Source organism: Somniosus microcephalus, unplaced genomic scaffold (assembly GCF_052327205.1).
Source record: "Somniosus microcephalus isolate GS21.2 unplaced genomic scaffold, FLI_Smic_1.0 unresolved_chr2, whole genome shotgun sequence".
Taxonomy (NCBI): domain Eukaryota; kingdom Metazoa; phylum Chordata; class Chondrichthyes; order Squaliformes; family Somniosidae; genus Somniosus; species Somniosus microcephalus.
The window spans coordinates 67,214,244-67,286,332 of NW_028225180.1; the positions used below are offsets into that span (position 1 = coordinate 67,214,244).

At 44.5% G+C, this 72,089-nt stretch overlaps 1 protein-coding gene across 1 annotated transcript; it reads left to right on the forward strand.

The window, feature by feature from the left end:
• Window positions 1-4,629: 4,629 nt before the first annotated feature.
• Window positions 4,630-54,931, forward strand: LOC147092778 (uncharacterized). Its single transcript, XM_085976025.1, has 12 exons — window positions 4,630-4,844; window positions 23,814-23,925; window positions 30,119-30,212; window positions 30,711-30,765; window positions 33,273-33,413; window positions 35,022-35,182; window positions 42,002-42,100; window positions 48,686-48,831; window positions 51,635-51,806; window positions 53,645-53,757; window positions 54,356-54,440; window positions 54,659-54,931. The coding sequence occupies exons 1-12, from the start codon at window positions 4,730-4,732 to the stop codon at window positions 54,713-54,715; spliced, it is 1,350 nt and encodes a 449-aa protein (XP_085832151.1). The 5' UTR covers window positions 4,630-4,729; the 3' UTR covers window positions 54,716-54,931.
• The last annotated feature ends 17,158 nt before the right edge of the window (window positions 54,932-72,089 follow it).

Sequence of the window (72,089 nt, forward strand, 5' to 3'; positions counted from 1 at the left end):
CTGAATGGAACATCCCTGCTGGACACTGCGTTAGGATCTTGAGGTTTCAAATTCATTCCAAGAAAAATTTACTCATCCATTGCATAACCTAAATTTGTTTTTTTTACTGTAATAATACCTAGTGATGACTCCGCTCTAATATTAATGGCAATGATTCATTTCAAACAATACTGGCGATGATTCATCGCTTAAATTACTGGTGATGACTCCTCTCTAACATTGCTGGCGGTGATCCGACTCTAATATTACTGATGATTCTGCTACACTGACTTTAATGCTGGTGATGCTATTCTACCAATACTGGTTTTGATCCTATTCTTCCGTTACTGGTGGTTATTATACAATAACATTACCGCTGTGAAATAAAGAGTAGCTTGCCTTTCAAGAGCTAGGCTTTATTAACCTTAAAAAACCAGCTGTACATGTTGAGCACCCAGCCTCAACCAACTGTAGAAAACTGAATTTAAGATGGCCACCACAGGTCACATGGAATCAACTAACCAATAAGTTTACAGCATATATCTCAAGGCAGGAAAACAGGCAACCAATTACAATGCTTCTTATAAAACAAGAATAATCACCACACGCTGTTAAACCAACAGAAAAAAACTGGCGAGGACCCATTCAAACATTATTGCTGGTAAAGTTAATTTAATATTACTGGTGGTGACCCTACTCTAAGCTTATTGGTCCTTGGCCCTACTCTAACATTACTGGTGGTTACCCAACACTAACATAAATGGTATTAACTCTACTCTAGCATTACTGGTGGTGACCTTGCACTAACATTAATGGCGGTGACTCCATTGTAACATTACTGGCGGTGACCCTACACAAAAATAACTGGCGATGAACCTAACTAACATAGCTGGTAGTGACCCTACTTTAATATTACTGGTGGGGCTCTACTCTAATATTATTGATAGTGACTCTACTTTAAAATTAATGGTGGTGAATCTACTTTAACATTACTGGTGGTGACCCTACTCTAACATTACTGGTGGTGACCCTACGCTAACATTACTGGTGGTGACCCTACTTTAACATTACTGGGGGTGACCGTAATGTAACATTACTGGTGGTGACCCTACTCTATCATTAATGGCGGTGACCCTACACTAACATTAATGGTGGTGACCCTACACTAACATTAATGGCGGCGACCCTACACTAACATTACCGGTGTTGACTCTACTCTAACATTTCTTGTTGTGTATCTACTCTAATATTACTGGTGGTGAATCTACTCTAAAATTACTGGTGGTGACCCTACTCTAACATTAATGCTGGTGACTCTACTCTAACATTACTGGTGGTGACCTTATTCTAACATTACTGGTGGTGACTCGAATCTATCGTTACTGGTGGTGACCCTACTGTAACATTACTGGTAGTGACCCTAATCTAACAATGCTGGTGGTGGCCCTACTCTGATATTACTGGTGGTGACTCGACTCTATCGTTACTGGTGGTGACCCTACTGTTACATTACTGGTAGTGACCCTAATCTAACAATGCTGGTGGTGACCCTACTCTAATATTACTGGTGGTGACTCGACTCTATCGTTACTGGTGGTGACCCTACTGTAACATTACTGGTGGTGAACCTAATCTAACATTACTGGTGGTGACCCTACTCAAACATTACTGGTGGTGACTCGACACTATCATTACACGTGGTGACCCTAGCTTAACATTATTGGTGGTGAATCTACTCTAAAATTACTGTTGGTGACCCTACACTAACATTACTGCTGGTGACCCCAATCTAACATTACTGGTGTTGAACCTACTCTAACATTACAGTCAGTCTTAAGTTCAATGTGCCCTCAGTTTCCTGTTTTCTATTTTCTTGCTTTCTATGTTTACTGTGTCCTTTTCTCTGCAATAATTGTTTCCTATTATTCTAGTTTCACTTGCTCCTCGTGCTTACTGTCTCCTAAGTTTCCTTATTCGTGTTCCCTGTGTTTTCTTTGCTTCCTGTGATAGCTCAAGTCCAAAGAATGTTTGAGGGAACCAAAGTGCAAATTAAAGGGACCAACACGTGCCCCCAAATAAACAGGGCCTCCTATGTCAGAATTATATAGAATCGGCCCAACCATTCCGTATATTTGATAATTAACTCCTAATTACATGTGCCCACCGAGTTCCCATATCATTTGATCGCACTTTCCTTTTTTATTCGTTATATGGACATGGGCGTCTCTGGCAACGCCAGCATTTATTGCCCATCCCCAATTGCCTTTGAGAAGGTGGTGGTGAGCCGCCTTCTTGAACCGCTGCAGTCCATGTGGTGAAGGTACTCCCACAGTGCTGTTAGGTAGGCAGTTCCAGGATTTTGATCCAGCGACGGTGGAGGATCGGTGATACACTTCTAAGTCAGGATGGTGCGTGACTTGGAGGGGAAGTTGGTGGTTTTCCCATGCGCCTGCTGCCACAGGTGAAAGATGTCACGGGTTCAACCACCTATTCAGAACGTTGACAATTTTAAACATCATTCAATGATGTTGCCAGTTACTGGCCATCAAAGTTGTCATGAGAAGGAGATTTGAATAAACAATCTAGGTTACCAGAGACTTCCCGACGAGGCGTTAATTCGATGCCTTCTCTGACCTCTTGGGTGGACTTTAAAGATCCAGTGGCACTATTGAGTAGAAGAGCAGTGGAATTCTCCCCGGCGATCTCGCCAATATTTAACCTCAACCAACAACATTAAAACAGATCATCTGGTGATTATTATATTGTGGTAGTATGCTGTGCCCAAATTGGCTACCGCATGTACGACACTCCAACAGTGACTGCGCCTCATAAGTACTGAATTGGCTGTAAATTGCTTCGTGAAATCCTGAGCTGGTGAAAGGCGCTTTATCAATGCAAGGCTTCCTTTGATAAGCATATAACACTAAACTGTTCTCGGATTGTGCAGGACAGATTGAGCAGTGAGAATTTAAGGAATGGTTTTGTGACTGAGGAGAGCGGGTACACTGAGCGCTATGGAGCAGCAAACAAACAAACAGAGAACTGAGTTACAACGGCCAATAAACGTGATGTTTCAGGCTCTAATGCTACAGTTGTGATGTGCTCCAGTCGGGACTGACCCTGGGTATTGACCTCATTTCTGGTCACTCATGTAGAAAAGTAGCATCCACTCCTGGGAGCGGGATAGAGGGAGGCCGCTAGCCCGCGATCCAGTCTCAGAGAACTCGGCCAGGAGGAAAGTGCAGCGAAAAGTCACACTGTTAAAACTTAACGGCGGTGCAGGAACAGACAAAGATAGGAAAAGACCAACTGGCCCAGCAATCCTGCTCCCACAGGCTTGTATCATCAGGGCTTTCTACCTCCATGTGATCGCATGGGAGCGGTAAAATACCGGGAAAGGAACGAGGCCAATAACGGGGGAAATTCTCTCCGACATGCTCAGGCGCTCGAAACCAGTCCAGTAGATCACAGTGGCCATGCGCAGGTTAAAAGTTAAACCATTTACATTTAATATGAGGCGATCTCTGGCCCATCCAACACCAGTCCTGCTCCCCGCTGAAGGGATACAGAGAGTCAGCACACAACGCACACAAACTGGCAACGCAAACCAAACGTTCACTACTCTCTGGGAAAGCCGAGCATTCAGCCTATTCCTACGTTAGTGTAATTTAAATGCTTGTCCCCTGGTCCGCTCCATCCTCTCAAACTCAAATAACCTAACAATAGACATTCTATCCATGGCGTACATTATTTTATATAGCTCTCAGGTCGCTTCTAAGATGTGGACCTGTGAAGTTAGGCAAGGTGCGATGGGTAGTAAACAAGGATTATCTTAAGCAGGTTTAAGTGTACAGAGCGTTAAAGGACCAGAGCTTGGACCATGTGTCAATGCTTCATACTTGTGCTGACTGATCACTGAATTGATATTCTGGGTCGGGTTGGGCGGAAGACTGTTGAACAGTTCACGTAGCAGCTAGAGGCGGTGATGGGATTGTGGGTCCCAGTGGATTGATCTGCTCGATGGACCGAACGTCATACCTCATCCGCACTGATCTGAGTGAACCAGGGCTTCGCCAGAGTTGTGATCGCACAATGAAGAGGTTGAACATTAACTAGAGGATCGGTAGTTAGTGGCACTAAGTGGCTAACAAGGGGCTTGAATATAACTAGTCAATGAATATGGCAGCACCTCTAAGGATTAGCCATAATTTTATTATAGTTTGATCTTAACTAGTTGCTGTTTTTGACAGAGGACTGAGCTACATGAATAGATTAATAGATGTTTGTTATAGTTACTTTGAGTCTGTACATGGAAGGTTTATTCCTGGATTGTAGTTTTGCGATTTCATTAGACACCGAGAGTTTAACCACGCCTTCAAATATAATAAGTTAGTGAATTAGACATGGCAGCGAGGGGTGAAAACATGTTTGGTTAAAACTAACATTAAACAGAACATTGAGACCTTAACAACAAGCTCTTTTTTAACTACTTCTATTAAATAGAACAAGGGTGTTGACGCCAGCCAGCTGCTGGATTGGGGTAGGCGGTGATTTAAAGATCGTGTTGGACAGGGGCCCAGAGGGATTAAACAGATGGTGTGAGCAGGCTCGTACACACGGTCTGTCACTCACACATGGACTTACAACTCCTGCTGCTTTACATAACGGGCCAGTATTCTGGTCTGGTCAGCTATGAGCCTGCTTGTCCCAGGCCAGGCTGAAGGTGTCTGCGGAGCTCCCAGCACCGTCAATGGCAGGAAGGCTGAGGCTGCGATCCGCTTCAAACCCCTTGGAGAGTGTGAGCCTCTCCATGAATGAAAAGATCCTCAGGGAATGTCACTTGCTGTACACGGACTCACATCACGGTAAGACACTGGGGGCAAGCGTTTTAGGGACAGCATTGGGATATATTTTCAACATATATGTACAACACACGGCCCAGTCAATCCTCCGTGTGTGTGAAAGGCAGCAACTGAGAGGTTTATTTCGGTGTTTCTGAGTCACTAGGCTCTCGGATTTCACTCTGCCTGAGTTGGCACCAATTCAACTTTCAGATGTTGCTTTCAGCAGGAATTTGTCAGAACTCGCTCTCAGAGCTGCGTTTGTGTGAAATAATTTCATTCAATAAAATTTAAATATATCTATAATGCATCTGTAAAACTTAAATATATATTTGAAGCGCGAGCTCTGTGATTTAATCCAGCTTTAAGGATTCATGTTGCTCACAATGCACTGGCTCCGTCTGGTCTGGGCAACAGCAGGGCAGCAGAAAGAGGAAGGACCGCAGTGAGAGTGAAACAGTGAGCGAATGGGAGTGAGAATTACAGAGAGAGGGAATGGGAGTGAGATTTACAGAAAGGGAATGGGAGTGAGATTTAAAGAGTGAGGGAATGGGAGTAAGATTTACAGAGAGAGGGAATGGGAGTGACATTTACAGAGAGAGGGAATGGGAGTGAGATTCACAGAGAGAGGGAATGGGAGTGAGATTTACAGAGTGAGGGAATGGGAGTGAGATTTACAGAGTGGGGGAATGGGCGTGAGATTATCAGAGTGAGGGAATGGGAGTGAGATTTACAGAGAGAGGGAATGGGAGTGAGAATTACAGGGTGAGGGAATGGGAGTGACATTTACAGAGTGAGGGAATGGGAGTGAGATTAACAGAGAGAGGGAAAGGGAGCGAGATTTACTGAGTGAGGGAATGGGAGTGAGATTTACAGAGTGAGGGACTGGGAGTGAGATTTACAGAGTGAGGGAATGGATCTGACATTTGCAGAGAGAGGGAATGGGAGTGAGAATTACAGAGTGAGGGAATGGGAGTGAGATTTACAGAGAGAGGGAATGGGAGTGACATTTACAGAGAGAGGGAAAGGGAGTGAGATTCACAGAGAGGGAGTGGGAGTGAGACTTACAGAGAGAGGGAATGGGATTGAGAATTACAGAGTGAGGGAATGGGAGTGAGATTTACAGGGAGAGGGAATGGGAGTGAGATTTACAGAGTGAGGGAATGGGAGTGAGATTATGGGAGTGAGATTAACAGAGTGAGGGAATGGGAGTGAGATTTACAGAGTGAGGGAATGGGAGTGAGATTTACAGAGAGAGCGAATGGGAGTGAGGTTTAAAGAGTGAGGGAATGGGAGTGAGATTAACAGGGTGAGGGAATGGGATTGAGATTATGGGAGTGAGATTAACAGAGTGAGGGAATGGGAGTGAGATTTACAGAGTGAGGTTTACAGAGAGAGCGAATGGGAGTGAGATTTAAAGAGTGAGGGAATGGGAGTGAGATTTACAGAGTGAAGGAATGGGAGTGAGATTTACAGGGTGAGGGAATGGGAGTGAGATTTACAGAGAGAAAGAATGGGAGTGAGACTTACAGAGTGAGGGAATGGGAGTGAGATTTACAGAGAGATGGAATGGGAGTGAGATTACAGAGTGAGAGTATGGGAGGTAGATTTACAGAGTGAGGGAATGGGAGTGAGATTTACAGAGTGCGGGAATGGGAGTGAGGTTTACAGAGTGAGGGAATGGGAGTTAGATTTACAGAGTGAGGGAATGGGAGTGAGATTTACACAGTGAGGTAATGTGAGAGATTTACAGAGTGAGGGAATGGGATGAAGATATACAGAGTGAGGGATTGGGAGTGAGATTTACAGAGTGAGGGAATTGGAGTGAGATTTACAGAGTGAGGGAATGGGAGTGATATGTACATAGTGAGGGAATGGGAGTGAATTTACAGAGTGAGGGAATGGGAGTGAGATTTACAGAGTGAGGGAGTGGGAGTTAGATTTACAGAGTGAGGGAATGGGAGTGAGATTTACACAGTGAGGTAATGTGAGAGATTTACAGAGTGAGGGAATGGGATGAAGATATACAGAGTGAGGGATTGGGAGTGAGATTTACAGAGTGAGGGAATTGGAGTGAGATTTACAGAGTGAGGGAATGGGAGTGATATGTACATAGTGAGGGAATGGGAGTGAATTTACAGAGTGAGGGAATGGGAGTGAGATTTACAGAGTGAGGGAGTGGGAGTGAGATTTACAGAGTGAGGGATTGGGAGTGAGATTAGCAGAGTGAGGGAATGGGGGTGAGATTTACAGAGTGAGGAAACAGGAGTGAGATTTACAGAGTGAGGTTTGCAGAGTGAGGGAATGGGAGTGAGATTTACAGAGTGAGGGAATGGGAGTGAGATTTACAGAGAGAGGCAATGGGAGTGAGAATTACAGAGTGAGGGAGTCACAGAATCACAGAAATCCCACAGTGCAGATAGAGGCCATTTCGGCCCATCGAGCCTGTACCGACACATATCCCATCCGATCCCCGTAACCCCTACACCAACACATATCCCACCCTATCCCCGTAACCCCACATATTTAATCCCCCTATCACTAAGGGTCAATTTATCATAGCGAAACAACCTAACCCGCACATCTTTGGACTGTGGGAGGAAATCGGAGCACCCGGAGAAAACCCACACAAACACGGGGAGAATGTGCAAACTCCACACAGACAGTCATCCGAGGCTAGATTCGAACCCGGGTCCCTGGTGCTGTGAGGCAACAGTGCTAACCACTATGCCACCGTGCTGCTGGAATGGGAGTGAGATTTACAGAGTGAGGGAATGGGAGTGAGATTTACAGAGTGAGGAAACGGGAGTGAGATTTACAGAGCGAGGGAATGGGAGTGAGATTTACAGAGTGAGGGAATGGGAGTTAGATTTACAGGTTGAGGGAATGGGATTGAGATTTACAGAGTGAGGGAATGGGAGTGAGATTTACAGAGTGAGGGAATGGCAGTGAGATTTACAGAGTGAGGGAATGGGAGTTAGATTTACAGAATGACGGACTGGGAGTGAGATTTACAGCGTGAGGTAATGGGAGTTAGATTTACAGAGTGAGGGAGTGGGAGTGAGATTTACAGAGTGAGGGAATGGGAGTGAGATGTACAGAGTGAAGGAATGGGAGTGAGATTTAAAGAGAGAGGGAATGGGAGTGAGATTTTCAGAGTAAGGGAATGGGAGTGAGGTTTACAGAGCGAGGGAATGAGAATGAGATTTACAGAGTGAGGGAATGGGAGTGACAATTACAGAGTGAGGGAATGGGACTGAAGTTTACAGAGTGAGTGAATGGGAGTGAGATTTACAGAGTGAGGGAATGGGAGTGAGATTTACACAGTGAGGGAATGGGAGTGAGATTTACAGAGTGAGAGAATGGGAGTGAGATTTACAGAGTGAGGGAATGGGAGTGAGATTTACAGAGTGAGGGAATGGGAATAAGATTTACAGAGTGAGGGATTGGGAGTGAGATTTACAGAGTGCGGGAATGTGAGTGAGGTTTACAGAGTGAGGGAATGGGATTGAGATTTACAGAGTGAGGGAATGGGAGTGATATTTATAGAGTGAGGGAATGGGAGTGAGATTTACAGAGTGAGGGAATGGGTGTGAGATTTACAGAGTGAGGGAATGGGAGTGCGATTTACACAGTGAGGGAATGGGAGTGAGATTTACAGAGTGAGGGAATGGGAGTGAGATTTACAGAGTGAGGGAATGGGAGTGAGATTTACACAGTGGGGGAATGGGAGTGAGATTTACAGAGAGAGGGAATGGGAGTGAGATTTAGAGAGAGAGGGAATGGGAGTGAGATTTACAGAGAGAGGGAATGGGAGTGAGATTTACAGAGTGAGGGAATGGGTGTGAGATTTACAGAGTGAGGGAATGGGAGTGAGATTTACAGAGAGAGGCAATGGGAGTGAGATTTACAGAATGAGGGAATGGGAGTGAGATTTACAGAGTGAGGGAATGGGAGTGTGATTTACAGAGTGAGGGAATGGGAGTGAGATTTACAGAGTGAGGGAATGGGAGTGAGATTTATAGAGTGAGGGAATGGGGGTGAGATTTACAGAGTGAGGGAAAGGGAGTGAGATTTACAGAGTGAGGGAATGGGAGTGAGATTTACAGAGTGAGGGAATGGGAGTGAGAGTTACAGAGTGAGGGATTGGGAGTGAGATTTACAGAGTATGGGAATGGGAGTGAGATTTACAGAGCTAGGGAATGGGAGTGAGATTTACAGAATGAGGGAATGGGAGTGAGATTTACAGAGTGAGGGAATGGGAGTTAGATTTGCAGAGAGAGTGAAAGGGATTGAGATTTAGAGAGTGAGGGAATGGGATTGAGATTTACAAAGTGAGGGATTGGGAGTGAGATTTACAGAGTGAGGGAATGGGAGTGAGATTTACAGAGTGAGGGAATGGGAGTGAGATTTACAGAGTGAGGGAATGGGAGTGAGATTTACAGAGTGAGGGAATGGGCGTGAAATTTACAGCGTGAGGGAATGGGAGTGAGATTTATAGAGTGAGGGAATGGGAGTGAGATTTAAAGAGAGAGCAAATGTGAGTGAAAATTACAGAGTGAGGGAATGGGAGTGAGATTTAAAAAGTGAGGGAATGGGAGTGAGATTTACAGAGTGGGGGAATGGGAGTGAGATTTACAGAGTGAGGGAATGGGAGTGAGATTTACAGAGTGAGGGAATGGGAGTGAGATTTACAGAGTGAGGGAATGGGAGTGAGATTTACAGAGCGAAGGAATGGGAGTGACATTTACAGAGTGAGGGAATGCGAGTGAGATTTACAGAGTGAGGGAATGGGAGTGAGGTTTACAGAGTGAGGGAATGGGACTGAGATTTACAGAGTTAGGGAACGGGAGTGAGATTTACAGAGTGAGGAAATGGGAGTGAGATTTACAGAGTGAGGGAATGGGAGTGAGATTTACAGAGTGAAGGACTGGGAGTGAGATTTACAGAGTGAGGGAATGGGAGTGAGATTTCCAGAGAGAGGGAATGGGAGTGAGATATACAGAGTGAGGGAATGGGAGTGAGATTTACAGAGTGAGGGAATGGGAATGAGATTTACAGAGTGAGGGAATGGGAGTGAGTTTTACAGAGTGAGGGAATGGGAGTGAGATTTACAGAGTGAGGGAATGGGAGTGAGATTTATAGAGCGAGTGAGTGGGAGTGAGATTAACAGAGTGAGGGAATGGGAGTGAGATTTACATAGTGAGGGAATGGGAGTGAGGTTTACAGAGTGAGGGAATGAGAATGAGATTTACAGAGTGAGGGAATGGGAGTGACAATTACAGAGTGAGGGAATGGGACAGAAGTTTACAGAGTGAGTGAATGGGAGTGAGATTTACAGAGTGAGGGAATGGTAGTGAGATTTACACAGTGAGGGAATGGGAGTGAGATTTACAGAGTGAGAGAATGGGAGTGAGATTTACAGAGTGAGGGAATGGGAGTTAGATTTACAGAGTGAGGGAATGGGAATAAGATTTACAGAGTGAGGGATTGGGAGTGAGATTTACAGAGTGCGGGAATGTGAGTGAGGTTTACAGAGTGAGGGAATGGGATTGAGATTTACAGAGTGAGGGAATGGGAGTGATATTTATAGAGTGAGGGAATGGGAGTGAGATTTACAGAGTGAGGGAATGGGTGTGAGATTTAAAGAGTGAGGGAATGGGAGTGCGATTTACACAGTGAGGGAATGGGAGTGAGATTTACAGAGTGAGGGAATGGGAGTGAGATTTACAGAGTGAGGGAATGGGAGTGAGATTTACACAGTGGGGGAATGGGAGTGAGATTTACAGAGAGAGGGAATGGGAGTGAGATTTAGAGAGAGAGGGAATGGGAGTGAGATTTACAGAGAGAGGGAATGGGAGTGAGATTTACAGAGTGAGGGAATGGGTGTGAGATTTACAGAGTGAGGGAATGTGAGTGAGATTTACAGAGAGAGGCAATGGGAGTGAGATTTACAGAATGAGGGAATGGGAGTGAGATTTACAGAGCGAGGGAATGGGAGTGTGATTTACAGAGTGAGGGAATGGGAGTGAGATTTACAGAGTGAGGGAATGGGAGTGAGATTTACAGAGTGAGGGAATGGGAGTGAGATTTACAGAGTGAGGGAAAGGGAGTGAGATTTACAGAGTCAGGGAATGGGAGTGAGATTTACAGAGTGAGGGAATGGGAGTGAGAGTTACAGAGTGAGGGATTGGGAGTGAGATTTACAGAGTGAGGGAATGGGAGTTAGATTTGTAGAGAGAGGGAAAGGGAGTGAGATTTAGAGAGTGAGGGAATGGGATTGAGATTTACAAAGTGAGGGATTGGGAGTGAGATTTACAGAGTGAGGGAATGGGAGTGAGATTTACAGAGTGAGGGAATGGGAGTGAGATTTACAGAGTGAGGGAATGGGAGTGAGATTTACAGAGTGAGGGAATGGGCGTGAAATTTACAGCGTGAGGGAATGGGAGTGAGATTTATAGAGTGAGGGAATGGGAGTGAGATTTAAAGAGAGAGCAAATGTGAGTGAAAATTACAGAGTGAGGGAATGGGAGTGAGATTTAAAAAGTGAGGGAATGGGAGTGAGATTTACAGAGTGGGGGAATGGGAGTGAGATTTACAGAGTGAGGGAATGGGAGTGAGATTTACAGAGTGAGGGAATGGGAGTGAGATTTACAGAGTGAGGGAATGGGAGTGAGATTTACAGAGCGAGGGAATGGGAGTGACATTTACAGAGTGAGGGAATGCGAGTGAGATTTACAGAGTGAGGGAATGGGAGTGAGGTTTACAGAGTGAGGGAATGGGACTGAGATTTACAGAGTTAGGTAACGGGAGTGAGATTTACAGAGAGAGGGAATGGGAGTGAGATATATAGAGTGAGGGAATGGGAGTGAGATTTACAGAGTGAGGGAATGGGAATGAGATTTACAGAGTGAGGGAATGGGAGTGAGTTTTACAGAGTGATGGAATGGGAGTGAGATTTACAGAGTGAGGGAATGGGAGTGAGATTTATAGAGCGAGTGAGTGGGAGTGAGATTTACAGAGTGAGGGAATGGGAGTGAGATTTACATAGTGAGGGAATGGGAGTGAGACTTACTGAGTGTGGGAATGGGAGTGAGATGTACAGAGTGATGGAATGGGAGTGAGATTTATAGAGAGAGGGAATGGGAGTGAGATTTAGTGAGAGAGGGAATGGGAGTGAGATTTAGAGGGTGAGGGGTTGGGTGTGAGATTTAGAGAGCGAGCAACATAGATACATAGAAGCATAGAAGATAGGAGCAGGAGTAGGCCATTCGACCCCTCGAACCTGCTCCGCCATTTAATGAGATCATGGCAGATTATCTAAATTCAGTACCCTGTCCCTGCTTTCTCCCCATATCCCTTGATCCCTTTAGCCTTAAGAAATATATCTAACTCCTTCATGAATATATTTAATGTATTGGTCTCAACTGCCTTTTGTGGCAGAGAATTCCACAGGCTCAACACTCTCTGGGTGAATAAATTCCTCCTCATCTCTGTCCTAAATGGTTTACCCCTTACCCCTGTGACCCCTGGTTCTGGACTCCCCCGCCATCGGCAACGTCCTTCCTGCATCTCGTCTGTCTAGCCCTGTTAGAATTTTATAAGTTTCAATGGGATCCCCTCTCATTTTTCTAAACTCCAGCGAATATAAGCCCAATCGACCCAATCTCTCCTCAAACTTTATTCCTGCCATCCCAAGTATCAATCTGGAGAATGTTCGCTGCACTCCCTCCATGGCAAGAACATCCTTGAAATAAAGAATAGATTGGCCTTCCAAAGCTAGGCTTTATTAACTTTAAAATCAGCAGCATATCTTTCCACATCCAGTCCCAACTAAAGCTAGAAAAGGACTGAATTTAAGGTAGCCACAACACATCTTGTGATCATCAACTACCAATGAGATTACAACACATATCCCAAGGCAGTTAACAAACAACGAATCACAATACTTTTACTAATCCAGGAATAATCACCGCATTCACCCCTCCTTTTAAAATATACTCCAACCTAATAACTTTTACAATTAATTATTTACAACTAAACTATGCACGAGAATAAAACTATTTACATAACACAATACTAAATGAACAACAACAAATAATAACATTACGCATAATATTAAGTATCTCTCAACTAAAACAATATACTATAATATTTCAACAATTTTTAAAACATTACTATCAATTTAAAAGTCCATTTTCAATCGGTCGACCAGATATCTTGTTTGTGTCAACCTTCTTAACCTTGGTGAAATTCCTTGCCCTCCCACGCCAGAAGGGACAGAAGTATCTTCAACAGGAAGGCTATCCATATCCCGATTCACAACGGTTTCCGGATTAGAAATCCCATCAGAAGATGAACTGGGATGGTCATAAACATCTATCAAAGGCTGACTAATAGAAGTATGATTATCTGCAATCGGATTGGAAATATTCGTAGTATCTGTAACAGCATCCACATTATCCGAATCATGACCATTATTAATATCCTCAGAAGAGGGCTGGCCCCCACAAGGAGCCAAGTCTTTAATTGAAACAGTACTTTCTTTCCCATCTTGGAATCGAATATGAGCATATTGGGAATTTGCCTCCAACAGCTCCACCTCCTCCACCAAGGGGTCATATTTTGACAATCTAACATGGCGTCGAAGCAACACAGGTCCCTGCATAGTAAGCCATGAAGGTACCGAATATCCCGTAGTAGATCTCCGCGGATAGTTAAAGAGCCTTTCATGGGGGGTCACATTAGTAGCCGTTGAAAGCAATGATCTAATGGAATGCAGGGCATCAGGCAGCACCATTTCCCACTGTGTATTCTTAAGGTTCCGGGATGTCAACGCCAACATAACTGCCTTCCAGATCACCCCATTGTATTGTTCACACTGTCCATTACCCTGGGGATTATACGGGGTAGTTCTACTCGTAGAAATTCCCCGACTCTGAAGGTATTCCTTCAACTGGGAAGACATAAAAGAACTTCCCTGATCCGAATGGATATACGCAGGCATCCCAAAGATGACAAAAAGTTGAGTCAAACATTTAATAACTGTAGCAGCTGATACATCTGCACAAGGAAAAGCAAAAGGGAACCTTGAAAACTCGTCCACAACAGTAAATATATATCGGTTTTGAGTAGTTGAAGGAAGAGGTCCCTTAAAATCGACACTCAAACGTTCAAAAGGAGAAGTAGCCTTTATAAGATGAGCTCGTTGAGGCTCAAAGAAATTCGGTTTACACCGAGCACAGATAGAACATGATGAAGTCATCCGCTTGATGTCTTCAGCTGAAAAAGGCAAGTTCTTACTGCGTACAAAGTGTATCATCCTCGTAACCCCAGGATGACATAAGGCATTGTGAAGATTAATAAGCATATCTCTGTGAATCACAGAACAAGAAGCCCTCGACAGTGCATCAGCAGCAACATTATCCTTCCCCGGATGATAAACTATGTCAAAATGGTAACATGCCAACTCAATCCTCCATCTCATTATTTTATCATTTTTAATCTTTCCAAAATGTTTAACATCAAACATAAAGGACACAGATTTTTGATCAGTTATCAACGTGAAATGTCGCCCCGATAAATAGTGTCTCCATTTACGCAATGCTTCTACTATTGCGTATGCCTCTTTTTCTATTGAGGAATGTCTTTTTTCACTATTATTCAAAGTACGTGAGAAAAAGGCCACAGGTCTTCCATTTTGGTTCAAAGTAGCCCCAATTGCAAAATCCGAAGCATCCGTCTCAATCACAAAGGGAACCTGCTCATCAATGGAATGCACAACTGCTCCTAAAATATCCTTTTTAAAATTCTCAAAACATGTCCTGGCCTCCCATGATAGAGGATATGTCGTAACCCGAATAAGAGGCCGGATCTTCCGTGAAAAATTTGCAATCCAATTAGAATAATAAGAAAACAGTCCAACAACTCGTTGCTAAGCCTTAGAATTAGTAGGACAAGGTAAATCGATCAATGGTCGCAGACGTTCTGGATCTGGTTTAATCTTATTTCCCGAAATAATATACCCCAATAGATTTACCTCAGTAGTCGAAAAGATACATTTCTCTTTGTTAAAAGTTAAACCAACTTTTTCCGCAGCTTGTAGGAATCTTTTTAAATTAGAATCATGCTCCACCCTTGATTTGCCACACACTGTGATGTCATCTAAGTATGAAAAGGTGTCAGAGAGGGAGTTATCACTTATAAAAGCATCCATTGCCCGTTGAAAACAAGCAACACCATTAGTAACACCAAATGGTATTCGGCAAAACTGATACAGCTTTCCACCAGCCTCAAAGGCCGTATATGGTTGATCCTTCTTAACAATAGGAATCTGATGATAAGCACTCTTTAAATCAATAGTGCTAAAAACTTTATACTGAGATACTTTATTGATAAGCTCATCAATCTTAGGCAAAGGGTACGCATCTAATTGAGTATACCTATTAATAGTTTGGGAATAGTCTATCACCATTCGTTTCTTGTGTCTCTCATTAGTCGCGACAACTACCTGTGCTCGCCAAGGCGAACAACTAGGTTCAATGATTCCTTCCAATAAGAGACGTTGAACTTCAGAATTAATAAATTCTCTATCCTGACTACTATATCTTCTTGACTTGGTAGCAATTGGCTTACAATCCGACATCAAATTGGAAAAAAGTGATAATGGAGGAATAGATAAAGAGGTTAATCCACAAATAGATAAAGGTGGCTTAGTCCCTCCAAATGAAAGACTAAGAGACTCGTGTAACTGAAGCACATCATGTCCAATCAAAATATCCACACAGAGATTAGGCAAAACAGATAGGCGTATATCAGTATACGTATTACCCAGAAGAACCATTTTCACAAAGCAACAACCAGCTATTTGTGAAGCAAGGGTCGTCTGAGCCATACACACCTGATACGTAACAGGCGAAATTTTCAAATTCTTCTCCTTCGCAAACTGAAGACTTATAAAACTCTCAGTACTGCCCGTATCTATAAGGGCCTTCACTTCCAACCCATTAACTTGAGCCGTAACTATAGCTTTGTTTAGGCCATGAGCAAATGCAGCAGAAATTGATGCAATAAACGCCCTATCTAAAGGCTGAATAGTCACAGAAGAGGTAGTGGAGGAAGACCCTCCCACACCAGGAGAAGGGAAGGTAATTGAACCTGATGATTTGCACACACGTGCATAATGACCTCTCTTGCCGCATTTACTACACACAGCCTCCCGAGCAGGATACTTCAGATGAGGGTGCCGGATATTCCCACAAAAATAACACTTCTGAATCCTAGAGGCAACGGTCGCCGAAGTAGAAACTGTTTCAAAATCTAGTAAACCACTCCCATTAAGTCCACATAATTCCTTTTCATCCGAAAATGCTGAAACCATAGTCGCAGGCCGATTAAAAAGAGCATAAGATTCCGAACTTCTCTGAGCCACATCCAATGTAGAAGCTTGCTCAAAAGCACTTTTAAGATCCAGAGTCTTATTTTCTAACAACCGCTGACGAATTGATCTAGACAGTAATCCATTAATAAAAGCATCCCGTACCGATTCATCCTTATATTCTTCAGCCGTCACAGCCTTATAATTACAGTCAACACTAAGGCACCGAAGTGCTTGTAAATAAGTATCCAAAGATTCTCCCACCTGCTGCCTACGGGCAGATAGAAGATGACGTGCAAATACCTCATTCTTTGGTTTAACAAAAATCTTTTCCAATGTAGAAATAGCCTCTTCATAAGTTTTACAGTGCAAAATATATTTATATACATCCGGGTCAATGTAGTTGATCAGCATATTCAGCTTATTTAGAGCCTCTTGATCCAACATGCCCAAAAAGCTTTTAAATGTACAATACCAATGTTTCCATTTATCATCTACTCCAGCAGAATTGGGGTCAGCCTTGAATCGTTCTGGTTGAAGATATCGCTCCATTCTAACATAAAGTTAATAAATTGAAATAAAGAGTAGATTGGCCTTCCAAAGCTAGGCTTTATTAACTTTAAAATCAGCAGCATATCTTTCCACATCCAGTCCCAACTAAAGCTAGAAAAGGACTGAATATAAGGTAGCCACAACACATCATGTGATCATCAACTACCAATGAGATTACAACACATATCCCAAGGCAGTTAACAAACAACGAATCACAATACTTTTACTAATCAAGGAATAATCACCACAATCCTTCCTCAGATAAGGCGACCAAAACTGCACACAATACTCAAGGTGTAGTCTCACCAAGGCCCTGTACAACTGCAGCAAGACATCCTTGTTCCTGTATTCGAATCCTCTCGCTATGAAGGCCAACATACCTTTTGCCTTCTTAGCCGCCTGCTGCACCTGCATGCTTACCTTCAGCGACTGGAGCACAAGGATACCCAGTTTTCGTTGCACTTCCTCTTCTCCCAATCTATTGCCGTTCAGATAATAATCTGCCTTCCTGTTTTTGCCACCAAAGTGGATAACCTCGCATTTATCCACATTATACTGCCCAAATCATACTGGAGTATCTCGGCATCCTCCTCACAGCACACACACCCACCCAGCTTTGTGTCGTCTGCAAACTTGGAGATACTCCATCTAGTTCCCTCGTCTAGATCATGAATATGTATTGTGAATAGCTGGGGTCCTAGCACCGATCCCTACGATACCCGACTTGTCACTGCCTGCCACTCGGAAAAAGACCCATTTATTCCAACTCTTAGCTTCCTGTCTGCCAACCAGTTCTCTATCCAAGTCAATACCTTACACCCAATCCCATGTGCTTTAACTTTACACGCTAATCTCTTATGCAGGACCTTATTGAAATCCTTCTGAAAGTCCAAATAGTCCACATCCACTGGTTCTCCCTTATCTAATCTACCAGTTACATCCTCAAAAAATTCCAGTAGATTATTCAAGCACGATTTAACTTTTGTAAATCCATCTTCACTTTGTCCGATTCTGTCACAGTTTTCCAAGTGCCCTGCTATTACAACTTTTATAATGGACTCTAGCAATTTCCCCACTACCGATATCACCTTTTTTGAATAGTGGGGTTACATTAGCTACCCTCCAATCCATGGGAACTGTTCCAGATTCAATCGAAGTTTGGAAGATGACCAGCAATGCATCTCCTATTTCTAGGGCCACTTCCTTAAGTACCATAGGATGTAGATTATCAGGACCTGGGGATTTATCAGCCTTCAATCCCATCAGTTTCCCTAACACCATTTCCCTATAAATACTGATTTCATTCAGTTCCTTCCTTCTCATTAGACCCTATCTTCCTCGACAACTCTGGGAGGTTATTTGTGTCCTCCTTTGTGAAGTCAGAACCAAAGTATGTATTTAATTGGCTGCCATTTCTTTGTTCACCATTATAAATTCCCCTGATTCTGACTGCAAAGGGACCTACGCTTGACTTCACCAATCTTTTTCTCTTCACATATCTATAGAAGATTTTAGAGTCAGTTTTTATGTTCCCGGCAAACTTCCTCTCATACTCTATTTCCCCCTTCTTAAATAATCCTTTTGTCCTTCTTTGCTGAATCCTAAACTGTTCCCAATCCTCAGGTTTGCTGGTCCTTCTGGCCAATTTATATGTCCTCTGCTTGGATCTTATGCTATCCATAATTTCCCTTCTTAGCCACGGTTGAGTCACCTTCTTTGTTTTATTTTTATGTCAAACAGGGTGAAGAAGTTCTGTAGTTATTCCATGCGATCTGTAAATATTTGCCATTGAGGGAATGGGAATGAGATTTACACAATGAGGGAGTGGGAGTGAGATTTATAGAGTGAGGGAATGGGAATGAGATTCACATTGTGACGGAAAGGGAGTGAGATTTACAGAATGAGGGAATGGGAATGAGCTTTACAAAGTGAGGGAATGGGAGTAAGATTTAAAGAGGGCGGGAATGGGAGTGAGGGAATTGGAGTTAGGTTTACAGAGTGCAGAAATGGGAACCAAATTTACAGTGAGGGAATGGGAGTAAGATTTACAGACCGAGGGAAAGGGAGTGAGATTTACAGTGAGGGAATAGGAGTGAGATTTACAGAATGAGGGAATAATACTGACAATTATTGAGTGAGGGGAAGGGAGTGAGATTTAGAGAGTGAGGGATTGGGAGTGAGATTTATATAATGAGCAATTTTGATTGATATAACAGTGAGGGAATGGGAATAAGATTTAAAGATTGATCGAATGTGAGTGAGAATCACAGATTGAGGGAATGTGAGTGAGGTTTACAGTGTGAGGGAATGGGGAGTGATATTTGCAGGGTGAGTGAATGGCAGTGAGAAATACAGATTGAGGGAATGGGATTGAGAATTACAGATTGATTGAATGTGAGTGAGAATCACAGATTGAGGGAATGTGAGTGAGGATTACAGTGTGAGGGAATGGGGAGTGATATTTGCAGAGTAAGTGAATGGGAGTGAGATTTAATGAGAGAGCAAATGTGAGTGAATATTACAGAGTGAGGGAATGGGAGTGAGATTTAAAAAGTGAGGGAATGGGAGTGAGATTTACAGAGTGAGGGAATGGGACTGAGATTTACAGAGTGAGGGAATGGGAGTGAGATTTACACAGTGAGGGAATGGGAGTGAGATTTACAGAGTGAGGGAATGGGAGTGACATTTACAGAGTGAGGGAATGGGAGTGAGATTTACAGAGTGAGGGAATGGGAGTGAGATTTACAGAGTGAGGGAATGGGACTGAGATTTACAGAGATGGGAACGGGAGTGAGATTTACAGAGTGAGGGAATGGGAGTGAGATTTACAGAGTGAGGGACTGGGAGTGAGATTTACAGAGTGAGGGAATGGGAGTGAGATTTACAGAGCGAGGGAATGGGAGTGACATTTACAGAGTGAGGGAATGGGAGTGAGATTTGCAGAGTGAGGGAATGGGAGTGAGATTTACAGAGTGAGGGAATGGGTCTGAGATTTACAGAGTTAGGGAACGGGAGTGAGATTTACAGAGTGAGGGAATGGGACTGAGATTTACAGAGTTAGGGAACGGGAGTGAGATTTACAGAGTGAGGGGATGGGAGTGAGATTTACAGAGTGAGGGAATGGGAGTGAGATTTACAGGGTGAGGGAATGGGAGTGAGATTTACAGAGTGTGGGAATGGGAGTGAGATTTACAGAGTGATGGAATGGGAGTGAGATTTATAGAGAGAGGGAATGGGAGTGAGATTTGGAGAGAGAGGGAATGGGAGTGAGATTTAGAGAGTGAGGGGTTGGGTGTGAGATTTAGAGAGCGAGCAACATAGATACATAGAAGCATAGAAGATAGGAGCAGGAGTAGGCCATTCGACCCCTCGAGCCTGCTCCACCATTTAATGAGATCATGGCAGATTATCTAAATTCAGTACCCTGTCCATGCTTTCTCCCCATATCCGTTGATCCCTTTAGCCTTAAGAAATATATCTAACTCCTTCGTGAATATATTTAATGTATTGGTCTCAACTGCCTTTTGTGGCAGAGAATTCCACAGGCTCAACACTCTCTGGGTGAATAAATTCCTCCTCATCCCTGTCCTAAATGGTTTACCCCTTACCCTGTGACCCCTGGTTCTGGACTCCCCCGCCATTGGCAACATCCTTCCTGCATCTAGTCTGTCTAGCCCTGTTAGAATTTTATAAGTTTCAATGAGATCCCCTCTCATTTTTCTAAACTCCAGCGAATATAAGCCCAATCGACCCAATCTCTCCTCAAACTTTATTCCTGCCATCCCAGGTATCAGTCTGGAGAATCTTCACCGCACTCCCTCCATGGCAAGAACATCCTTCCTCAGATAAGGCGACCAAAACCGCACACAATACTCAAGGTGTAGTCTCACCAAGGCCCTGTACAACTGCAGCAAGACATCCTTGTTCCTGTATTCGAATCCTCTCGCTATGAAGGCCAACATACCTTTTGCCTTCTTAGCCGCCTGCTGCACCTGCATGCTTACCTTCAGCGACTGGAGCACAAGGATACCCAGTTTTCGTTGCACTTCCTCTTCTCCCAATCTATTGCCGTTCAGATAATAATCTGCCTTCCTGTTTTTGCCACCAAAGTGGATAACCTCGCATTTATCCACATTATACTGCCCAAATCATACTGGAGTATCTCGGCATCCTCCTCACAGCACACACACACACCCAGCTTTGTGTCGTCTGCAAACTTGGAGATACTCCATCTAGTTCCCTCGTCTAGATCATGAATATGTATTGTGAATAGCTGGGGTCCTAGCACCGATCCCTGCGGTACCCGACTTGTCACTGCCTGCCACTCGGAAAAAGACCCATTTATTCCAACTCTTAGCTTCCTGTCTGCCAACCAGTTCTCTATCCAAGTCAATACCTTACACCCAATCCCATGTGCTTTAACTTTACACGCTAATCTCTTATGCAGGACCTTATTGAAATCCTTCTGAAAGTCCAAATAATCCACATCCACTGGTTCTCCCTTATCTAATCTACCAGTTACATCCTCAAAAAATTCCAGTAGATTATTCAAGCACGATTTAACTTTTGTAAATCCATCTTCACTTTGTCCGATTCTGTCACAGTTTTCCAAGTGCTCTGCTATTACAACTTTTATAATGGACTCTAGCAATTTCCCCACTACCGATATCACCTTTTTTGAATAGTGGGGTTACATTAGCTACCCTCCAATCCATGGGAACTGTTCCAGATTCTATTGCAGTTTGGAAGATGACCAGCAATGCATCTCCTATTTCTAGGGCCACTTCCTTAAGTACCATAGGATGTAGATTATCAGGCCCTGGGGATTTATCAGCCTTCAATCCCATCAGTTTCCCTAACAATACTGATTTCATTCAGTTCCTTCCTTCTCATTAGACCCTATGTTCCTCGACAACTCTGGGAGGTTATTTGTGTCCTCCTTGTGAAGTCAGAACCAAAGTATGTATTTAATTGGCTGCCATTTCTTTGTTCACCATTATACATTCCCCTGATTCTGACTGCAAAGGGACTTCACCAATCTTTTTCTCTTCACATATCTATAGAAGCTTTTAGAGTCAGTTTTTATGTTCCCGGCTAACTTCCTCTCATACTCTATTTCCCCCTTGTTAAGTAATCCCTTTGTCCTTCTTTGCTGTAATCCTAAACTGTTCCCAATCCTCAGGTTTGCTGGTCTTTCTGGCCAATTTATATGTCCTCTGCTTGGATCTTATGCTATCCATAATTTCCCTTGTTAGCCACGGTTGAGTCACCTTCTTTGTTTTATTTTTATGTCAAACAGGGTGAACAAGTTCTGTAGTTATTCCATGCGATCTGTAAATATTTGCCATTGAGGGAATGGGAGTGAGATTTATAATTCAACTTTATTGTCATTGCACACGTACATGAACAACGAAATGTGATCTTGCAAGCTCACATGACTGGGAGAAGCAAAGCCGCTGCGTCGGTGCGCGCCGCCATTCCATTTCCACCATTGCTCCTGTCCGACAATCTTCAGCCCACCGCCCGGGCCTGCTCACCAGCCGCTCCTCCCGTGGCTCCTTCCGTGACCTTCTCACCAACCGCCCCCCCTCGTGGCTCCTTCCGTGACCTTCTGCACCTGGTCTTACCCTGATGGACACCCCTCCAGGTACTAACCAGGCCTGGCTTTGCTTAGCTTCCAAGCCTTGCCAGTGACCCTGTCCCTAGTCCCAGGAACAGGGCTGTTCCGAGAGTGAGGGAATGGGAATGAGATTCACATTGTGACAGAAAGGGAGTGAGATTTACAGAATGAGGGAATGGGAATGAGCTTTACAAAGTGAGGGAATGGGAGTAAGATTTACAGAGGGCGGGAATGGGAGTGAGGGAATTGGAGTTAGGTTCACAGAGTGCAGAAATGGGAGCCAAATTTACAGTGAGGGAATGGGAGCAAGATTTAAAGACCGAGGGAAAGGGAGTGAGATTTAAAGTGAGGGAATAGGAGTGAGATTTACAGAATGAGGGAATAATACTGATAATTATTGAGTGAGGGGAAGGGAGTGAGATTTAGAGAGTGAGGGATTGGGAGTGAGATTTATATAGTGAGCAATTTTGATTGATATAAGAGTGAGGGAATGGGAATAAGATTTAAAGATTGATCGAATGTGAGTGAGAATCACAGATTGAGGGAATGTGAGTGAGGTTTACAGTGTGAGGGAATGGGGAGTGATATTTGCAGAGTGAGTGAATGGGAGTGAGAAATACAGATTGAGGGAATGGGATTGAGAATTACAGATTGATCGAATGTGAGTGAGAATCACAGATTGAGGGAATGTGAGTGAGGTTTACAGTGTGAGGGAATGGGGAGTGATATTTGCAGAGTGAGTGAATGGGAGTGAGAAATACAGATTGAGGGAATGGGTGTGAGAATTACAGATTCAGGGAACGGGAGTGAGATTTACAGTGTGGGGGCTGAAGGGCAGCCTTTGTGCAAGAAGGGATAGAGAGATAAACCAGATAACGATAGACCAGTCCAACTGTGGTCTCACTGACCAACTTTCGGTGCTTTAGATAAAAACGGTAATTTCATGCGACGCTGTACAATGTGTGATGCCGAATTAGATGCGCATTATACAACATGCTGGATTCTCCTTTCTGTGGAAGTCAGTGGTGGGGAGAATCGGGCGGCGTGTATAATGAGCGGCCAGTTCTCCATCGCCCCTGTTATGCCATCATACAAATTTAAAGTGAACCCTCTTTGAATTTTATGACAATCAATGTCTCATGTATATTGAGCAGCCCCTTACTTTTTCCCTTTAATTTAGCTACATTCCCCATCCCAGTGTCATTTTCTGGGTGCACTTTAGCTTCTGGCGAGAATATGGAATGGGCAATATCGAATTGGCCTTCCATTGTATTCAATGGAAAGGAAAATTGGGCGTGGTATAAAATGGGCGACTGATTCGATATGTCCCATTTTACACCGTTGCCCAAAGTTAATATGCCTCCTTTGTGTCACTTTCACGCACACATAGCCCACAACTTTGCTGTTTGGAATGAGATGATGAGAGACTCTTTGCTTTTGACAGGCCTGGAGGGCATTGCCAGCCGGCTGGGACATGGCCTCTTGGCTCCAAGGAAGAAGATCACGGTGATGTTGATGGGGAACCATTCGGCCGGCAAGAGCTCGTTCATCAACTGGTGAGTACATCATTTGTTCTTTTACTCTCGCGACATTGGTGACGTTGGCAAGGACGCATTTATTCCCAACTTTAGTTGTCTTGACGGCATTAAGAACCAGCGAAGTGGTGTGGGATTGGAGTTACTTGTTAATGCTGTGGATGTAATCTGAATGAATTTTACCAAGGCATTTGATAAAACGCCTCAAAAAAGCTTGTTACAAAACTCAGGAAAATTCTATGACAAACGACAGCAGGATTGCTATACATCTGTTAACAGAAAGGAAAATGAGTAGGGACTCTAACCAGCGAGAATAGTGCAGGGGAAAGGTTCAAATTTAAAAATTTAGCTCCAAGCTCCAGCTTGCTGGATGCCTTCATTGTCATGAAGGCGAATTATGCCATCGACGGTGCTCCCACTAAAGGCAGGCGGGGCCTACTTAACATTCAATAGTTGTGCCCCAATAACTTCATCAGGCGTGGCAATTGCCTTGGATCTAGCACGCAGCATTCGCGACAGCCCTTTTAAAATCGGGGCCTAATGGGGATGCTTGTATTGGAAACGGGTTGGAAGTGGTATACTCCGGGAGTCAGCAGTGCGTCCATTTTAGTTCTTGGTGTATATCAAAGATTTGGAATTGATCATAGGGAGCTTAATCTCAAAATTTGCGCACGAGTCAAATAGCAGCGGATTTAAAAACCAAGAGAACATACAGTACATGCATTAGAAAGTAAATTTGTACAGGCCTCAGACAGAAAATGTGTGCCGTTTTGAGCACCCCAATATAGAACCTCATTCAGCCACAGGCAGCATGCAGCATAAATTCAGCAGGATGATGCCTTCATGACGAAGTACTTATGTTACAATTAATCATATTGGCCCAGAAATTCGGGTCCCAACACGTGAGTATGCATGGGGTACTCACGCGTGGACCCGGTGAAAGAGCCGGTTTCTTGGATGCACTGCGCATGCGCGGGAAACCATAAGGCCTGCATTTTAAAAGGTAATTAATTAAAATTAAAACATTTTTTCCACAGGTTTATTATTTTTTAATACTTTAAAGCAAGGTAAGTCTTTTTTAGACCCGTTTTTTTATAAAATTATTTTTTTCAAAAATTTAAATTATTGTTTAAAATAGTTATTTAATGTAATTTATAGTTTATTTAAAAAGTGTGATGATTTTTTTAAGTTTATTTGAAGGTTTACTATTATTTTGGGGCTGGAGTATTCATAAGTTTAGACAGGTCTTCCTGTCAATCTTATGAATGGGCTTTTCCCTTCTCCGATTGGCTGCCCATGGCTCACGTGATCCCAGGGGACGCATCGCACTAACTACGCCCCTGGGACACGCAAGCACAGCGCGCCGGCAACTGGGCCAGGGCCCGGAGCAGAATTCCACGGGAGCCCAGAGCTGAACTGCCGGCGTGCGGGAAGCCCCTGACCCGAATTTCTGGGATTATCATCGAAAGATAGCACCGGAGAAATAGAAAATCACGGGACTGTAGGATGGTGGAGTTACAGAACCAGAGAGTCAAATAAACAGATAATCATAGAATGAGCGAATCATAGAATCATAGAATCTTAGAACTTTGGAACCTCTGATTCAGAGAATAGTGTAACCATAGAAATAAATATTCAGAGACACACAGTTCAGAGAACTGAGAACTGTAGCAACTTAGAAGCAGAAATCAATGTGATTGACAAGCAGGTAGTTTGCATAATTGGCGGGCAATCTGCAATGCCAGTTTGATGTTCAGGCAGCACGCTGAAAATCTGCTCCATAGAATCAGAGAACTGGACTACGGTAGAATCAGTGCATTATCCAGCTGCAGCACTAAAGATTCATAGAATTATACAGCCGTAGAACAGTGAAATCATCGAATAAGTGACTAAAAGAAACATAGGATTAAACACAGGAGTAGGTAAAGCAGCCCCTCTAACCAGTTCTGTCATTCAATTATATCATGGCTCATCTGTTTCTTAATTTCCTTGACACATTTACCAAAAACAAACAATCTCAATATTGAAAATTTCACTTGTCTCAACATTTACAATTTTGGAGAGACAAATTTCTAGATTTCCACAACACTGTGGGTGAAAAGGTTTTTTCATGATTTTACTACTAAGCGGCCTAGCTCTAAATTCTGTATTCAGCCCCATTGTTCTGGATTTCTATACAACAGCATATAAATTTCCTGTAACTACACTGTCAAATCTGCATCTACCAAATCGAATGTATTATGCATTAAAAAAACTCGATGACATCACTCATTATAATTGCAAACTCGCCTGCTCCCTTTATTTAACACTTCAGTGGTGGTGGAAATGGTTGGGGGAGGGGAGGGCGGGTATTCCAGATTCCCATAATCCTTCGTGGGAAGACGTGCGTCCCGATTTCGCTCCTGAATGATCTAGCGCTAATTTTAAAATTATCGATCCTTCTTTTGCAGGACATAGTTTCTTAGCATCCAACCTACCGAATGATGATATCATTTTGCACGCTTCTATCAGATCTCCTTCAATGCTCTATACTCAAGTGAACACACATTTATGCTGGTGAATATGTTCTGTACTCCTCAAAGGCCAACAAATCTTTCCTGAGGTGCAATGTCCATAACTGAATCGATACTCTAGATGGGGGCCTCACCAAGGGTCTCCACAACTGGAGGATAACTTTCTCCGCTTTGACTTCCAGCCCCCTTGACATTGGAGCCAACATTCCATCAATCATTTGATTACGTTTGGTATCTGTCTATTAGCTTTCAATGATTTATGTGCACGGATACCGAATACATCTTTGATTCTCCATTGTTCGTAGTATCTCACGATACAGAGCATCCTCCGAATCATTTTTCTGGATCCGGAGTGATGGTCTGACACTTTTCCAGATTGAGATCATTTTGCCACAGTTTCTCCTATTCACTTAAACTATTTTATCTCGTTTTGTAAATAGCTGCTCCCATCTACACTAACTAATGTGTCTGCCAACTAACTGCAGACTTGTAATATACAAACATCTAATCTTTCACCCAAACCATTGACAAATATGGTGAAAAGATGAGGACACAGAATAGAGCCATGGGGAACAGAATTTGTCACATCCAGACAATCAGACTATTTGTAATTTATCCAAACTCTCTGTCTCCTATCGCACAATCAACTTACAACCCATTTCACAAGATTCCCTCCAATTCCACACGATTTCATTTTTACTAATATCTCTTGTTCAATACCGGATCAACTACCTTCTGGAAGTCCGTATAGACAACATCCAGAGGCGTTCCTTTCTGTAGCATGTTAGTGACCTGAAAAAAATCAACTAGATCATTCTTGTCTCCATAATCTTTAATACCCCATACAGATTAATTCAATTTTCACGCTGGCTAGCCATACCTATTAATAGTATATATTCCATGAAATTAATATATATATATGTCCATTGACGTTAATGGAGAAGAAAATCGATTGCGTTGTAAAAGTGGCTCACGGCTCGCTGTAACCCTGCTTCGAGAAACTGGCCAATTTCACCCCGCTGAGTCTGGAGGTGACAAAAGCAGGGATCAATATTACAAATAAATCATACATTTATTGTTTTCACACACTATTCCGCCTGTGTCATAGTTTATGTGATACATCTGAGAGGAATACTTTTCACTGTTCAGTTCACTGTAGAGGTAAACTGCCGTGTATGCATCGTTACTGTATGAAAATACTGGAGGGAGAACTCAGTGCACCTGATATGCCAATGGCAGAACGACTGCATTCATTACTTCAAGTCTTCCTGACGAGTAATATTTGAAATAATTTTTAGATATGAGTGGCACAGTGATTATCGAAGCCAAGTGTGGTCTTCAGGTAAACTGTCTTTAGTGGCTGGGGAATAATTGGAGCAGGGCGCAGTCATGCACTTCACTTCTCATTTTAGAATTCTGTCCTCATTTTTATATAATACTTTAATTGTAATTATTTAGAGTTAACTGCAAAGCCTACGGTAATTTGAGAAGCAGTGTTTGGTGGAACCACTATGGGGTTCCTCTAGAGTACAGGCAGGTCGTCTAGGAAAGCGCGACTACTGTTACATCGTAGCAGGAAAATTTGGCTTGAAATTATGACTAAACGTGACAACAGGAATTAAGGTTTTACAGACAGGAAGTGTGCACAGATGATAGAAATTCCATATATTACAGATAGAGCTAAAGAATGATAAAGGGGTCTTAAAACTGTGTTGTGGGAGTAAAAGGTACAAATGCCTTCAGCCTTCCTCTGTATTTCACCTCCTTACTATTTTAGCTGAAGATTTTTCTACCCCTTTCTCTGTCTTCACTTTTCTGTCGTTCTCTTAGAGTCATAGAGTCATAGAGTAATACAGCACGGATAGAGGCCCTTCGGCCCATCGTGTCCGCGCCGGCCATCAAGCCCTGTCTAATCTAATCCCATATTCCAGCATTTGGCCCGTAGCCTTGTATGCTATGGCATTTCAAGTGCACATCCAAATGCTTCTTAAATGTTGTGAGGGTTTCTGCCTCCACAACCCTTTCAGGCAGTGAGTTCCAGACTCCAACCACCCTCTGGGTGAAAAAGTTCTTTCTCAAATCCCCTCTAAACCTCCCGCCCTTTACCTTGAATCTATGCCCCCTAGTTATTGACCCCTCTACTAAGGGAAAAAGCTCCTCAGCATCCATCCTATCTATGCCCCTCATAATTTTGTACACCTCAATCATGTCCCCCCTCAGCCTCCTCAGCTCCAAGGAAAACAAACCCAACCTGCCCAGTCTCTCTTCATAGCTGAAGCGCTCCAGCCCTGGTAACATCCTGGTGAACCTCCTCTGCACCCTCTCTAACGCGATCACATCCTTCCTGTAGTGTGGCGACCAGAACTGCACACAATATTCCAGCTGTGGCCTAACCAGTGTTTTATACAGCTCCATCATAACCTCCTTGCTCTTATATTCAATGCCTCGGCTAATGAAGGCAAGTATCCCATATGCCTTTTTTACCACCTTATCCACCTGTTCCGCCGCCTTCAGGGATCTGTGTACTTGCACACCCAGATCCCTCTGACCCTCCGTCTTGCCTAGGGTCTTTCCATTCATTGTGTATTCCTTTGCCTTGTTAGTCCCCCCAAAGTGCATCACCTCGCACTTTTCCGGGTTAAATTCCATTTGCCACTGTTCCGCCCATCTGACCAACCCATCTATATCGTCCTGCAGACTGAGGCTACCCTCCTCGCTATTTACCACCCTACCAATTTTTGTATCATCCGTGAACTTACTGATCATACCCTTTACATTCATATCCAAGTCATTAATGTAGACCACAAACAGCAAGGGACCCAGCACCGATCCTTGTGGTACCCCACTGGCCACAGGCTTCCAGTCACAAAAACAACCTTCGACCATCACCCTCTGCCTTCTGCCACTAAGCCAGTTTTGTATCCAATGTGCCAAGGCACCCTGGATTCCATGGGCTCTTACCTTCTTGACCAGTCTCCTGTGCGGGACTTTATCGAAGGCCTTACTGAAATCCATGTATACCACATCCACTGCGTTACCCTCATCCACACACCTAGTCACCCCCTCAAAAAATTCAATCAAATTAGTTAGACATGATCTTCCCTTGACAAAGCCATGTTGACTATCCCTGATTAATCCTTGCCTCTCCAAGTGGAGACAAATTTTGTCCCTCAGGATTTTTTCCAATAATTTTCCTACCACTGATGTTAGGCTCACTGGCCTGTAGTTCCCCGGTTTTTCCCTACTACCCTTCTTGAATAATGGTACTACATTAGCGGTTCTCCAGTCCTCTGGCACATCCCCTGTGGCCAGAGAGGTCCTGAATATATGTGTTAGAGCCCCCGCAATCTCCTCCTTTGCCTCACACAGCAGCCTGGGATACATTTCATCCGGGCCTGGGGATTTATCCATTTTTAGGCCAGTTAAAACCGCCAATACCTCCTCCCTCTCGATGTTAATATGTTCGAGCATATCACAGTCCCCCCGCCCTATTTCTATGTCTACATCGTCCTTCTCCATAGTGAAAACAGATGCAAAAAATTCATTTAGAACCCCTCCTACATCTTCCGGCTCCACACACAGATTGCCACTTTTGTGGCTCAGATGCCTGGTTGTTCACCGGCTTTCTGCTGAAAGATTCTGAGAGCACCGAGTTAGACAAAAGCTCTAATAGTTGTAGCTCTAATCATTTTGTCTTGTAGGTATGTTGAAGAACATATACAGAAAACGGGAGTTGCAACAGAAACACAAGGATTTACCTTCGTCACCAGTGGCAGGAAAAGGGAATCCCTCACAGTGAGTAATCTCATGAATCATCCCCGAGCCCTGACTATTTCCATGTCTCTGATTGACTGTCTGGGAAGGAGCTTCAATAAACAGGACACCACTCATCGCAGTGAGTCTCTCAGTAAACTAGAGGATATCGTCTTCTGAACTTAAGTGTGAGGGACCTGATCTGCCTCCTACCCGAACCGAAGCCCTGGAAATCCCATTAATAGGGTGTGTAAACGGTTATTGCCCCCATCCGTCCCACGCATGGATTTGACAACATAGCTGCATGGATTGGAGCCATGGGCTCCTATCTAGTCCAAAGGGTTGTGGTTATTCTACTGTGATCACCAGTTGAGATGAGGAAACACAGCACTGGACCAATGAGAGATGGGGTAGTTACTTTTATGTCTTGGAACTACACAGGGAAATATTCAACTAAAAGCAGCTCCAAAAAGGAACATTTTAAACAAGTTACGAGGACTGAGCATTTATTTCCTCTAATGTTTGTTTTTATTTTCACAGGGCAAGGCTACACTCCACCTATACCCGCAATTCCAAGCTCTGGATCAGATCGAAGGTAAATTCACAGCGACTTTCAGTATTAAAGACAACAGAAGGGGAACCACTCAATTTCTCTCTCCTCAGTCCAGTGAAGTTTCCACTCTTGAACTGCAAGCCTTTCACAGGCAGGATGTCCTACAGATTAATTGACGGTTCCTAAATATTGAAATGAGGACTCGCAGGTTTAAGCAATGTAGCCTTGGACAGTGAGCACGTCTATTGGAGGTGAAGTATAGAATGCAAGCTGGGATGATGATAGACAACTTGCGTGAGTGACTCGTGCTTGACGTTGTAGGTTGATGCACAGGTGATTGAACTGCGCTTACCGGAGGAAGTTTTACGGTTGGTCTTTTGCGAGCAAGAAAGAGACAAGAGAGGAAGCAACAAAGATAGATAGATAGAAAGAGGACGATGGAGAGAGACAGAGAGAAGAGAGAGCGAGAGAAAGAGAGACAGATGGAGATAGATAGAGAGATGTGAATGGATTGAGAGAAGTTTCTCTCCATTAGAACAAAGACAGTTAGCGGTTCAGAATTCTGCGGGATTGTCACAAGGAGAATGGAGAAACACTATTCCCACTGGTGGCTGAATCCATAACTTATAAGCTTTCGATTATAACCAAAAGAGGTGTGAGGTTGGAGATGTTTGAAGCAGGTGGTTGTTAGGAAATGGAGTGATCGAGCAGAAATAGTTGGTTACACAGATTCAGTAAACTTTTTAAAAGAGAAGGGAATAAATATTTCCGCAATGGAAAACATGGGAATGGGGAAAGTGTGGGGAAATGGGACTAAGGGGCTTGCTCCTTCAGAGAGCAAGCGCAGCCACAATGAGCCGAATCGCCTCCGCCTTCAATGTAAAAATTCCGCGATGCAGTTTGCTTATTGTCCTATGTCCAATCTATATGGGATGGTTTACCTTTTACTACAGTAGGTTTTATGTGGCAAGTAACACAAAGGCTGGATATGTTGGGAGCGCGCATCAAATAGCTGAGTTTGAATTAAAGGGTGTATCGTGTCAGCCAGAGCTCCGTGGCAGCATCTTCACCTCTGAGTGAGAAGGTAGTGGGTTAAAGGACTCCAGGTCTCGAGCTCATAGGTTGCCTGACATTTCAGCGCAGTACTGAGGGAGGGCTGAATGGGAGATGAACACCGGGTATAGACACAACATGGGGAATAAACAGAGTATTGGAAACTAAGTGGTGAATGAACAGGGGGATATAAACTAAATGGGAAATATACTGGAGAATAGGAACTAAATGGAGAATAATTAGGGTAATAGAAAGCAAATGGGAAATAACCAGGGAATAGAACCTAAATTGAAATAAACAGGAGAATAGACACCGAATTGAAATAAACCGGGATTTATAAAATGCACGGGGCATTCACACGGAGAATGTAAACTCAATGGGGCATATAAAGCGGGACAGAAACTAAATGTATCATAAACTGCGCAATGGAGAAATAACTGGGAAAAACAGGTGGAATAGAATGTAGAGGAGAATAGGAGACGAAACAGGAGCGTGTTCAGACACAATTTGATATCGAGCCAACATTTGGGATGTTCGAACAGATGATCAAAAAGCTTTATAAAAGATAGTTTTTAAGGAGCGAATTAAAGGAGGAGATACAGCTAGAGAGGCAGTGCGGTTTACAAAGGGAATTGCAGAGCTTCGGGTCCAGACAGCTGAAGGCACGGCTGCCAATTGTGGAACACTGAATAGCGGAGATGAGAAAGAGGCCAGAATTGAAGGAGCTCAGAGATCTTTGGAGGGTTGTAGGGCTGGAGTAGGTTACAGAGATAATGGTGGACGAGGTCTTGAGGGATTTATTGAACACATGGATGTTAATTTTAAAATCGAGGCATTTGCAGACAGGATGGCAAAGTCGGTCAGAAAGAGCAGGGTTGATGGGTGAGTGGGACTTGGTGCGAGTTAAGGTGCGAGCAGCAGAGTTTTAGATGAGAGGGAATATGAACTAAATGGGGAATAAACAAATAGCATACTAACGCATAAAATAAACCATAGAAAAAATTGCGAAGCAGAGAAGTAGAGGTCGGTGAAGTATGCGTTCTTCTGTGGATAAAGGTTGATGAGCTGAAAGATACAAAACTGAAGAACCACAGCACCGCCACTGACAGGAGGGTGGAATTACAACATAATGTTTCCATTCAGTTTCTATTATAAAATGGACACCGGAAGTTATAATGTGGAAAATGTTGATGGAAATGTGTGACAAAAAAAATGACTTTGGGAAAAAATTGCAGACAGGAATTGTACACAGACGTAAGACTTTTTTTTGGTATATTTATGATATAGCTATCTCATAAATTCCATTTCGGGATATTATCATTAAATCTATTTTGGAATTTAAATTAATTTACTATCAAGGGAGGTTGATGTATAAAGAAAGCCTTTCGCGAATTACAACCACACCAACATGAAATGGAAAGTACTATTCCCGCAGCTGAACCTGGAATTCTGGAACAACTTCTGCTCCTGCTAACTGCTCGTTCTGTGCTCCACAGGAGTAGCAGACTACCTGGTCACCGAGATCAGCACCTCCAAACAGAAGCAGTTTAACCTGGTGACATTTATCGATACCCCGGGGCTTGTGGATGGAGACATGACCTATGAGTTTGATGTTGACAAAGCGCTTATCTGGCTGGGTAAGTGATCAATCCCCACCGTGAGATACACAGCAGCGCTCGATCATTTGGAAATTGCTGTCAACACACTTCAATAATAAAATCTGGCAGGTTTTTATAATTTGGTTTTATATTCATCTCGGGATGTCAGCGGCACCGGCAACCTTGGCATTTATCGCCCATCCTCAGTTCTCCTGAAAATGTGGTGGGGAATTTCTTCTTGAATTGGTGGTTTATTTTCTGTGATAGATCTAAGCCGCTCCTAGTTTACTTCAGAGGCGAGTTGTCAAATATACTGCTGAGGGACTGGAGTCACGTATATGCCAGACCGGGTAAGGATGACAATTTGACTTCCATAAATGATTTTAATGAACTAGTTAGTTTGTTTATGACAACCCGCCAGCCTTATACTCATGTTTACCAATACCAGCGTTTTCTTTCCAGATTGCTTAAAAAAGGAATGAAATTATATTTTCTGTGGTAGGATTTGAATGCACGTTTTGCTCGATTAACTTAACCACTGCACTGCCGTACCTAACCCAATGTATGCAGGAAATCGGGCGACAAAGGAAACATGGAGAGCCCCGAGGGACACCTGCGAGTAATGAACTTGTTAAGCGTCTGTTGGCAATATTACATTTCATGATTTGTGGATTTGAAAATCCACTCAGGTAGTTTTTCTGCTTGCCTGGTTTGCAATCAGACTCATTCCTCGTAATAAACATCAACTCAGGAATCCACACCGGTTAGGGGAGAACTAACACCGCTCGCCGGTAGACGGCCTGCTGATTGCTCAGCCGGTGGTAAGCCTGCCTTGTTCTGCAGGGCCTGTGAAACGCAGTCGGAAGCGCACTGCCGACCAGCGACAGAATACCCCTCATCTCCCAATAAAGAATGCGATGGCTGGTCACTCAGAGTGTCCTGGATTATAGCGGAGCCTGTCTTACCACATAGTATGGGACTGGAGTCACATTTAGTCCAGACCCGGTAGGCGTGGCACTCTGAAGTGAGGTTAGAGAATGTTTGTTATAATATTCCAGCAGCCGCCATGGTCATTTGTGTGGCAGCAAATAATTTCATTCTGTTTCACAACTCACCATGGTGAGATTTCAATTTGGAACCTCTGGGTTTCTAGTCCAGTACCGCGACCACTTCACTGGCACCCACTTCACGAATGGAGCCTTCTTTGTTTCCCTTTTGTGCTGCTTTCTACATTCTGGAGAATAGCTCTTGCCGGGTTCTGTTCTACCGACGTGGGTGACCTCTTGTACCTGGTGTGATTAGTGACTGTGCGTGGGCTGGCGTTTCTTTGCTGCAGTCTGATACAATGGAGCCCATTCATTCCCCTCACCTTACCCACACGCGCAACGAGTCAGTAACCAGGGATGAACTATGGGAGTCAGTCCCTGATTGGCCCTCCCTGACCCAGGGCCCACTCAGTGAAGTTGCAGCGTCCAGTGAACCCCGGCTGAGAGTAGCTGAAGCAGCAGAGCTTGTGAACAGGTTTGTACCGTCATAGGCTGCAGCCGCACACCTTTCAGTGCAGTCACTCATCCATTGTGAACATATATTGGGCATTATTGACAGACACTCCTAACACCGGATTGTTCACTCGTTTTCTGCCTGCAGGTGAACAGGTCGATCTGATCTTTGTCTTCTTTGATCCGATGGGCCAGGCCCTGTGTAAACGGACACTGAACGTGGTGGAAAAGTTGAACGAAAAACACGGCGATAAACTGAAGTTCTACCTTAGCAAAGCCGATGAAGCTGGTCATGAGAGTGACAGACAGGTACAGACAGAGTTCGTTTTATTGCACCTGTGAGTCCCGTTTGTGGATGGATTTCAAAATTCCGTGATTTGATCACGGTGCCCAGTGAGAATTTGCCACCAATTAATAAAAGGCAGATGTGATGTGGAATGGATGCATACAAAGAGACTCTATAAACATCGCCCGAATCTGTGCTGCCACACATAATCTAAGGTGTTCCTTTTGAATGAGTGAATTGTACTGTAATGTTGTCCCACCAACTCATTAATTGGATTAGAGTGTGTAGAGGCGATTGGTTCCCCATTTCAAAGTCATACATATTGTCCATATTTTGATATAATTCCTTGATTTGATATTGTTACTTATAATTAAGTAGTAAAGCTTACTGCAATTTGGGATGTTGATTTTGTTGAGGCTTCTTGCATTTTTTTCTGCTGGAGAAGCTCAGGAGCGGGGAGAAGCAAACACGAGATGCTACAGTGTCACCATTGGCGGGGCATAGTTACAGGTGGTTATGGAGTTTCTAGTATAAACTTGGACAAAGGAAATGTTTTAAAGCAGAACGATTGATACGGAAATGTGACAACAGGAATTAGGTTCGTTAGACAGGAAGTGCACGCAGGCATAAGGTTTTGAATAGGTAGTAGATAATAAAAGGATTAACACTTGCCAATAGCTGTCTGTAGCAATATCTGACAACGTGATTTGAATCCAGCGTTGTAAAGGTTTGCATAACAGAGATCCTAATATTCAAGGTATGAGGTTTTGAGATACTTTTCACCCCATATCGTTAACTATACACCATCCTCACTGTGCACCGGGACAAGATTGACGGCACGGGCAGCTTTTGCCGAGTGAAATGAAAAGAAGTATAGTATCAGAGCTCTGTGATCAGATTAGCAACGCATTTAAAAGAATGGTTGGAGCGCAATGGAGGGTGCACACAACGGATACCAGATTGGACTCTATGGGACAGATTGTGGGTCTGGTAGTCTAGGACTAGTAATCCAAATGTCGCGATTTAAACAGCAACCGCAGCAAGGTGTGCCATTGAATTCAATAAAATATGCTAATTTCTGGACTGCGGCCAAAAAAATTATGGTGAATGTTACTGAAGTTCAGGAGGAGGTAATGGATCCCCTCTCAGGATTTGATGAATCTTGTAGTTTCGGCTAACCTTCATTCCTTAACTAAAGACACCAAAGGACAGATTGACTGGTCATTTATCTCAACCTCAAGTTTGTTCTATAATCTCAACTGGTGCCATAATGTTCTCCAGGGAAAGAAACGTTCCACATCTACCTGTTTTGGATTACACATTAATCCAGTTCCGGGCACATTTCGACTTTGTACCATACAGTAACATGTGTAATAGCGCGTCGTCTGCATGACGTCCATCTCCCCCGATTTTTAGTTTCATTGAATTCAATGGAAGTGAAAAATCACCCGTTTTATACTATCACACACATTCAAAATATACTCCGACGTGCTAACTCTTAAAGCCCCCACCGCAACCCAGGATGGGCAACAAATGCAGCTACACTGCGAGAGCAAATTTACAAATTGGTCCCGTAAAGACACTCAGAGATATGACACCTGGGGGCAGAATGTAATGCATGAAAGCTTTTAACGCCGAGTTTGCTACTTCTACTCCTTTATCTGCAGTTAGATCGTCCAATAATCCCCCCATTCTCAGCCAAATAAAGCAACGTAAGCAATGATTCCGAAGCGGGTGTGAAATAGGAAACAAAAGATTATGTTGGGTTCAATGCCTCTATCGAACTAATGGATCTGAATCAGCAAACTGTGTTTCCTAATCTAAGTATTTTTGTAGCTGTTTTGCGTCTCCAGAATTGCCTGCTTTGTTTCACGGTTTAAGTATAGTCTTTGTAAATCATTGACTTTAGATAAAATACCAATTTTACAGATCCGTAGTCGCATTTTGAGGTCGATAGCGGGGCAGGGCACTGATTGGCTTTGACCAATATCTCACATATTGCACAGGCAGCTCTCATTTATTCCTAAACACTCGCCTCGGAATCAGAAGGTTCATGCCTCATTCTAGAAGTTATGTCCATAATGCAGGCTGAAGCCCAGTGCAGTGCTGGGTGAGTACGGCCATGTGGGAGCGATCATCTTTTGGACCAGAAGTTGAACTGAAGCCTCGTCTGCCTGTTCAGGTGAACGTGAAATTATTCTGGCACTATTTGAAGAAGGTAGTGATGTTAGTGTGGTAAACCACTGTTTGTATTCCACTGTGTACATGCCTATACATGCCTCGGCTGACTACTCCCACGAATCCAGGTATAAAGTTGACTGCTCCACAGCCCCTTTGTATTCTGGACCGGTCGACCACTCGAGGCACACCTTCATTCTCTTGTTAATAAAAGCCTGTTAATTACTCGCTTAATCTCAGTCTTTTGAGTTATTGATAGCGCATCAATTTTATTAACAAGATTTTATAATGGAGAAGATCCTCACACCAGCATGCCTAGACTTAGACCATCGGGAGGCGGACGCATCCACCAAGTTTACTCACTGGCTGAGGTGCTTTGAAAAATTCTTGATCGCCTCCGCTGAAACGGTCAAATCGGACGAGGACAAACTGGATGTCCTGACCTCCAAAGTGAACCACCGAGTGTACTCGGTCATCCAAGATGCGACCTCGTACGCGGATGCTATCAAGCTCCTCAAGGACCAGTACACACGCCCAGTGAATGAAGTGTACACCAGGCACCTCCTGGGGAGTCGTAAACAACAACCTGGGGAATCGACCGAGGAATACCTTCAGGCACTGTCTGTGCTTGGCCGGGCCTGTGGTTGTAAGGATGTAAAGGCTGCCATGTACACAGAGGAACTTATCCGGGACGCTTTTGTAGCGGGCCACAGGTCCAACTACACCCGACAGCGACTGTTGGAGCAGAGTGACCTCGACCTCAACAAGGCCTCTGAACTCGCACTATCATTGGACGCAGCCTACCGGGGCATGGATGCCTGCTCCTCTGCACCATGGACGCCGCGGGGAACGACAGCCTGGGACACAGTAGGACCGTCTCATACCGCTGTGCCACCCCAGCCACATCCCAGCAACGGCCCAACTACCACAGCAGTGTCCCAAGGCCAGACAGCAGTGCCCCAAGGCCAGAAATGCTACTTCTGTGGCCAGGCCAAACACCCCAGAGCGCGCTGCCCGGCGAAAAATGCGATCTGCTCGGGCTGCGGGAAGAAGGGACACTACGCCAGCATCTGCAGGGCCAAAGCCACCCCGAACCACAGCAGCGCCGCGTGTGGGCCGTGTGGGCCGCCATCTTGGGCCTCCCCAGCCATGTGCGAACCACCGGAACAGCAGCCATTTTGGACGCCTCCAGCCACATGGGGATCATGGACGCCGCCATCTTGGACAACAGCCGGGACGCAGCAGGCCCCCAACACTGCCTCATCTGATACCCGCAGCGACACACCGACCCCTACGCTGGCCTCCATTACACTGGACCAAGCAAGACTGCACCAGCTGGCCAGTTCCACAATGGACATTAAGGTAAACGGTCACAAAACAATCTGCCTTTTTGACTCTGGGAGCAGGGACGGCTTCATCCACCCCGATACGGTGCGGCGTTGCTCTCTCCCAGTCCTGCCTGTGCACCAGCGGATTTCTATGGCCTCCGAGTCCCAGTCGGCGGACATTGGCAGCTACTGCGTGGTGACACTCATAGTAGACGGGACTGTGTACGATAATTTTAAACTCCTGGTCCTCCCCGACCTCTGCGCTGCCGTTCTACTGGGGTTAGATTTTCAGTGCCACCTTAAAAGTGTTACGATGGCGTACGGTGGACCCCTCCCCCCACTCACAGTCCGCAGCCAGCAGCTTCCAAATTGCCCGCCGTGCACCAGGTGCAACCTCTCCACACTCAGAGTCACCCCCCCCCCCACTGTTTGCTAACCTCACCCCTGACTGTAAGCCCATCGCCACAAAGAGCAGCCGATACAGTGCCGGGGACAGGGTTTTCATTAAAACCGAAGTGGAGCGGCTCCTGAAGGAAGGGATTATTGAGGGCAGCACCAGCCCCTGGCGAGCCCAGGTTGTGTTCGTTAAGACCGGCGAGAAGCATCGCCTGGTCATCGACTACAGCCAGACAATAAATCGCTACACCCTGCTGGACGCTTACCCACTCCCCCGCATAGCTGATATGGTCAACCAGATCACGCAGTACCACGTCTTCTCGACCATTGACCTGAAATCAGCGTACCACCAGTTCCCTATCCGCCCTGAGGACCGCCAGTATACTGCCTTTGAGGCAAACGGCCGCCTCTATCACTTCCTTAGGGTTCCCTTTGGCGTCACCAACGGGGTCTCCGTCTTCCAAAGGGAGATGGACCGGATGGTCGATCAAAATGCGTTGCAGGCCACTTTCCCATATCTGGACAATGTGACCATCTGCGGCCATGACTTGCAGGATCATGACGCAAACCTTGAAAAATTCCTCTGCACCGCCAAACTCCTCAACCTGACGTATAACAAGGAGAAGTGCATATTCCGCACAACCCGCCTCACCATCCTTGGCTGTGTTGTGGAACACGGAGTCATCGGCCCCGACCCCGACCGGATGCGTCCCCTTATGGAACTCCCACTGCCACACTGGCTCAAGGCCCTGAAGAGGTGCCTAGGGTTTTTCTCTTATTACACCCAGTGGGTCCCCTACTATGCGGACAAGGCCCGTCTGCTGATCAAGTCCACCTCTTTTCCTGTGATGGCAGAGGCCCGCTTAGCCTTCCACCGTATCAAGGAAGACATTACCAAAGCCACCATGCACGCAGTGGACGAATCCATCCCCTTCCAGGTGGAAAGCGATGCATCCGACTTTGCCCTGGTCGCTACCCTCAATCAGGCGGGGAGACCCGTGGCCTTCTTTTCACGAACCCTCCAGAGCCCGGAGACCAGACACTCCGCTGTTGAGAAGGAGGCCCAGGCTATTGTGGAGGCTGTGCGTCATTGGAGGCACTACCTGGCCGGAAAACGATTTACCCTGCTCACTGACCAGCGTTCAGTTGCTTTCATGTTTAACAACAAGCAGAGGGGCAAAATCAAAAACGACAAGATCTTGAGGTGGAGAATCGAACTTTCCACCTACAATTATGAGATCTTGTACCGGCCCGGGAAGCTCAATGAACCCTCGGATGCTCTATCGCGTGGCACCTGTGCCAGCGCGCAGATCGATAGACTGCGGGCCCTCCACAATGACCTCTGCCACCCCGGGGGTCACCAGGCTCTTCCACTTCATCAAGGCCCGCAACCTGCCTTACTCCATTGAGGAGGTCAGGACCATGACCAGGAACTGCCAAGTCTGCGCTGAGTGCAAACCGCACTTTTATAGACCAGACAGGGCTCGCCTGATAAAAGCCACTCGCCCCTTCGAGCGCCTGAGCGTTGATTTTAAAGGGCCTCTCCCCTCCTCCGACCGCAATGTGTACTTCCTCAATATTATTGGTGAGTACTCCCGTTTCCCGTTCACCATCCCCTGCCCGGACATGACCAGTACCACGGTCATTAAATGTCTGAACGACCTCTTCACCCTGTTCGGTTTCCCCAGCTATATCCATAGCGACCGGGGCTCATCGTTTATGAGCAATGAACTCCATCAGTACCTGCTAGCTAGGGGTATTGCCACAAGCAGGACCATCAGTTACAACCCCCGGGGGAACGGACAGGTGGAAAGAGAGAATGCGACAGTTTGGAAGGCCGCCCTGCTAGCCTTAAAGTCGAGGGGCCTTCCGACCTCCCACTGGCAGGATGTGCTCCCCGATGTGCTCCACTCTATTCGGTCACTGCCCTGCACTGCCACTAACGCCACCCCTCATGAGAAAATGTTTGTCTTCCCAAGGAAGTCCACATCGGGGACATCGCTACCGCCATGGCTGATGTCCCCAGGGCCGGTCCTACTGAGAAGACACGTGAGGACCCATAAAATGGACCCCCTGGTCGAGAGGGTCGACCTCCTCCACGCCAACCCCCAGTATGCTTACATTGCGTACCCGGACGGGCGGGAGGACACAGTCTTCATAATAGACCTCGCACCCTCGGGGGCCGCAGTAACCACTACCCACTACCACCCCCCCCACGATCCGATATCCAGCCCCAGCAGACGGCAGGCCTGGGCCCCGCGACCCACTCGACATCTATGAGGACTACACACCAGTGCCCCAGCCTACGCGGGACTCGACGCCGGAAGCTTCACTACCCCTGTCATCGCCACATCAATCACAGCGGCAGACAAGACCTCCGGAGAGACTCCAATACACTAACTTTTAATACACTTCACCCCGCCGGACTCAATTTTAAACAAGGGGTGAATGTGGTAAACCACTGTTTGTATTCCACTGTGTACATGCCTGTACATGCCTCGGCTGACTCCTCCCACGAATCCAGGTATAAAGGTGACTGCTCCACAGCCCCTTTGTAATCTGGACCGGTCGACCACTCAAGGCACACCTTCATTCTCTTGTTAATAAAAGCCTGTTAATTACTCGCCTAATCTCAGTCTTTTGAGTTATTGATAGCGCATCAGTTAGTAAATATTCATTCCTGAATCAACGCCATTAAAATAACTTAAATGGTCATTTATCTCACTATCATTTGCAGAATATTGCTTTGCTGCATCGTTTGCCCGACAATAACAGTGACTGTATTCTGAAGCTAATTAATTGTGAAATGCTTCAGGACATTCTGAGGATTTGAGAAGCTCTATAACAGTAGGATTTCTTTAGTTTCTGATGGGATGTTGTTTGCTGAAGTCCGGACATGTGCTGAGATTTACAGTGGAATATGTTTGTGTCTTTCCTCAGAGAGTGATGATGCAGATAGTGCAAGAGCTGTGCAAGAGACCCGGGCTGAACAAATGTGGCTTTGATATGCCGACCATCTACATCCCGGATCCGAGCAAGGTAGTTCTGTGCTCCCTCAATGTTAATCAGGAATGTACAGAGCTCACAGAAGCAACGCTCTGTAGATGCTGCATGCGCGGTTTCCAATTTGCATGTTGGATAAGGGACTGGTAGCATAGTGGTTATGTTACTGTACTAGCATTGCAAGAGGCCTGTACTAATGATCCAGAGACGTTAGTTCAGAATCCCACCACAGCAGCTTGGGAACTTATATTAAGATAATTAAATAAACCTGGAATAAAAAGCTAGTTTCAGTAATGGTGAGGATTGAAACTATCGGATTGTCATAAAAAAAACATCTGGTTCACTAATGTCCTTTAGGGAAGGAAATCTGCCATCCTTACCTGGTCAGGCGTATATGTGGCTCCAGGCTGACAGAAATGTGGTTGAATCTTAACTGCCCTTGCAAACAGCAACGGGAAACAATAATACTGCAGTGGTTCAAGAAGGTGGCTCACCACCACCTTAGCAAGGGCAATTAGGGATGGGCAATAAAGGTTGGCCTTGCCAGCAGCGCCCACATTCCAGGAACGAATAAGAAAAAGGCAGAGAGGCGGCCTTCATCAATGGGATAAATGAACCTGAAGTGAGATAACAATTTCAATCATGCGGTGCTTCATGTTGCGTGACTGCCGTTAATTAACTTCATAACTGATTTGAATGAGATGATGCAATGTTATCAAAATATTTGTGTGTTGGAGTTGCGAATTGGAATAATTTTCCCTTTAGTTGTTCTCAACATATGGGTGGTTCTGGATAAGTGGCTTTTATTGGCCCTTCCAAGATGCCTGGAGGAGATGGCGGGCATTCTCTTTGAATCACTGAAGGCTTTTTGATGCTGGTGCTCCCAGGGTGGCGTCAGGAGAGGAATTTCACGATGTTGACCCAATCCAGTGAATAAATGGTGGTATATGTCGCTGTGAGGTGAAGTGTCGCTTGAAGGGTAAATTGGGGATGTTGGTGTTCCCATTATTCTACTGTTTTTGTTTTTATGTTAAAAAGAAGGACCTCAATGGTGGTAATCTCAGGATTGCTACCAGTGCCACGTGCTAATCAGAGTAGAAATAGAAGAATATTTCAGATGAATACGTGGCTAGAGGAATGGTGCAAGAGGGAGGGATTCAAGTTCCTGGGACATTGGAACCGGTTCTGGGGGAGGTGGGACCAGTTCAAACCGGATGGTCTGCAACTGGGCAGAGGTGGAACCGATGTTCCAGGGGGAGTGTTTGCTAGTGCTCTTGGGGAGGGTTTAAACTAAAATGGCAGGGGGGTGGGAACCTGAGCAGGGAGACAGAGGAAAGGGAAACAAGGATAAAAGCAAAAGATAGGAAGGAGAAAAACAAAAGTGGCAGTCAGAGAAATCAGTGGTTTAAATCAAAAGTGGCCACAGTAAATAATAACAATAATAATTCTAATAGGTCTAAGAGCATTAAAAAAACAAGCCTGAAGGCTTTGTGTCTTAATGTGAGGAACATTCGTAATAAGGTGGATGAATTGGCTGTGCAAATAGAAGTAAATGAATATGATTTGTTTGGAATTACGGAAACGTGGCTCAAGGATTGCCAAGGCTGGGAACTCAACATCCAGGGGTATTCGATATTCAGGAAAGATAGGCAAAAGGGAAAGGGAGGTGGGGTAGCATTACTGGTTAAAGAAGGGATTAACACAATTGTAATCACAGAATCACAGAAACCCCACAGTGCAGATAGAGGCCATTTCGGCCCATCGAGCCTGCACATATCCCACCCGATCCCCGTAACCCCTACACCAACATATATCCCACCCTATCCCCATGTATTTAATCCCCCCTAACAGGGCAGCACGGTGGCGTAGTGGTTAGCACTGTTGCCTCACAGCGCCAGGGACCCGGGTTCGAATCCGGCCTCGGGCGACTGTCTGTGTGGAGTTTGCACATTCTCCCCGTGTTTGCGTGGGTTTTCTCCGGGTACTCCGGTTTCATCCCACAGTCCAAAGATGTGCGGGTTAGGTTGATTGGCTATGATATATTGACCCTTAGTGATAGGGGGATTAAATACGTGGGGTTACGGGGATAGGGTGGGATATGTGTTGGTGTAGGGGTTACGGGGATCGGGTGGGATATGTGTCGGTGCAGGCTCGATGGGCCGAAATGGCCTCTATCTGCACTGTGGGGTTTCTGTGACTTCTGTGACTTCTGTAACACTAAGGGGCAATTTATCATAGCCAATCAACCTAACCCGCACATCTTTGGACTGTGGGAGGAAACCGGAGCACCCGGAGGAAACCCACGCAAACACGGGGAGAATGTCCAAACTCCCTTTAATGAAGGATATTAGCTCTGATGATGTGGAATCTATATGGGTAGAATTGAGAAATACTAAGGGGAAGAAAACGTTAGTGGGAGTGGTATATAGACCTCCAAACAGTAATGTGGAGGTTGGAGATGCCATTAAAAGGGAAATTGAAGAAGCGTGCAATAAGGGCACAGCAGTCATCATGGGTGACTTTAATCTACATATAGATTGGGCTAAACAAATGAGTAACAATACTGTGGAGGATAAATTCCTGGAGTGTTTACGGGATGGATTCCTGGACCAATATGTCGAGGAAACAAACAGAGATCAGGCCATCTTAGACTGGGTATTATGTAACGAGAAAGGATTAATTAGCAATCTTGTTATACGAGGCCCCTTGGGTCAGAGCGATCATAATATAATCGAATTCTTCATTAAGATGGAGAATGAAGAAATTGACTCAGAGACTAGGGTCCTCAATTTAAGTAAAGGAAACTATGATGGTCTGAGGAGCAAGTTGGGTAGGGTTGATTGGGGAATGTCACTCAAAGGGTTGACGGTGGATAGGCAATGGCAAACATTCAAAGACCGCATGGATGAACTACAGAAATTGTTCATTCCAGTTTGGCATAAAAATAAAACAAAAAAGGTGACTCAACCGTGGCTAACAAGGGAAATTAGGGATAGCATAAGATCCAAGGAGAGGACATATAAATTGGCCAGAAAAAGCAATAATCCTGAGGATTGGGTGCAGTTTAGGATTCAACAAAGGAGGATAAAGGGATTAATTAAGAAAGTGAAAATAGATTATGAGAGTAAGCTTTCAGGGAACACAAAAAATGACTGTAAAAGCTTTTATAGATATGTGAAGAGAAAAAGATTGGTGAAGTCAAGCATAGGTCCCTTGCAGTCAGAATCAGTGGAATTTATAATGGGGAACAAAGAAATGGCAGACCAACTAAATATATATTTTGGTTCTGTCTTCACAAAGGAGGACACAAATAACCTCCCAGAGATGCCGGGGAACATAGAGTCTGATGAAAGGGTGGAACTGAAAGAAATCAGTATTTGTAGGGAAATGGTGTTAGAAAAATTGATGGGACAGAAGGCCGATAAATCCCCAGGGCCTGATAATCTTCATCCTAGGGTATTAAGGAAGTGGACCTAGAAATAGTAGATGCGTTGCTGGTCATCTTCCAGAACTCGATAGACTCTGGAACAGTACCCATGGATTGGAGGGTAGCTAATGTTACCCCACCATACAAAAAAGGTGGTAGAGAAAAAGCGGGGAATTATAGACCGGTAAGCATCACATCGGTAGTACATTATAAAAGATGTAATAGCAGAGCAGTTGGAAAGCAGTGACAGGATTGGACAAAGTCAACATGGATTTGCAAAAGGTAAATCATGCTTGACTAATCTACTGGAATTTTTTGAGGATGTAACTGGTAAAATAGATAAGGGAGAACCAGTGGATGTGGTGTATTTGGACTTTCAGAAGGCTTTTGATAATGTCATGCATAAGAGATTAGCGTGCAAAATTAAGGCACATGGGATTGGGGGCAAGGTATTGACTTGGATAGAGAACTGGTTGGCGGACATAAAGCAAAGAATTGGAGTAAATGGGTCGTTTTCTGAGTGCATGCAGTGACTGGTGGGGTACTGTAAGGATCGGTCCTAGGACCCCAGCTGTTCACAATATATAGTAATGATCTGGACGAGGGAATTGGATGTAATATCTCCAAATTTGCAGACGACACAAAGCTGGGTGGGAGGGTATGCTGTGAGGTGGATGTTGTGAAACTCCAGTACGATTTGGACAGGTTGGTTGATTGGGCAGAAACATGGCAAATGCACTATAATGTGGAAAAATGTGAGGTTATCCACTTTGGTGGCAAAAACAGGAAGGCAGATTATTTTTCGAATGGCAATAGATTGGGAGAAGGGGAAGTGCAAAGAGTCCTCGGTGTTCTTGTGCACCAGTCGCTGAAGGTAAGCATGCAGGTGCAGCAGGCAGTTAAGAAGGCAAATGGTATGTTGGCCTTCGTAGCAAGAGGGTTCGAGTACAGGAACAAGGGTGTCTTGCTGCAGTTGTACAGGGCCTTGGTGAGACTACACCTTGAGTATTGTGTGCTGTTTTGTTCGCCTTATCTGAAGAAGGATGTTCTTGCCTTGGAAGGAGTGCAGCGAAGTTTCACCAGGCTGATACCTGAGATGGCAGGAATGACGTATGAGGAGAGATTGTGTCGATTGTGCTTATACTCACTGGAGTTTAGAAGATTGAGAGGGGATCTCATCGAAACCTATAAAATTCTACCAGGCCTGGACAGACTAGATGCAGGAAGGATGTTTCTGATGACCAGGGAGCCCAGAACCAGGGGTCATTGTCTAAGGATAAGGGGTAAGCCATTTAGGACTGAAATGAGGAGGAATTTCTTCACCCAGAGAGTGGTGAACCTGTGGAATTATCTGCCACAGAGGGCGGTGGAGGCCAGTTCATTAAATATATTCAAGAAGGAGTTGGATATATTTCTTAAGGCTAAAGGGATCAAGGGATATGGGGAGAAGGCAGGGACAGGGTACTGAATTTGGATGACCAGCCATGATCTCATTGAATGGCGGAGCAGGCTCGAAGGGCCGAATGGCCTACTCCTGCTCCTATCTTCTATGTTTCAATGTTTCTATGTTTCTATGATCGAGTTCGCATCGGAGGAAAATGTTGTCGAAGACACCTCGGAGAGTTGCTGCAGTACATCCTGTAGACCGTACATACAGCAGCCGCATTCTGTCGGTAGTGCTGCGGTTAGTATTAGGTCAAATAAAGGCCGATTTAGGGAAGGTCCGAAATATCCTTCAATGTGTATCAGTGTAGGCTGGAGCATTTTTATACCAGAAACTCCAGGAATGTGTAGACAATGTGGCGGGACCGGTTAATGGCTGACACGCAGGGAAGAAAGGTGGTGTCATAACCAATAAATCACTGACGATCCACAAGCAGTGTTACAAGGACATTGGGAAGGTAAATAGAGATTTAGGTTATATTGCTGCAATAGTACAATATAAACTGAAAGAACTCTAACGAGGCTTTGACATGGTTCCGCTTGGGATATTGCGGATAATTTTGGCAGGCACAGATAGTGAGGATACAGGAGGAGAGCGATCAAAGCGATACACATTCCAAGGGGACTTTATTATTGGGATAGGCTAAATAAATTGAGGTGATTTTCATAAGAGAAGTGTGAGATCGGTGAAGATATCATTGTGGGCTGTAAAACGTGGAGGAGGTTAAATTCTGCTCAGTTGTATGATTTACTCGATCCCTGGGAGAACACGGGACAGTGCATATAAACCATGGCGACAAAGGGTTAGGTTAGACATTCGGACCCAGAGCTCTGGAGCAGATTACTGAGCCATGCAGTGAATGTAAATTCACCACAGTCCAATTGGAGCAACACGAGTTACCGAGTTAGCGGTACAGTTCTGTTATTGGTAAGTCACGGGCCAGCTGGAGGACTCATGGTTATTGTACTTTCCTGTAGCTTTGCTCGATTAACTTAGAGGGTCCGAAAAAAATAGCCCGAGTTTTTCCTGAATTCACAACTGTTCTTTTCTCCGTGTTTTACCTCTGCGAGGGACCGTATGACCTGGAGGCAGATGGTGGGGGATGGGGAGCGGTGGTGGGAGTTTGATATTCTTCATTGGCTGCAACATGCCTGGTTGGGAAAGGCTTACAGATCAGAGGATATTTATCAGGCCCTTTCCTGTGTTCGTTTGCGTATTCTAATATCTAACATCATCCCCTTTATTGAAAACCCTGGTGGAAATCAGAAGGAGCAGATGAATGTTGATTAGAGCAGTAGAGCAGAATAATAATGGTCAATCATCATCAGATTTGGTTTTCAAAACCTGAGTTTTCTATCAGGAAACGAATAGGCATGTGGGCAAGGAACTTCTGGATTTTGGGGTCCTTAAGGGTAATTTTATATGTTCGTGTTAGAGTACAACGGGCGATAACGGATTGACCGTCCTACACAAATCGCCCGATTTACTTTCCCATTGCAGTTATCCGATATCGATCCGATATCGCCAGTTTCACACTATTGGGCACAGTTACAATGAAACCCATTGAGTTAGTGTCGGAAACAGCGCCCCGAATTCTCAGTTAAATACAGCCTGGAGGTAGGGGGGCCGTAGAAGGATCAGTTATTCATCGATGTGGATAAGAGAATGCACAATGTGTCCTTCGGAATGGGAAGCCTCCAATTTATCAGTTGGTAGTTCCTATGTCTGTTTGTGTCTTTTGGACTGGCAGCCAACACGTTGCGTCAATCAGATCCAAGAGGTGTGCACGACAATAGAAAAGACGGTAAACCGGACAGTTCAGAACACGCTGAACCAGCTGGAGAATGACTGCGAGCTGATCATGCGCACCGCCAGGTACCAGCTCGAGGAAAGCAGGTGAGCTTTAGTGTGAGTTGTGTTCAGGACAGGTGCAGTAAGACTGGTCAAACAAGGATGGGAATAATCAACGTTGTCAGAAATGTTAACATAAAAATTATTATAACTGAAGGGCGCATCGGGGCAAGGAGGCTGGGATCGATATTCCTATGTCTGTTTGTGTCTTTTGGACATCTCCGATTTTAATCGCCCCACGATTGGCGGCCCTGCCTTCAACTGCCGAGGCTCTGAGGTTTGGAATTCCCTTTCTAAGCCTCGCAACCTCTTTACTACTCTTTCTTCCTTCATGATGCTCGTTAAAAATTTTCATCTGCCCTATTATCTCCTTATGTGGCTCGGTGTCAAATTCTGTTTGATAACGCTCCTGTGAAACGCCTTGGGACGTTTTACCACATTATAAGCGCTATATAAATATAAGCTGTTATCAGGTCATGAATATTTAGATAGGAAATTTGGACTTATTTTCTTCAGCAGATATTGTACTTCAAGATGATCTTATCCAAGATTTGAAGTTAATGGGGCAGTTGAAAAGATTAATGTGAACTCTTCATATACTAAGGCAGGCGAGGTAGAATCGGGGAATTAGGAGCAAGAACAGAAATACAATGACCAGTTTTATCCGAAGTGAACTGAGATCCTGGAATCATTTACCGTGGAAGAGAATTGAAACGAGCAGCGCACAGGACCTGGAGTCAGGATTGAGCGATATGTATGTGGATGCACAAAGTATTCTAAAAAGAGTTGGAGCTGACAGCTATAATAATTATGGAAAATAGGATGTTTCTGTAACGGGAACATAACTTAGATTTGGACTGGCCTTGAAACTTAAATTTCCAGGTTTCTCCTTGCCTCTGCCCATCTACTGCTGAAACCCTCATCCATGCTATTGTTACCTCCAGAGTGGACTCGCCTATCCCAGTGCCCTCCTGGCGGCTCTCCCTTCTTTTGCCCTCCATAACAATGAGCTCGTAGTAAACTCTGGGGCCCCTATCTTAACTTCCACCCAGTCCCGTGCACCCATCTCCCCTGTGAGCGCTGACCTTTATTGTCCCCTTGTTCAGCAACACTTCTATTTTAAATTTCTCATCCACCTGTTAAAATTTCTCCATGGCCTCGCTAATCCTTATCTGTAACCTTCTAAAGCCCTACCTACAACCCTCAGAGAATTCTGCGTTCCTCCAACTCTGCCCACTTGTGCATCCCCCACTTTCTTCGCCCCACCATTGGTAGCGGTGCCTTCAGCTGCCGAGGGCCTAAGCTCTGAAAATCTTTCCCTAAACATCTCCGCATCTCCCTTCCTATAATACAATCTGTAAAACCTACCCCTTCCATCAAGATTTTGATCACCCCATCTAATGTATCCTTCTTCGGCTCGGTGTCAATTTGATCTGATTACACTCCTGTGAAGCACCTTGGGACGTTGTACTACGTTAAAGGCGCTATATAAATGCAAGTTATTGCTGCTTTCATGAGAGATAGGAGCAGCAAAAGGTGCTGGCGTGGCAGTGTTAGTGAATCATCATATTACAGCGCTAGGAAGCAATGACATCAGAGACGTTGCAATGAGAAAGAATTCACATGGACAGGTTTAAGGATTAGGAAGGACCAAATTACAATTCTCGATGGACATAACAGAACACTAAGCTTATCTGACAGAAGGGGAGAGTTGCAGCCAGTTCAATCGATAATGTAAGAACAAAATCTAAATCATAATGGGAGATTTTATCTATCCAAAGATAAACAGGAATAAACTGAATTTGCGTGGTCAAAGTGGAAAACACATTTTAGCCTGGATCCGGGTCTGCTTGTCAGATCAGCATGTTTCAATTCAACAAGGAAAGAAACATCGCTTGATTTAGTTCAGGACATTTGACTGGGGTAAATAACTGCATTGAGAGTAGGAGAGAAACTTGGAAATAGTGACCACCCCATATTGGGAGAAAGGGGCACGGCAGACTGTTGGCCATTTTAACTATGGGCAATAATGTAAAATGGATGATATCGATTGGACCGCTCGTGACAAACCTCACGGAATTTTCCTTTCAATTAGAGTCATTGGGGAGAGATGTAAAACCGGCTGCCGATTCACTATCACCCGTTTTACACCATGGCACACAACCAGAATTACTCCAGGGCAAGGAAAATCGAACGGGCCTATAATGGGCGGCTAAATGGGCATCGCCCATTGACAACTATCGCCCAGAGTTAAAATTACCCACAATGTGAAACTTCAAATGAAGTTTGGGGCTAATAATGTTAAATATAATCACGTAGAATGTGAAAAGTTTAATGGCGTTTTCAAACGTGAGTGTGGAAGGTTTAAATGGGGTATTAAGCTGACAACAGGTAGCATAACAACAAATAGTCAGGGCTTTTATAAATATACAAAATTAAACAATTAGTTAGACAGAGTAGGACCGATTAGGAATAAAGTATGCGGAGCTGGGTAATCATAACGTTGTGTGATGGTGTAAAATGGACGATATAGAATTATCCGCCCAATATACACCATCAAGTCAATCGAAGGAAAAGTTGGGCACGCCATAAAATGGTGAGCAATTCAATAACGTCCATTTTGCACCCGCGCCCAAAGTTAAAATTATCCCCATAGATTCTAATTGAGAGAAATGTATGGTAATGATAGCTGAACTCATATATTTAAAAAATGGTCCAGCTTCCGACCACTGTTGTTGAGTTCTGGTGTCCTGCGGTGCTCAGTTTCCATTATTGCACTGATTTGGTAGACTTGAGGAATCTGTTTAACACCAGTTACTTAAGAGAATGATTCTGATTTCCATTTCAGTGAACTGGCATCTCAGAACAGGAAAGCCTGGATGAAACGTATGTTCTTCAGCTCCTTGACATACCTGGCACCACTCTCACTGCTGACAAGTTTCATCATTTCCAACACATCAAGAGAAAACCTCGCCGATATAATGGGAGAGGACTTGGCCCACATTTCGCTGATCTGGGCGGTATGACTCTCTTTTAATAGCCTGTGTCTAACCAATGAGTATCTGCGTCTATTTGTTTGAGTGGACTGCGTAGATGGAGCACGATTCCATATCCCGATCTGTACCTGCCCCGTGATTCTTTGAGGAGAAAATACAGAGGGAGCTTAACTGTGTATTAAACACGTATTGTACCAAACCTAGGAGAGGTTTATGAAACAGTGTATAAAGAGCTTTACTCTGTATCTATCGCGCCCTATACCTTCCCTGGGAGGTTTTGATGGGACATTGTAGCGAAAGCTTCAAACTCTATGTAACTTGTGCTGTACCTACCCAGTGAATGTTTAATGGGACAGTATAGATGGAACTTTAATCACTATCTGACACTTGCTTTATCTAACCCTTACTGTTTATATCGTGACGGTAGGTGATGTGTGCGTTTGATGGGACATTGTAGAGGGAGCTTTACTTTGTATCTAACCCGTGCTGTACCTGCCCTATGCGTGTTTGATGGGACAATGTTGAGGGAGGCTTACTATGTGTCAAACTCCTAATGTACCTAACCTGATGGTAGTTAATGGTAGGTGTAGCTGGAGTTTTTTCAGATCTTAGTCTTGCTTTGCAGATAAGATGCTACCATTTTCTCTGGGCATAGAATGAGGTGGTGGTCGAGAAGAACTTAATATATTTCAATGAAATAATGAGGTTGTTCCACTTCTCCGGTCACTTTCATTCTTGCAAAATTAGATTGGAAATCAGATTTGCTGTGATGGCCACTTCACATGCTCATTTTTAGCTATGTTGGTCTCAGATGCATAGGCCTTTGACTTCCGCCTAGATTTCTCAAGAACTAAAAGTAAGGGCTGGATTTTGTCAATGGGGACGTGATGGAGGCGGGACTCCCACTTTTTGGGTTGTAGGCCCGCCTCCATCGACTTGTGGCCAACCCACGCTACTTTATCTTGATTGACCTTGCTAAGCCCGCCCAGCGGGCTCAGCAGGCCAATTAAGGGGCACCTGGTTACTGGTGACGTCAGTGATGGACATTCCATCTGTCAAGAGCTTTTGGCAGGTAACAAATCAGTGTTTGACAGCTCTGTGAAGCTGTCAAACACTGACAATCTGTCTTCTAACTTGTGTCCTTCTACTCAGACTCAGTTGCAGATCTCTCCAGACCAGAAAGCAGAATGCTGCAGATTTTGACATTTCAGCGGCCATTCTTCTTTCTGTGCCGGTGAACAGAGGGACTCTCCAGAACTCAAGGGAGGAAGCCTGCAGGGGAAATAAAGTTAAGTAATACTTATTAAAGCACTTTACTCTTACCTCACACATTTACCTCTGCACACATGCACCCATCACTCACCTGTACAATGGAGATCTCGACCGCTCCAACCCCTGCAGACTGTCAGTCCGCCTCGCTAACTTGGTGTGGTTCAGAGCTGTCGGGAATCCACACTTCAGGGCTAAAAATAGGGATTGGGCAAAAAACTTCCTGTTATCTACCTGTTAACAGGCAGTTAATTGACACTAATCCCCTTCCCACCTCGGGGAGGCGGCTTCCTGGGACATTGGCACAGAGGCGGGTCGGGGCGGGATGGTTTTGTGCCCCCCAATTCTGCAATTTTCCCACCACTCCCGCCTCCAAACCCGTCTCCACGGGGCTTGGAATTTCGAGCCCGTATTGTCTTGTAACAGGGGCCAGCGCTTTATTTGATCAAGAGAATTTCAATCTGATTTGCAATGGACCATCATAACTTCTTACCATAAACGTGAATTACAAAGATTGCAATGTGAGACTTTTACTCCACCTTTATTACATACCTGCTCAATGTGTCACTTTGTTACTCTTCTCCTCTGGCTAGTGGTGTGTATCTAAAACCTGGAACTGGTTAACCGGAGACAGTTACCTTCTGGCGCTGATTATGCTGATCGGATCCATGTTCGCTTCGATGTTCCTTTCAAAGTGCTATTCCAGGTAAAGGTTACTCTGATACTGGAAGATGCAGTGCAAGAAAAACAAAGGGAAAGCGATGTAAAGGGATAAGGCTAGGGAGATTTAAAGTGTCAGATACAGGGGGACAAGCAGTAACAGATGAAGGAAGCTAGGTAATGTCAGAAAGAGACAAAGACATCTACAAACACACAGCGAGACATAAGGGAACAAACAGCGATAAGGAAAGACAGAAACAGAGAGAGGGGGCTTAAGGAGAAATAGAGGCGAAACACGGGGACAAAGTTATAATGAAGCACAGAGAGAGAGAGAGGTGAAAGGCAGAAACAGGAACAGAGAATGAAGAGACCAAGAGAGTGACAAGGAAAAAGAGAGAGACAGAAAGAGAGAGTGAACCAAAGATAGAGGGAAGAGAGAGACAGCGAGATACAGCGAGAGGGAGAGATAGTTTGAAGGAGACTATCGTCAGTAAAGGGGTAGGCATTTAACCAGGGAGGAAGATTTCTGCAGGTGCAGTTTGCCAGATGTAAAATAATACTAGATTGTGACTGAGGAGACGAGGAAACTGCTCACCCACACATGGTATCCTGGGCTGTGCTGAATTTCTGCCTCCATTTTTCAGCACAAAAACGACCCTATCGAGGAAGGAGAAAAAGAAACTGGAAGCAAACCGTGACTATGTCCAATGTGTTGTGGTTGAGAAAAAGGTGAATTTTCCCTGTCTTCCTGTCCTCTCTCTGATCATAACAGTCTAACTATCAACTTCTCTATATCGACATTTGCATTACATTTGCCTTTTGCATGCCCTGTATTTACCTTCTGTATTTGCATATTTGCATATCTGTCTCTCGACATTGCAGTTTTGATGCAATTCATTCTTGAATTTCCTTTATTAACACGGGAAAACCCCCCTTCTTTTTTGCAGGCACAGCTCTATGAGATGTACCTCCATCAGTGTGTCTCTGACCAGGAAATGAGCTAAAACTGACCAGCAGTAGGACTTTGGAAAGTGAGACAATAACATGATGCGATTTCTAACTCTGGGCTCCCATGAGTGCACGGTGGTATAGTGTTTATGTTACTTGGCTAGTAATCCAGAGGCCTGGACTAATGATCCCAAGACGTTAATTCAAATCCCATCATGGTACCTGAGGAATATAATTTAGTTAATTAAATAAAAGTCTGGAATAAAAATCTATTATCAGTAATGGTTATCATGAAACTATCAGATTTTCGTAAAACCCCATCTGGTTCAATAATGTCCTATAGGGAAGGAAATCTGCTGACTTTACCTGGTGTGGCTGACATGTGACTCTAGACACACTGCAATATGTTTGACTTTGATCGGGCCTCTGAAATGCAATAGCAAGTCACTCAGTTGAACCAAACCGCTACGAATAAGAATAAAACTGGATGGAACTCCTGGCATGGACCTCGGCACTGGCATACCCAGCCCAGTCGAACCTACCAAATCTTCCAAGGAACATTGGGGACTTGTGACAACATTGGGAGAGCTGTCCCACAGACTAGTCAAGCAACAGCGTGACATAGTCGCACTCACAGAATCATATCTTTCAGCCAATGTCCCAGACTCCTCCATCACCATCCCTGGATATGTCCTGTCCCAACAGAGGTTGGGGCACAGTTGTATACAGTCGGGAGGGACCGGCCCTGGGAGTCCTCAACATTGACTGGGAACCCCGGGAAGTCTCTTGGCTTCAGGTCAATCATGGGCAAGGAACTCGCCTACTGATTATTACCTACTGCCCTTACTTAGCTGATGAATCAGTACGCATCCATGTTGAACACCACTTGCAAGACGCACTGAGAGCAGAAAAGGCACAGAATTTACTCTGGGTGGGGGCCTTCAATGTCCATCGCCAAGAGTGGCTTGGTAGCACTTCTACTGGCCAAGTCCCGAAGGACATTGTTGCCAGCCTGGGCCGGCAGTAGGTGGTGAGAGAACCAACACGAGGGAAAAACCTACTTGACCTCGTCCTGACCAATCTACCTGTCGCAGATGCAGCTGTCCTTGATAGCAGTGGTAGCAGTGAACATTGCAATGCCATTATGGAGATGAAGTCCCGTCTTTACACTGAGGACACACTCCATCGTGTTGGGTGACACTACCACCATGCTAAATGGAAAATTCAGAACAGATCTAGCAGCTGAAAACTAGGCATCCATGAGGCGCTGTGGGCCCCGAGCAGCAGCAGAATTGTATTCCACCACAATCTGTAACCTCACTTTGCTGGGAGTGTACTATAGGCCCCCAAACAGTCAGGGGGAGATAGAGGAACAGATATGTAGGCAAATCTCAGAGAAGTGCGAAAATAATAGGGTAATAATAGTGGGGGATTTCAACTTCCCCAATATAAATTGGGACAGTCAGAGTGTGAAAGGCTTAGAGGGTGCAGAATTCTTAAAGTGCATCCAGGAGAGCTTTTTGAGCCAACATGTAGAAAGTCCTACAAGAGAGGGGGTGGTACTGGACCTAATTCTGGGGAATGTAGCCGGGCAAGTGGTGGAAGCGTCAGTAGGAGAGCATTTTGGCGACAGTGATCATAATTCGGTGAGATTTAAGGTGGTCATGGAAAAAGACAAAGACGGCCCGGAAATAAGGGTTCTAAATTGGGGGAAGGCCGATTTTAATATGATAAGGCAGGATCTGGCCAAAGTGGACTGGGAGCAGCTGCTTATAGGAAAATCCACATCAAAACAGTGGGAGACTTTCAGAAGGGAAATAGAGAGAGTACAACGCCAACATGTTCCTGTAAAGGTCAAGGGTGGGACCAACAAGCAAAGGGAACCTTGGATGACAAGGGATATACAAAAATGCATTAGAAATAAGAGGGGGGCTTTTGGCAGTTACAAAAGACTAAAGACAGAAGAAGCCCTAGAGGAGTATAAAAAGTGCAGGGGCATACTTAAAAAAGAAATTAGGAGGGCGAGGAGGGGCCATGAAATAACACTGGCGAGCAAAATAAAGGAAAATCCTAAGATGTTTTATAAGTATATTAAGGGCAAGAGGATAACCAGGGAAAGGGTAGGGCCCATTAGGGACCAAAGTGGCAATCTGTGTGTAGAGCCAGAGGATGTAGGCGGGGTTTTAAATGAATTTTTTGCATCTGTGTTCACTATGGAGAAAGACGATGCAGACATAGAAATCGGGCAAGGGGACTGTGACATACTTGAACATATTAGCATCGAGAGGGAGGAGGTGCTAGCGGTTTTAGCGGGCCAAAAAGTGGATAAATCCCCAGGCCCGGACGAGATGTATCCCAGGCTGCTGTGGGAGGCAAGGGAGGAGATTGCAGGGGCTCTGACACTAATTTTCAGAACCTCTCTGGCCACAGGGGATGTACCAGAGGACTGGAGAACAGCTAACGTAGTACCATTATTCAAGAAGGGTAGCAGGGATAAACCAGGGAATTACAGGCCAGTGAGTCTAACATCTGTGGTGGGGAAATTATTGGAAAAAATTCTGAGGGACAAAATTAATCTCCACTTGGAGAGGCAAGGATTAATCGGGGATAGTCAGCATGGCTTTGTCAAGGGTAAATCATGTCTAACAAATCTGATCGAATTTTTCGAGGGGGTGACTAGTGGGGTGGATGAGGGAAATGCTGTGGATGTGGTGTACATGGACTTCAGTAAAGCTTTTGACAAAGTCCCGCATAGGAGACTGGTCAAGAAGGTAAGAGCCCATGGGATCCAGGGTGCCTTGGCGCGTTGGATCCTAAACTGGCTGAGTGGCAGGAGGCAGAGGGTGATGGTCGAAGGTTGCTTTTGTGACTGGAAGCCTGTGTCCAGTGGGGTACCTCAGGGATCGGTGCTGGGTCCCTTATTGTTTGTGATCTACATAAATGATTTGGATGAAAATGTAAAAGGTATGATCAGTAAGTTCGCAGATGACACGAAAATTGGTAGGGTGGTAAATTGCGAGGAGGAAAGCCTCCGGCTACAGGACGATATAAACGGGTTGGTCAGATGGGCGGAAAAGTGGCAAATGGAATTTAACCCTGAAAAGTGCGAGGTGATGCATTTTGGACGGACAAATAAGGCAAGGGAATACACAATGAGTGGTAGGACCCTAGGAAGTACAGAGGGTCAGAGGGACCTTGGTGTACATGTACATAGATCCCTGAAGGCAGCGGAGCAGGTAGATAAGGTGGTTAAAAAGGCATATGGGATACTTGCCTTCATTAGCCGAGGCATAGAATATAAGAGCAGGGAGGTTATGATGGAGCTGTACAAAACGCTGGTGAGGCCACAGCTGGAGTACTGTGTGCAGTTCTGGTCGCCTCACTATAGGAAGGATGTGATTGCTTTGGAGAAGGTGCAGAGAAGATTCACCAGGATGTTACCTGGGATGGAGCGCCTCAGCTATGAAGAGAGGCTGGGCAGGCTGGAGTTGTTTTCCTTGGAGCAGAGAAGGCTGAGGGGGGACCTGATTGAGGTGTACAAAATAATGAGGGGCATAGATAGGGTAGATAAAGAGGAACTTTTCCCCTTAGTGGGGGGGTCAATAACAAGGGGGCATAGATTCAGGGTAAGGGGCAGGAGATTTAGAGGGGATTTGAGGAGGAACTTTTTCACCCAGAGGGTGGTTGGAATGTGGAACTCAATGCCTGAAAGGGTGGTGGAGGCAGGAACCCTCACAACATTCAAGAAGCATTTGGATGAGCACTTGAAATGCCATTGCATACAAGGCTATGGACCAAATGCTGGAAAATGGGATTAGACTGGACAGGATGGATGGGCGGCGCAGACACGATGGGCCGAAGGGCCTCTTTCTGTGCTGTAAAACTCTATGACTCTATGACTCATGGCCCGGCATCTCCCTCACTCTACCATTACCATCGAGCCAGGGTACCAAACTTGGTTTATTAAGGAACGCAGAAGAGTATGCGAGGAAAAACACCAGGCGTACCTAAAAATGGGTTGCCAAACTGAGGAAGCTGCAACCCAGGTACATGCATGCTAAACAGCGGAAGCAGCATGCTATAGACAGAGCTAAGCGATCCCAGAATCAACGAAACAGATCAAAGTTCTGCAGCACTGCCACATCCAGTCGTGAATGGTGGTGGACCATTAAACAACTAACGGGAGGAGGAGGCTCCATGAATGTCCCCATCCTCAATAATGGAGTGCCCAGCATGTGAGGGCAAAAGACAAGGCTGATGCATCTGCAACCATCTTCAGCCAGAAGAGTCGAGTAGATGATCCATATCAGCAGCCTCTTGAGGTTGCACACCTTCACAGCAGCCAGTCTTCAGCCAATTCGATTCACTCCACGTGATATCAAGAAATAGCTGAGCCCACTGCATACAGTATACAGCAAGTATCCGACCACATCCAGGCTGTCATGCTGAAGACTTGTGCATCAGAACTAGCTGCGCCTCTAGCCAAGCTGTTCCAATACAGCTGTAACACTGACATCAGTACAGCTGCAACACTGGCATCTGTTCGACAATGTGGAAAAGTGCCCAAGTATGTCCTGTCCACAAAAAGCAGGACAAATCCAATCCAGCCAATTAATGCCCAATCCAACTAAGCTCAACGATCAGCAAAGTGATGGAAGGTGTCATCGAGAGTGCTATCAATCGGCGCTTACTCACCAATAAACTGCTTACCAATGCTCAGTTTGGGTTCCGGCAGGACCACTCGGCTGCAGACCTCATTACAGCCTTGGCCCAAACACGGACAAAAGAGCTGAATTCCAGAGGTGAGGTGAGAGTGACTGCCCGTGACATCAATGCAGCATTTGACCGAGGAGCCGTAGTAAAACTGAAGTCAATGGGAATCAGAGGGTAAAGTCTCCATTGGCTGGAGTCATACCTAGCACAAAGTAAGATGACTGTTGTGGGTGGAGGTCAATCATCACAACCCTAGGACATCGCTGCAGGTGATCCTCAGCTTAATGTCCTAGGCCCAACAATCGTCAGCTGCTTCAGCAATGACCTCCCCTCCATCATAAGCTCAGAATTGGGGATGTTCGCTGATGATTGCACAGTTTTCAGTTCCATTCATAACTCCTCAAATAATGAAGCCATCCATGCCCACATGCAGCAAGACCTGGACGACATTCAGACCTGAAACATTCGCGCCCCTCAAGTGACAGGTAATGATTATCTCCAACAAGAGAGAGTTGAACCACCGCCTCTTGAAGTTCAACGGCATTACCATCACTCAATGCGCCACCATCAATATCCTGCGGTTCACCATTGACCAGAAACTTGACTATGATGCTCTGCTCATTATAATAGATTGATCACTGCAGCCCACCGTCCCCGCCCCCAATCTTTTAATTATGAATGGCCCAAACCAGCTAGATGCATCTGGCTGAGGGGACTGGTCAGCATGGATTGCTTATTACAACAACGTTCATTTATATAGCGCAATTAAATTAATTAAACGCCCCAAGGCGCTTCAAATGAGCATAATCAGACACAAAGGGCTAAGGAGCCTAAGAAGGAGACATGTGGACAGGTGACCAAAAGCGTGATCAGAGTTAGGTTTTAAGGAGAGTTTTAAAGGAGAGGAGAAATGCAGAGTTTCAGGGAGGGAATTCCAGTGTTTAGAGCCTATACAACTAAAGTCACGGCTGCCAATGGTGGGCCGAAGAAAATGGAGGATGCACAGGAGGGAATTTTGGCTCATCCTTGAATGGTGGGCAGACAAGCTATTTGAAAGACAGAGACAGTGGAGGAGTTAAGAGAGTTGGTGGGGAGGTAGAGCTGTGTGTCTTCAGCATACACGTGAAATCTGATATTGCGTTTTTGGCTGATGTCGCCAAGGAGCAGCATGTAGATGCAAAATAGAAGTATAAAATAGAATAACCTTTGGGGATAGATGTAACGGTGCGAGAGCGCGAAGATAAGTCATTGCAGGGTATTTTCTGGCTCAGACTGCATAGGTAAGAGTGGAACCAGACGGGGGCAGTCCCACACAGTTGGAAAATGGAGAATAGGCGTGGAGAAGTATGGTGTTGTCATCCGTGTCAAAGACGGGAAGAATGAGAAGGGATAGAGCACCATGGCCCCAGTCACAGAGGATATAATTTGTGACTTAGATAAGGGCCGTTTCAAGTGCTGTGCAAAGGCAGAAATTTGATTGGGGAGAATCAAACAGGGAATTGTGGGAAAGATGGACAGGAATTTGGGAGGCGAAAATAATTTCAAGTATTTGGACAGGAATATGATGTTGGAGATGGGGCGGTAGATTGCAAAAGTCAGCGAGGATCAAGGGTGGATTTGTTAGGATGGAGTGATGGAGACAGATGGGAAAGGGAGCGGGACAGTACCAGAGCAGAGGGAATCATTCAAAATATCAAATAGCATGGGGCTAGGAAGAGAAACTGGATGGCCAGCTGTTTAGTGAGAATGGGGTTAAGGCAGCAGAAGGTGGTTTTCGGGGACAACATGAGCTTGGACCGTACACGACCGGTAATTGGGGAATTCACGAGAATACAGTAAGTGTTTAATTACATTACAGGACAGGTAAATTTAGGGGAAGGCGGCAACTGTTTAATTAAAAATAGAATAAAGGAGACTTTAGGGGAATACAACAATTGTTTACTAATCAGTAGAATAACGGGATCTACAGGGCACACCGTTAATGTGTAATTAGAGATAGAGGACAGGGTAATTTAGAGGAATACAGTAACTGTGTAATTAGAGACAGAGGATAGGGTAATTCAGGGGAACACAGTAACTGTGTAATTAGAGATAGAGGACAGCATAATTTAGGGGAACACAGTAACTGTGTAATTAGAGATAGAGGACAGCGTAATTTAGGGGAACACAGTAACTGTGTAATTAGAGATAGAGGACAGCATAATTTAGGGGAACACAGTAACTGTGTAATTAGAGATAGAGGACAGTGTAATTTAGGGGAACAGAGTAACTGTGTAATTAGAGATAGAGGACAGGACAATTTAGGGGAACACAGTAACTGTAATTAGAGATAGAAAACAGGGTAATTTAGGGGAACAGAGTAATTCTGTAATTAAAGAGAGAGGACAGGGTCATTTAGGGGAACACAGTAACTGTGTAATTAGAGACAGAGGACAGGGTAATTCAGGGGAACACAGTAACTGTGTAATTAGAGATAGAGGACAAGGTAATTTAGGGGAACATAGTAACTCTGTAATTAGAGATAGAGGACGGAGTAGTTTAGGGGAACACAGTAACTGTGTAATTAAAGATAGAGGACAGGGGAAGAAGGGGAACATGTTAACTTTTTAATTAGAAATAGAGGACAGGAGAATTATGGGGAATGCTGTAACTGTTTAATTATACATGGGGACTAGGGGGAAACATAAACCATTTATTTAGAAGTAGGGCCATGGAAAGATATTAACCGTTTAATAACAAATAGAGGGCACAGGAATGACAGGAGAACACAACGACTGTTCAATAAGAATAGCAAAATAGTGCGGATGCTGGAAATCTGAAATAACAACAGCAAATGCTGGAAGCACTCAACAGATCAGGCCGCATCGAGGAGAGAGAAACAGAGTCAATGTTTTGGATCGAACCCTTCGTCAGAAATGGGAAAGGTTAGTGAAGAGAAATTTTAAGTACTGGCTGTTTCATTAGAAACGAGGGCGAGAATCATAACCATATGGGATGGAATTTGAGAAGGTAATGTAATGCTTAACTTTGCTTTCTATTTTACCTTTTGATTTTGGATGATGTGGTTGATTACATATCGATTTCTCACGATTCTAGCTGGGTGCAGATGCATCGCATATGATTCTGATGGAGTGAAAACCTCTGCATGAAGCCTGACTGGTGCCTTAAGTACTGTTGGTCGTCTGACTCCAGTTAAATGAGAATGTGCATGCTAAACAGAATTACTCGAAATTCATTATCACTTCCCCAGAAGCTGGATGGCAGCCGGATTGGCAAAGCCTGGGCTCCCCAGAGACTTGAAACCAAGTGGATTTTGGCTTTTGCAGAAGCTCAGGATCAAGTGGAACTTTGAAGAGTGACGGGTAAAGAGGGCACTTAATCACAATTAATAAATGAAGCTGATTCACAAAGTACTCAAGCTATTGTTAGCGAAATGTTTTCAATCAGGCTCTTGAACATTGAAGTGAGGTGGCATAGGTATTTAAGCACACAGTATATGCAATAGTAATTAAACATACAATTAAAGGTACTGTAGCGGTTCATGTAGATCGCCACTAAATAAGAGAGTTTGACTTCGACGAACTATTGACAAGTTGTTTATTTACAGGAACAGACTAATTACATCAGGTAAGATGGCTGACTGTAGGAGCACCGTGGTATAGGTCTTGTCCCAGCGGGGACTCCACGAGGACTGAGTTCGCAGTCCTGTGGGGAGCGTGATGACGTCATCGCGTTTGTGTTGTGACGTCATCGCGTTGCTCGCGTTTCCCGTGCTTAGGGCGTCACGTGATGCGCGTCGTTGCATCGCTGGCCGTTGAGGCCGAAGTCGGGAGGCCAGGCTGTGCCGGTGCTTGCCGCGGGAGCGGAAGATTGCGTCGCTCCTGTCGGCTGGCCGTTGAGGCCGAAGACGCTAGGCCGCGCTGTGCCGGCGCACACACATCACGTCGTACATGACGTGACATCAGCGAGCTAGGGCACACCTTAAAGGGGCAATGGCCCCAACAGGTAAGTTAAAAGGGCAACGGCCCCAAAAGGTAAGTTAAAGGGGATTATGTGTCTCAATGTAAGGGACAACCAGTGGTACCGCTACAGTACTAACTACAATCACAGCTGCTGATTGTTGGTTGGGGATTCAAACGTGTTGTAGTTCTGAACTTAATATCTTGGACCATTGCGAATGCTCATTCCAAACTGTCACATTTCCACTGCCTCTTCTTATCAATCCTCACAATGTTGCATTATCTAATGATAGAGAAGTGAAAATACAACTGCATATAAGGAAAATTTAATGGACTCATCTTTTTATCATAAATGATAGTCACCTTTACTTAAGGGCACGTTTTCCTTTGGGCTGACACGTATAATTACCTCATTTTGTTACATTACCAATAATTTCACTCTTGTTCTTTAATTGCAATTCGACCAAGTGAATACTTTAATTATAACTCTGCCTTTATGTACCATATGTATCAATTTACTCACCAAGGCTCCTTCGTCAGCACCTCCCAAATCCGCGAACTTTTCCACCTAGAAAGACAAGGGCAGCAGGCACAGGGGAACACCGCCACCTCCAAGTTCCCCTCCAAGTCACACACCATCCTGACTTGGAAGTATATCGCCGTTCCTTCATCATCGCTGGGTCAAAATGCTGGAACCTCCTCCCTAACACTATAGGAGTACATTCACCACAGGGACTGCAACCGTTCAAGAGGACGGCTCACCAGCACCTTCGCAAGGTCAATTAGGGATGGGCAATAAATGCTAGCCTTGTCCGTGACACCCACATCCCATGAACGAATAAAATATGACGATGACAGCCTAGATGTTCTCCAACAATGAAATGACATGATTAAAGTTCTCTGAAATGTATGAATCAGTTTACAAGGTTATGTCTTTAATTACATTTCTTCTTACTGCATCCTAAATCTGATCATTGCTGCAGGGTGAGCCCTCGCTCATCAGCTCAGTGCTACTTTAATGTTACTGCTTAAAAGGCAAAGGCTAAAGGTTAACATTACTACAATATTAAAATAAACCAATACAGTATAACATTATCAAACTTCAGGACCGTTTGATTATCCCTTCCCGTACAGTGCCCCCTGTCGTAGGATTAGAGTATTTAATGTCAGCATTAAACTATATCTCATCAGCAACGTATATCTATCGCGGTATATTCTTTTGTGCAGATCTCTACCCATTGGGTTTACACATTAAACTCTCCAGAACCACATTAACCTTTTCAAGTAGGGTTGTTTTCAGCATGTTTGATCGTGTCTTGGACCTGTTCGCCAAAGCATCTTCATCATGAATATCGCAAGCTAGTTGCTTCCTGCCCAACGCGTCACTTCTGCACACACAGCGATAATCCAAGATCATGCAGCACAATACATCCGACACAAAACTTTCCTGCCCTTTCTGTAAATCTGGGTCGCGGGGGGCGGATTCTGTAGGTGTTAGATTTCAAGATATCAACTACATTATTATTATTCAGTTTAAGCAAGGACACAACCGTCTCCAACGGAAAGCTATCAATTAATCATCTTAACTAAAATTTCTTGAATTCCCGAGATTGTACATTGATTCCAGACTTAAATATTTTTACGAGTCGTGCCAAGGTGACTTAAGTTAAGAAGGGACTTGTTAGCATAAATAGAAGGAGACAGCTTCCATTAGTTGAGGATCAAGAACTAATTGCCATAGATAAAAGGATAAATGGAAGAGATTTAGAACTGAAAGTAGGATAACCCTCTTTACATGGAGAGTTGTGAGGCTGTGGAATTCACAGAGGGAGACATTATGTCCATTTCAAGTTTAAATTGGATATATCAATGAATAAAATTAGGTTGATGGGATGTTGAGACAAGGCGTGTAAAGGGAATGGAACTATTTTCTCGGGGGCAGGTTGGGTAAAATTATCTGTTCCCCTGTTATCAATTCTGCAACATTTTGAAGACCAGTATGGGATTTAATAAATATTTGTGAACAAAGATGTATAATGTCACATTGACGAGTCAAGTTCCTACTGTTTCCATCATTAGACACTGATCAAGAGACAGGGCCCAGTTTTATTGGACCAGGAGGCGATGGGGGGGCGGAGTCTGATGGGGAGACCAGCGCCTGCAACATTCACACCGAGATTACAGAATTACAGAAAACCACCATTGTAACATATCGTTTCTATAGCAAAGAAAACTTTAACTATTAAATAAACTGGGGCATCTCATTCCAGTACCTGCGGTGTGAAGCAATTAACGCTGACGCCGACATGTTCTACTCCCGCTGAAGCTCAGTCTTGACAGTTCTCTTTGAATCTTGAGCGGGAAGTGCCCTGTTTTTAGCGGGAATCGATTATGTTCACCCGGGGAATGCAGCAGATATCAAACACACGGCACAAAGTGGAGTTAATGTTCTCTGAAACCTTTTTATTTTCACAACAGCAAACCATGGTAATTGAACTGTAGTTTGGACGGAAATCTTTGTTGTATTTTTTCATTAATTTGCAAATAAATATCCAAGGAGTTTTCATCACCTGCTTCAGCTCTTTCCTGAATTTAGTTTGGGTCCCTGCATAAATACATGTGTTTGTACAGGAACTCAAATGCAAGAGCATATATCCGGTTTCAACGGCAATATAGGCAGGGGCTGCATAATCGCCTCTGTAATGCACGGTGCTTATCAGTCTGGTAGTTAAAAAAGATACGACAGCTGTCAGCCACAACAATATAAAGCTGCCCGATACAGAGAACAGTAAAATGATCGATTTCCTTCGACTCTGCATCTCTGGATCGCTCTGATTCTCACTGCTGTGACCCCGGAGTCCCTTGCGGGCTCTACTGGCCATTAAAATATATCTGGCTGTCAAACAATTAAACAGTAATATCAAAGCAAAACTAAGCCAAGTAAAACAAATGCCACGTAACCAGAAAAGCGCCAGCCCTGCAGGCGATGAAAAAAACTCCACTCTGGAGCGGCAACCCCAGTGAACATTGTTAATTATTCGCTCAGGTTCAAATGCAAACCAATACAGAAGGCTCTGTAAACAGATCAGCACAGAAACCGTTGTTATAACCGCGGCCGCAGTTCTCACTGTGCAATAATTTGCTTTAAACCTGTCACAACATATAGCTACAAATCGGTCAAATGTGAACGAGACTGTGAACCACACCGACAAATAGAGGGCGACACATTGCAGGTATAGAATGAACTTACAGACGGCAGTTAACGACAAGAAGGAAAGTGTCAAGTGATAACGTAAAATGCGGTTCAATAATATATTGATGATCATGACCAGTAGATCTGCTGTTGCCATGGCCACCATGTAGACAGAGATACATTTGGAAAGGCCGCAGTTCCCTCTGGAGAGAATCACGATTGTCAGTAGGTTCGCTGTAAGAAGCAGGGAAAAGAGGTCAGTAATGGGGTCATTGAGATAAATCTCTCAGATTATTGTGGGGAAATTTTCGGATGTGTCTCTATTTAGTGTTATGCACACCGATTATTATCATTACTATAGGTGAGGGTGAAGACACTTTATTTAAAGTAATGAAATCACTGAACATTCAAAATAGAGGAACTGAAAATCCGCCGTATATCCAGCGAATTAAATATAATTCCACGGCAATTAATAGAAAGGTATAATTCAAATAAAATATTCAACTACATACAAAAAACATTCAAAATATACTCAGACGCTGCCGAGAGGAGGGGAGCTCCTTCCTGAGCGGAAATTATTTCGTCAAATACCTTTCAAAATCCCCTGTTGGGTGGAGGTTTCTGCAGTCCGAGTTATTATCAACGTAATGTAGACAGGGAACAACGGCACAAAAGAAGTGATTACTGTGGGCACTGAGCAACACATTCTTTAGTGAGCTATGTGCTGTTGGAGAGGCCGGGGAATCAGCCTCGCCCTCCCTCAGTATAGGGAGGAACATTAAGCGCCCGGTGCCCGCAATCCAGTGACCGGAACAGCGCCTCAGCGGTCGCGCGGACGACGAGGATTGCCGCTGATTTTCACCGAATGATCCCGGTGAATAAATGACTCTGCAATGTGGACATTCTCGGAATCTGTTAAATTAACACTGAGATAGTCAACAGGTATTAGGCAACAGGATACATTGACTTACCGGGAATGCCAAATGCTGCGAGGACATGGTAGTAAATGTCCCGCATCTGTAGAATTATTGGCCGTACCATTGTTTTGAAGATTTGTGTGAATTCTGCACTGCCTTGCAGCTGGAGTGTTTCTGAGATCCGTAAATGCTCCCCCTTTATAGATCAATCTCCGTCCCGGTGAGATAATCAGGTTGCACAATAATTGGCGTTAGTTACAGTCACTTAACAAACAAGGTGCGATTTTCCACATCAGTGCGCCGGGGCCGTCATTGAGGAAATTCAACTGCTCAGTCCATGAAACTGTCCATTAAAATCAATGAACAGAAAGCAATCGCAGAGGAAGTGGACTCTGTGCGTATCCAGTAAACTTTGAAGGATAAAGCAACCATTCCCCCGGACACTGCGTTGATTTCTTGGAGCCTCATCTTTATTTGGTGAAACCGTCACTCAGCCATTGCAAAATTAAAATTTGTTTTGTACTGAGATGATGAAGGATGTTGAATCAGCTCTAACATTGCTGATGGTGATTCTACACTAACATTACTGGTGGTGACTCTACTCTAGCATTACTGGTGGTGACTCTACTCTTACATGACTGGTGGTGACTCTACTCTAACATTACTGGTGGTGACCCTACTCTAACATTACTAGTGGTGACTCTACTCTAACATTACTGGTGGTGACTCTACTCTAACATTACTGGTGGTGACTCTACTCTAACATTACTAGTGGTGACTCTACTCTAACATTGCTGGTGGTGACTCTACTCTAACATTACTGGTGGTGACTCTGCACTAACATTACTGGTGGTGACTCTACTCTAACATTACTAGTGGTGACTCTACTCTAACATTACTGGTGGTGACTCTACTCTAACATTATTGGTGGTGACTCTACTCTAACATTATTGGTGGTGACTCTACTCTCCCTTTACTAGAAACATAGAAACAAAAAGGATAGGAGCAGGAGTAGGCCATTCGTCCCCTGGAGCCTGTTCCACCATTTAAAGAGATCATGGCTGATCATCCGAATTCAGTAACCTGTCCCTGCCTTCTCTCCATATCCCTTGATCCCTTAGCCTGAAGAAATATATCTAACTCCTTCTTGAATATATTTAATGAATTGGCCTCAACTGCCTTCTGTGGTAGAGAATTCCAAAGGTTCACCACTCACTGGGTGAAGAAATTCCTCCTCATCTTAGTCCTAAATGGCTTACCCCTTATCCTTAGACTGTGACCGCTGGTTCTGGACTCCCGCGCCAATGGGAACATCCTTCCTGTATCTAGTCTGTCTAGTCCTATTAGAATTTCATACGTTCAATGAGATCCGCTCTCATTCTTCAAAACTCTAGCGAATATAAGCCTAATCGAACCAATCTCTCTTCCTATGTCTTTCATGTAATCCCAGGTATCAGTCTGGTAAATCTTCGCTACACTCCCTTCATGGCAAGAACATCCATCCTCAGATAAGGCGACCAAAACTGCACACAATACTGAAGGCGTGGTCCCACCAAGGCCCTGTACATCTGCAGCAAGACATCCTTGCCCCTGTACTCGAATCCTCTCGCTATGAAGGCCAACATACCATTTGCCTTCCAAACTGCCTGCTGCACCTGCATGCTTACCCTCATCGATTGGTACACAAGGACATCCAGCTCTCGTTGTTTTTCCCAATCGATTGCCATTCAGATCTGTTTTCCTGTTTTTGCCAACGAAGTGGATAAACTCGAATTTATCCACATTATACAGCATCTGCCATGCATCTGCCCAATCACCCAACCTTTCCAAATCATACAGGAGTTTATCTGCATCATCCTCCTACTCTAACATTACTGGTGGTGACCCTACGCAAACATTACTGCTGTTGACCCTTCTCTAACATTACTGGTGGTGACCCTACTCTAACATTACTGGTGGGGGCTCCAATCTAACTTTACTGGTGGTGATGCTAATCTAACATTAATGGTGGTACCTCTAAACTCACATTACTCGTGGTGACCTGCTCTAACATTACTGGCGTTGACCCTACTCTATCATTACTGGTGTTGATTCTACTGTAACATTAATGGTGGAGGTCCTACTCTAACATTACTGGTGGTGACTCTGCTCTACCATTACTGCTGCAGACCCAACTCTAACATTATTGGTGGTGGCCTTAATCTAACATTGCTGTTGATGACTGTACTCTCAAATTTTTGGTGATGACACTACTCTAACAAACTGGTGATGACCCTACTCTAAGAACATAAGAACATAAAAAATAGGAGCAGGAGTAGGCCATACGGCCCCTCGGGCCTGCTCCACCATTAAATAGGATCATGGCTGAAATGAACCTAGACTCACGTCCACTTTCCTGCCCTCTCCCCGTAACCCCTAATTCCCTTATCTGTTAGGAAAATGTCTATATCCATTTTAAATTTATTTAATGTTGCAGCTTCCACAGCTCTCTGGGGTAGCAAATTCCATAGATTTACTACCCTCTGAGTGAAGAAGTTTCTCCTCATCTCAGTTTTGAAAGGGCAGCCCCTTATTCTAAGATTATGCCCCCTAGTTCTAATCTCACCCATCAGTGGAAACATCCTCACCGCATCCACCCGATCAAGCCCCCTCACAATCTTATATGTTTCGATAAGTTTGCCTCTCATTCTTCTGAACTCCAATGAGTAGAGTCCCAACCTACTCAACCTTTCCTCATACATCAACCCCCTCATCTCTGGAATCAACCGAGTGAACCTTCTCTGAACCGCCTCGAGAGCAAGTATATCTTTTCTTAAATATGGAAAGCAAAACTGCACGCAGTATTCCAGGTGTGGCCTCACCAATACACTGTATAACTGCAGCAAGACTTCCCTGTTTTTATACTCCATCCCGCTTGCAATAAAAGCCAAGATTCCATTGGCCTTCCTGATCACCTCCTGCACCTGCTCACTAACTTTTTGTGTTTCATGCACCAGGACCTCCAGATCCCTTTGTACTGTAGCACTTTGCAGTTTCTCTCCATTGAGGTAATAACTTGCTATTTGATTTTTTCTGCCAAAGTTTTCACACTTTCCAACATTATATTGCATCTGCCAAATCTCTGTCCACTCACTTAGCCTGTCTATGTCCTTTTGCAGGTTTTTTATGTCCTCCTCACTCACTGCTTTCCCTCCCATCTTTGTATCGTCTGCAAACTTGGATATGTTGCACTCGATTCCTTCCTCCAAATCGTTAATATAGATTGTAAAGAGTTGGGGTCCCAGCACTGACCCCTGCTGAACACCACTACTTACTGATTGCCAGCCTGAGAACGAACCATTTATCCCAACTCTTTGTTTTCTGTTAGATAGCCAATCTTCCACCCATGCCAGTATATTACCCCCAATCCCGTGATTTTTTTATCTTGATCAGTAATCTTTTGTGTGGCACCTTGTCAAATGCCTTTTGGAAGTCGAAATACACTACATCCACTTGTTCCCCTTTATCCACCCTGTATGTTACATCCTCAAAGAATTCGAGCAAATTTGTCAAACATGACTTCCCCTTCGTAAAACCATGCTGACTCTGTCCTATTAAATTATGTTTATCCAAATGCTCTGTTACTGTATCCTTAATATTGGACTCTAACATTTTGCCAACCACAGATGTTAGGCTAACTGGTCTATCGATTCAAGCTTTTTGTCTACTTCCCTTCTTAAATAAGGGTGTTAAATTAGCAGTTTTTCAATCTGCCAGGACCTTTCCTGAGTCCAGGGAGTTCTGGAAAATGATCACCAATGCATCCACAATCCCTACCGCCACTTCTCTCAAGACCCTAGGATGTAAGCCATCAGGTCCGGGGGATTTATCCTCCTTAAGTCCCATTATTTTACTGAGTACCAGCTCCTTAGTGATTTTAATCGTGTTTAGCTCTTCCCCCCACCCCCATTGCCCCCTGTTTGTCCAGTGTTGGGATATTTTTAGTGTCCTCTACTGTAAAGACTGATACTAAATATTTGTTCAGCGTCTTTGCCATCTCCATGTTCCCCACCACTAGTTTCCCAGTCCGATCCTCTAAGGGACCAACGTTCACTTTAGCCACCCTTTTTCTTTTTATATAGCTGTAGAAACTCTTGCTATCTGTTTTTATACTTTTTGCTAGTTTACTTTCATAATCTATTTTCCCTTTCTTAATTAATCTTTTAGTTATTGTTTGCTGACTTGTAAATGCTTCCCAATCTTCTATCCTCCCACTAGATTTGGCTAATTTATATCCCATTATTATTTTCAGTCAAATACTATCCTTTATTTCTTTACTAAGCCACGGATGGCTGTCTTTTCTTTTACTCCCCTTTTTTCTCAGTGGAATATATTTATCCTGAAAGATGTGAAATATCTCCTTGAATGTAGACCCCTGCTCTTGTACTGTCTTACACTTTAATCTGTTTTTCCAGTCCACTTTAGTCAATTCTACTCTCATACCTTCATAGTCTCCTTTATTTAAGCTCAGTATGCTGGTTTGAGATCCAACTCTCTCAACCTCAAACTGAATTTGGAATTCAACCATATTATGGTCACTCATTCCAAGGGGATCCTTTACTAGGACATTTTTTTATCAATCCTGTCTCATTACACAGGACTAGATCTA

What these genes read in the sequence shown, in the direction of transcription:
- LOC147092778 (XM_085976025.1), top strand. Translation starts at nt 4,730, where the DNA reads ATGGCAGGAAGGCTGAGGCTGCGATCCGCTTCAAACCCCTTGGAGAGT. An exon ending in ACATTTCGCTGATCTGGGCG is followed by an intron (nt 51,807 to 53,644) that starts GTATGACTCTCT and finishes TCCTCTGGCTAG; the next exon opens with TGGTGTGTATCTAAAACCTG. An exon ending in GTGTTGTGGTTGAGAAAAAG is followed by an intron (nt 54,441 to 54,658) that starts GTGAATTTTCCC and finishes TCTTTTTTGCAG; the next exon opens with GCACAGCTCTATGAGATGTA.